Source organism: Lactuca serriola, chromosome 4 (genome assembly GCF_051521515.1).
Source record: "Lactuca serriola cultivar US96UC23 chromosome 4, Lser_US96UC23_V15, whole genome shotgun sequence".
Lineage (NCBI taxonomy): Eukaryota > Viridiplantae > Streptophyta > Magnoliopsida > Asterales > Asteraceae > Lactuca > Lactuca serriola.
The window spans coordinates 192,288,165-192,360,253 of NC_136411.1; the positions used below are offsets into that span (position 1 = coordinate 192,288,165).

The following is a 72,089-nucleotide window of genomic DNA, read 5'->3' on the forward strand; positions in this document are numbered from 1 at the left end:
GAATGGACTTCTAGAATGCCTTGGTTTAATTTGTTGGGACATATACCATTTAAAAGGGAGTTTATGGCTGTAAACTTAGAGTTTACAGCCGTAAACTCTCTTATGGTCATAAGAAATTGATTTAAGGCACTTAGGACAATCACATGTGATTCTAATTAATTTTCCAAGCCTTGTTATGATTTAATGGCATCATTTAACACATGTTTGGGAGTTTACGGCCTAAAGGCATGTTCTATGGCCGTAAACTCTCATATGTTACATTTTGATGTGTTTAAGACTTCCAAACTATTTTTAGATAGTTCTAGGATTTACCACAAGACTATTGGTTAAGTTTGAAAGCATTTGGACATGTAAAAATGAGTTTACTCTCCATTTTTGAGGGTTTACGGCCCAAACATGAACCTTGGCCGTAAACTCCTATTTACTCCCCAAAAATTATGTTTATGATGTTCTAAGACAAATACCATTATTCTATAATCCATATCTGTGACATCCCCAATCTCACGGCCAGAAAAGACCGATTTGTTTATGCTTTGTTTTATAAATCGGAGTGATCGTTTAAAGAAAACGGTTGTGGAATTTGTTCCCAAAATAAAATATGATCAAAACATTTCTCGAAAAGAATGTATTTTCATTAAATAATAAAAACTCGGGATGTCATGTTCGTTACAGACCAAAAGCATAAACAATATAAAATAAACCTTACAATAGTTATTCAACTACTGATCTATAATCCAAAATCTCTCGTCAAGTCCATCAACTTATACCCTTGTGCCATTACCTGTAATGAAAAGAAAACTGAGTGGGTCAGGCTTGGGAGCCTGGTGAGCATATAGGGTTTTCAACACACAATAATATAATTATTATATGTAATCAGCAAACAATCAACCCAATTACCCATCCCCGTTATCTTCTTAAGGTTTTACCCTAAGAACCAACTATCCTTCATTCATTTATTCATAAGGAATTTGGCACGAATTCCATTGCTGCCAAAGCTTATTTATCAAGTACTAAATCCATAGTTATCTGGCGCTAACTCCATAGTCACCCAAGTTCACTTAACAAGCGCTAACTCCATAGTCGCCAAGGTCTACTCAACAAGCGCTAACTCCATAGTTGCCAAGGTTTACTCAACAAGCGCTAACTCCATAGTCGCCAAAGTTTACTCAACGTGTGCTAACTCCATAGTCGCCAAAGTTCATCAAATAGGCACGAAGTCACATCGTCACCAAGGTTTATACAATAGGCGCTAACTCCATAGTCACCAACTATTCCATCTACCTATGTTCTACCCAACATTTTGTATATATAAATACTTACACAGTTTAGATCATTTAACACCTATATAAAACTCCAAATTTCCATGCCCATCTCAAATAGACAAATAACATATAAACACATAGCACGTATTTCATAGCAAATACTTCACTTTTATGTGTTAGAAGAAAGTAACTACACACCCACACATATAAACAACAATATACTTAATACACTCAAACCATACTTGTATTATTATCGTGTTTATGAAAGGTAGTATACACTCACTTGATCAGAAGATGATCGGACAACACTACGACTTGCAGAAGTAGTAACCTCAGCAGATCTGGAAGATCTCCACAAAAATCGAACTTCTCGCGGGCAGAGCTTCGACTCGAGAACCGCACTTCTCGGGATCTTCGGGATCTCGGGACTTGCCTCGGGGCTCGAGAATAATACCGGGGCTTCGGGGTATTTCTGGCACGCAAAACGATGCAAAACGGGAGAGAGAAGAGAGAAAATTGGCAAAAGAGCCGGCTGCCCTCGCATCCTATTTATAGGAGGCTGGAGCCTTGGAGTACGTAGGGCGTACAGGCGTACACGGGGCGTACGCGTCCGAATTCGTCACTACATGCGTCATCCGAAGAACTCGAGTGCGAAGGTCGTCATGCTTCGCTGTATGCGGGGCGTACGCTCGTACGTGGGGCGTACTTCGGATGAGTCCTATGACTCGTCTTCGGATAAGGCCGGGATTTAATAATTAAATTTAATTATTAATTCATTAATAAACTTCGAAAATTCATATCTTCTTCATACGAACTCCATTTTCGACGTTCTTTATATCCACGCGTAGGTGAGACTACGCTCTACGACTTTCGTTTAGACTCCATCGGCTAACATTGACTTTTATTTTTTTATTATTTATTTTTAATAGGTCGGGACAGAAAATTTCGTTATAAATTCATAACTTCTTCGTCCGACGTCCGTTCTTGCCTAACTTTTCGTCGTTTCCCTACTAACAACGAGATCTTCGATTCTCGTTTAGATCGCTAAGGCTAAATATCACTCTAACGTGAATTCACTTTTTACGTCATTCAGCGTTGTGCCGGTTCTGTCGCGAAACTTCAACAGGTCATAACTCCTTCGTTATAACTCGGATTTTGGCGTTCTTTATATGCACGGAAACCTTGTAACATATACTACAACTTAGTTAGGATTTATTCATCCTAAATAATCTTCTATCAAAAAGTCATTTTTGACGCTTATTGTCTCTAAATTGACTAGCCCTGATCTACGGGCGTTACAATTATCACCCCCTTAGGATGATTACGTCCCGGAATCATCAATGAAATAGGATTCGTATACTGATTCCATAAGTTATCTCTCCATTCTAAGTAATAACCTTGACGCTCAACCCTGCATCTGCTCTTCATACTACGTTGGACTTTAGATCGACATCTTTAAGTTACAAAATAAATCCTGATTGTGGACTCCTTCTTCTTCTAAGGATAAATACATTCATTTACCTATTGTAACTAACCGATGGGTCATGCCCCGATGACCTCTCATCGCGGTCAGACTCAAGTAATATGACCACTAGGGTCGAAATAACCATCATCCTAATAGCCATTACCGAAACAAGGGAAACAACAAATTTGAATAAAACGAAACCAATTACTAGCTTCTTGATAACCTTGTGACTTCCCATGATCCAAGCGTGAGTCCTGTGCTTCCGCTAGTATAGATCTCTACTACCATTCACACCTACTCATACTCATCCCAAGTATTGTCTCGTAGTTAACCAAGTCACCATACATAAATCATATAATCATTCAACACATCAGATAACAAAACCAGGGTTTATATTAATTCTTGAAACTATTACAAAAGTTCAAGTTCACCCTATACAATGCCTCTAACAGGCTATGCTTCCTGATACAGACTTTACAGACTTTATATATTAATATGAAGTCTTCATCTTTTAATCCTCCCATCCTTTTCTGCTTCGTTGAGGAATATGTTGAATGCCCTTGGCTGTGGAGGTGTGTTTTTCTGGGGGCAGTCTTTAGAAATATGACCTTCTTCATTACACCTATAGCACATCTTCTTGATAGGTGCGCACTTGTTGGCGTAGTGCCCTGTCTTCCCACATTTGTAGCAAGTCATCTCCTCGCTACATTTCCCAAAGTGTTTCTTCTTACACTTCTCACACCACTTAGCTTCATCTCTTCCCCCAGATTTCGAGAATTTGCTTTCTTTGTCGATTATTGAAGATCCTTCACACTTCCTTTTCTCCCCAACTTCAGCTCTTTCCAGACCCTTTTCTTTTATTTGGGTCTCAACATTCTTGGCTGCCCAGATGGAGGCTTTCAGAGTGGTTGCTTGTTTGACTATCGGACCAAAGTCCGCTGGTAATCCATTGGCAAACTTGTTGACCTTGGAAAGCTCAGTTGGAATTAGGTGTGGAATAAGCTTCATCTTCTCCGTAAAGCTCGTAGCGTATTCAGTAACGCTCAATTTTCCTTTCTTCAGATTCTGGAACTCATTGTTGATTTCCAGAAGATCTTGCTCAGAGCAGTATTGCAATTTCAGTTGCACCACGAATTCTTCCCAAGACATCTTGCTAGCTTCCCCCTTGGGCATCGACCCAGCCAGTAACTTCCACCAGCTCAATACTCCAGATTTTAACAGAGGGATTGCAAGAGCGGTCCTCTGTCTGTTGCTACACTCGCAACTTTCAAACATTGTCTCCATTTCGGAGATCCAGTCCATGACTTGCACCGGTGTCGGGCTCCCAGAAATACATGGTGGTTTGGATGCCATGAAATCCTTGTACTTGCATCCACGTCCATCATTTACCCTATCCTGGTTGTTTTGGCGAACTATTGGTGGGTTGGCTTGACCAACGGTCCCACTGTAGTTTCCTCCTTCAGATTGCCCTCCATTTACTTCGGGATCTTCAACTTGAATCGACAATTCCTCGCGATTCTGCCTGATCAGACGTCTGGTTTCTTCCATTTGATTATTTAACATTGCCTGGATCATCACTTGAACTCCGGCCATTGTCATTGGTTCAGGCGCTGCTGCCACAACTGGTATTTGTTCAATTATTGGTATTTGATTCCTGTTTTTATCAGCATTTCCAACTCCACTCCTCGTTCTCACCATTTTTGATCTATACACCGAATAAGGTGAAATTAGATCCTTAGTCACGATATGTATTCAAATCATCCTTATCACTCCGAAACGTTTACATGTTAGTTCTAATATCGTAGACGAACGCTTAGAATCCTAAACACATAAGTTTCCAGATCCGGTTGGCAACAGACCATAGATCCGAACAATTAACATCATATATGGCAAACATATAACAATTAGCACATAATAGCATTTTAGGCAATTTTCCTAAAATAAAATAGTGTCTGTGTCAATTTAGGTGTACTACCTAAAATATAATGGACACACTCAACTCACAATCATTGCTTAGCATTCTAAGTTTAAGTCTAGAAATAAATCCATATTCCTAGTTCGCTTAAACTAATGCTCTGATACTAACTGTGACATCCCCAATCTCACGGCCAGAAAAGACCGATTTGTTTATGCTTTGTTTTATAAATCAGAGTGATCGTTTAAAGAAAACGGTTGCGGAATTTGTTCCCAAAATAAAATATGATAACCATTTATCAAAACATTTCTCGAAAAGAATGTATTTTCATTAAATAATAAAAACTCGGGATGTCATGTTCGTTACAGACCAAAAGCATAAACAATATAAAATAGACCTTACAATAGTTATTCAACTACTGATCTATAATCCAAAATCTCTCGTCAAGTCCACCAACTTATACCCTTGTCACCCAAGTTCACTTAACAAGCGCTAACTCCATAGTCGCCAAGGTCTACTCAACAAGCGCTAACTCCATAGTCGCCAAGGTTTACTCAACAAGCGCTAACTCATAGTCGCCAAAGTTTACTCAACGTGCGCTAACTCCATAGTCGCCAAAGTTCATCAAATAGGCACGAAGTCACATCGTCGCCAAGGTTTATACAATAGGCACTAACTCCATAGTCACCAACTATTCCATCTACCTATGTTCTACCCAACATTTTGTAGATATAAATGCTTACACAGTTTAGATCATTTAACACCTGTATAAAACTCCAAATTTCCATGCCCATCTCAAATAGACAAATAACATATAAACACATAGCACGTATTTCATAGCAAATACTTCACTTTTATGTGTTAGAAGAAAGTAACTACACACCCACACATAGAAACAACAATATACTTAATACACTCAAACCATACTTGTATTATTATCGTGTTTATGAAAGGTAGTATACACTCACTTGATCAGAAGCTGATCGGACAGCACTACGACTTGTAGAAGTAGTAATCCTCAGCAGATCTGGAAGATCTCCACAAAAATCGAACTTCTCGCGGGCAGAGCTTCGACTCGGGAACCGCACTTCTCAGGATCTTCGGGATCTCGGGACTTGCCTCGGGGCTCGAGAATAATACCGGGGCTTCGGGGTATTTCTAGCATGCAAAACGATGCAAAACGGGAGAGAGAAGAGAGAAAATTGGCAAAAGAGCCGGCTGCCCTCACATCCTATTTATAGGAGGCTGGAGCCTTGGAGTACGCAGGGCGTACAGGCGTACGCGGGGCGTACGCGTCCGAATTCGTCACTGCATGCGTCATCCGAAGAACTCGAGTGCGAAGGTCGTCATGCTTCGCTGTATGCGGGGCGTACGCTCGTACGTGGGGCGTACTTCGGATGAGTCCGATGACTCGTCTTCAGATAAGGTCGGGATTTAATAATTAAATTTAATTATTAATTCATTAATAAACTTTGAAAATTCATATCTTCTTCATATGAACTCCGTTTTCGACGTTCTTTGTATCTACTTGTAGGTGAGACTACGCTCTACGACTTTCGTTTAGACTCCGTCGGCTAATTTTGACTTTTATTTTTTATTATTTATTTTTAATAGGTCGGGACAGAAAATTTCGTTATAAATTCATAACTTCTTCGTCCGACGTCCGTTCTTGCCTAACTTTTCGTCGTTTCGCTACTAACAACGAGATCTTCGATTCTCGTTTAGATCGCTAAGGCTAAATATCACTCTAACGTGAGTTCATTTTTTACGTCATTCAGCGTTGTGCCGGTTCTGTCGCGAAACTTCAACAGGTCATAACTTCTTCGTTATAACTCGGATTTTGGCGTTCTTTATATGCACGGAAACCTTGTAACATATACTACAACTTAGTTAGGATTTATTCATACTAAATAATCTTCTATCAAAAAGTCATTTTTGACGCTTATTGTCTCTAAATTGACTAGCCCTGATCTACGGGCGTTACAATATCTAAGCCTTGTTTGAGTCTAGGGAGGGTTTAAGGGCTTAAAACCCATTTAATTTAGTGTTTACGGCCTAGGCACCTTCCAGGGCCGTAAACTCTTAAACAAGGCTCTAATCCATGGTTCAAGGCATTCTAAGCTCATTCCATAAAGTCATCTAGTCATATCTAAGGTCTAATTGTGGTTTGGAAGGATTTTGTTGCTCCAAAAACCTCATTTATATGAGTTTACGGCCTAGGATAGTTCTAGGGCCGTAAACACATAATTATGGTCCTAATCCATAGATTATACTCTAATTTGAAGGCTAAAGAGGTTGTATTGCATGCTAGGGAAGTTACCTCAAAGATTTGAAGCCTTAAACTTGAGATTTGGACCTTTAATTATAGTTTGAGGAGAGAGGTTGGAAATGTTTATGGAAGAAATGGCCAAAAGCTTCAAATGAAAGCTTTGAATCACTTATATAGTGCTCGGGAATTGGACACGACGGAATTCTACCCGATACCGGCGTTAAGTGGGGCTTTTGGTCATACCCGACCAAATTGTCGTGACCCGATATGGTCGATTCTAGAATTATTCCGATAGCTATAATGGGGTGTTAAAATGATTCCTAATGGCATTAAGACACCCATTAAGTCATTTTAGATCAATACAAGTTAATGACTTAATAAGATGGCGAAATCGGAAACGAATTTGGAAACGACGTTTGGTTGATCAAATTGGATTACAAGTTGAGTTACAAGAAGTGATATGAAATTTCGGGTTGTTATAGGTCTAGACCACATCCTCCAAGATCAGCGTCAGAAAAAGCTTGAATGAAGAATCCTGATCTAGCAGGGTACCAGAGACCGAGAGATGAGGTTCGCTTAAGGTAACGAAAGATATTTTTCACTGCTGCCATGTGAGGTTCTCTTGGATTAGCTTGAAACCTAGCATAATAACAAACAGAAAACATTAGTTCTGGTCAACTAGCTGTTAGATACATAAGGGACCCTATCATTTGTCGATATAGTGTTGTGTCAACAGCGGGTTTTTCCAGAGAAGGTGTTAACTTAGTTCCAAATGGCATATGAACCTTCACTTTCGAATCTCCCGTCATACCGAATTTCGCCAGCAAAGTCTTTGTATAGGCCTCCTGGTTAATAAAGATACCTTCTAGTCCCTGTCTAATATTCAAACCAAGGAAAAAGTTAATTGGACCCATTGCGCTCATTTCAAATTTAGTCGCCATCAAGTTCCTGAATTCAGCCGTTAAGCTAGGATTCGTGGAGTTGAAGATGATGTCATCGGCATTAATCTGAACTATCATTAGATGTTTGCCTTCTTTCTTTCGAAAGAAGTTGGGGGTGAACCGAACCTTGCTTAAATTTCAACATTTTCAAAAAGTGAGTTAAAGTTTCATACCAGGCTCTCGGTGCTTGCTTTAAACCATATACAGCTTTATCCAGCACATAGCAATGATCAGGAAATTTCTCGTTCACGAACCCGGGAGGTTGCTCAAAGTACACCGTTTCTTCTAGTTCTCCATTCAGGAAAGCGCATTTCACATCCATTTGAAACACTTCGAAGTTTTTATGAGCAACATATGCTAGAAAGATTCTAACAGATTCCAACCTTGCTATAGTTGCGAAGGTTTCCTCATAGTCTATTCCTTCCTCTTGGCAATATCCTTTTACTACCAACCGAGCCTTGTTTCTAATAACATTTCCCTCTTTGTCTAATTTGTTCCTGAAGACCCATTTCAATCCAACCACTGACGCATCCTTTGGCGTGGGAATCAGCCTCCAAACTCGATTGCGTTCGAACTCATGGAGCTCATATTGCATTGCTTGAACCCAATCAGAATGATCAAGTGCAACATTAACCATTTTCGGCTCAAACGTGGAGACAAACGAGTTAAACATACATAATTCAACTTTAGAGAATAATGCAATTTGTTTCGCTTTCAACTGAGAATGAGTAAGGACTTTCTCAAATGATTCTCCAGTAATTTGAGCTTTGGGATGATCCTTGGTCCATTTCACTAAAGGAGGATAATTCGGGTCATAGGCTGGATCCAACTCTACGTTTACTTCCTCTTCAAGTTCTGATTGATTACCTTCGCCCGTTGCATTCTCTTTCTCCCCCTCGACTGGCGAAGTTTAACCTTTGTCAGAATCAGAGTTTTCATCCTCAGTGGGGGTCGGATTCTCCCCCTCGACTGGACTACTATTGGGTGGGTTTGGAACTGTATGTTCCCCCTTGCCTGGACCTTTATGAGTTGGGGACGGAATTGGATTCTCCCACTCGAAAGATATTTCGGTTGTCTTTGGTGCTGATGAACTCTCCCACTTGAACAATAAGCCGTTGTTTGGAGAGTCAGTGGAGGATTGACCACCTGTTGGCTTAGGAGGATCAGTTTTTAATTCTTTAGCAGCTTCATCTATAATCTTTTTGACATTATCGATTTTGTTGTCTTCCTCGGTCGCTTCTGAGTGTACTGCTTTCCCTGGTTCATCAAATAATCGAATGTACTCTTCAAACAAGTTGGATATGGGAACCGAGACTTGACCTGATTCAGGAAAAATTTCCCCTAAGTCATATTCGCTCCTTTGAACTTTCTTCATGTAATTGTCGTCATAGGTCACACAGTAGGTTTCTTCAATTTTTTTGGAACGTTTGTTCAATACTCTGTATGCTTTTGATGTTAGCGAGTAACCCAGAAAAATTCCCTCATCAGCTTTGACGTCAAACTTTTTTCGGTTCTCTTTAGAATTGAAAATAAAGCACCTTGAACCAAATATGTGGAATTATTTGACATTAAGCTTTCGATTGTTTAAGATCTCATATGGATTGATTGAGAATCTTTTGTTGAGCAAGGATCGATTCTGAGTGTAGCACGCGGTTGCAACAGCGTCAGCCCAGAAGTATAATGGAAGGGAAGCGAAGCTCAGCATGGTTCTGGCTGCTTCACACAAAGAACGGTTTTGTCTTTCAACAATCCCATTCTGTTGTGGTGTATAAGGGGCTGAAAAGTTGCGAGTCGTCCCCTTGTCTGCCAGAAAGTCCTCAAATTCTTTATTTTTGAATTCCAACCCATTGTCACTTCTAATATTCCCCACCGTCTTTCTCAATTGTACTTCAACTTGCTTGATAAACACCTTCAACTTGGGAGTAGCAACTGATTTCTGTTTAAGAAAGAAAACCGAGGTGAAGCAAGAAAAATCATCTATAATGACAAGAATAAACTTACTCCCGCCGAAGTTTTCGATAGCTGAAGGTCTACATAAGTCAATGTGCAGAAGTTCGAGAGCTTCAACAATCTTTGTATTGATTCGTGTAGGATGGCTCTTTCTGCTCTGTTTACCCATCTCACACGCTGCACATAGATGTTCCTTATCGAACTTTAGAAGAGGAAGGCCTCGAACATGATCACCAAACACCAACTTATTAATATCTTTGAAGTTCAGGTGCGATAGGCGTCGATGCCACAACCAGCTTTCATCATTATTCGCCTTTGATAGCAGACATATCACTGGTTTACCTATAATTGGATTGAGATTTAAAGGATACATCTCTCCCTTACTTTCAGACTTCAACATAATCCTTTTAGATTGTTTGTCGATCATCTCAGAGCTCTCATCATCAAATGATACCTTCAAACATGTTCCCACAACTAATTGTGACACACTGATAAGATTATGCTGCAATCCTTCCACATATGCAACTTTTCGAATTGAGAAGTCTCCGTTGGTTATCATTCCCTATCCTTTGATTTTTCCATACGAGTTATTGCCATACTTTACAGAACCACCATCCTTTAGGGACCGAAATTCCCTCAGCTCTTCCTTCCTTCCTGTCATGTGACGTGAGCATCCACTGTCTATATACCATTCTTCATCGAACTGCTCGTCACGTATAACCTGCAAATTCAAGCAGATTTAGCAACCCAAAGTTTCTTGGGTCCTGGTGAGTCTTTCACAGAAAAGGGAAATGTAGATGTAATATCAACTAAATATGTTCGTTTTACTAGAGTGAATTAATCTTTTCTTTTGATGGTATACACCTTGATTTTAGTTTTATCTTGTTTAAACTTTGGTGTATTAGTTGGTATGTTGTTAAATGATTTCGGTGTTTTCTTTTGAATTCTAGGGTTAGCTAACTTTTTCTTATTATGAATTTCAGAATTTAGCTTTCCCTTTCCTTTGATATCCTTTACTAAGTTTGATTTGATGGAAGGATCAAAAATAGACTTGGGACTGAAGCTGGTTTGGGGACCGAAACTAGACTTTCGGTTCGGAGAGCTGGTTTGGGGACCGGAACTAGACTTTCGGTTCAGAGAGCTGGTTTGGGGACCGAAACTAGACTTTCGGTTCGGAGAGCTGGAGTAATATGAATCTGGGCTGAACTTTGCTTTTCCTTTCAATTTTTCCTTTCCTTTATCACTTGATTCTCTCTTTAGAGGAACATAGTTGGGATTTTGAGATTGCCAATTTTGTTTTCGCTAATTCAGATTCTTCATGTATCTTTGATTTCTTAAGCGTTTCTGTTCAGCTAACTCCTTCTCCGATTTGTGGATATTGAAGCTTGCCTTTGGCTTCTCCTTTTGAGTTTGGGTTGTCTTAGTTGGAACTCTCAGTTCTTTCATTGGTTCTTCAGGGATTTCTTTGGTTCCACTTGTGCATGGTTTGTCGAAACTTGAGGGTATGTTGATGGGTTCAGCAACGTATCTTCCTTTAACCCTCCATGAAGTTTTCTCAGATAAGCCTACGGTTTCTTCTGTGTTGTCTATAGGAGCTGACCAGAAGTAATTGTCATATCCTTCAGCGTTGTCTTTGTCAACCAGGATTTTTACCTCTGCCGTTTGTTTTGTAGTGACACCGGTAACTGCATAGACCCGATTCGACACTGTTTGAACCTTTTGATAGATCATGGCTTTTTATTTGAGTTTTTGTGGCTTTTCTTTTGACAATCGAGCGAATTCAACCGAATTTTCGGATATGAGAGGTTTCCCATTTTCGGTTTCACTCTTCATAAACTCAGAGAAATCGACTTCGTCTTCCACTGAAATTTCGCTCATCTCACTTTCTTCATCAAATTTATACGTATTATCTAAATTTATTTTATTTTCTGAAATTAATTTGGCGTTTGACAAGTCAAAGGATTGAATGGTTTCAGACTTAATTTTTAACCTATCGTTTTCATCCAAAAGATTTTTGAGCATACATTTATGTTCCTTAGAATCGATGAAGGTTTCTATCTTGTCTAGTCTAATTTTGTAAGACATGGATGTCTCTTCTGATGACACTATTGATTCACACTCAGCAATGACCTCATCCTCCTTAAATTCAAGGAAGGGTAAGATGATTTTATGAATCTTCTTCCCAATCTCACAACTTAAATGCAATTGAGCAATATTAGTATATAAATGCTTAGTAATTAAACAAAAAACATTCCTTTGTTTTAAAAACTTTAAATTGTCTCTTTGTAAATAAATACTTTCATCCCTAGCTTTATTTAATTCCGCCTTCTTCAGCTCAATCCACATCCTTCTCTCCTCAATTTTTGAAGACACCCTATTGAGTTGGTCAGTTAGGTTAGGATTCGCTAAGTGAGTTTGGAAGAGACTACCACTTAAGTTAGTAAATTTGAATTTTAATTCTTTTAATTCATCTTCATAATCTGTTAATGGAACATTAAGTGATTCAAGGATGGATTGTACCTTTTTGATCAGTCGATCGCAGTCGTTTATCTTCTCACTCACAGGCTTGGCTGCAAAACACTTGTCTTCTGTCAGGTTCGGTTCCTCATTCGCACTTTCGGTTGATGATCCATCTGTGACCATTAGACATCTTCCAGCCGAACCCACTTCTTTTGCCACATAAGCCCTTCCTTGAATGGGCTTTCTTACTTCTTCATCTTCAGAGTCGGTAGACCAAACTTCAACGCCACCGAACTCATCTTCATCTGCATTCTCCTGTACGATCAAGGCATTCATAGAACTGTTAGTTGCTTTCTTTTTCTTGATTTCTTCCAACTTGTGCATATAATGCGCCTCGTCAAATTCACCATCTCTTTTCTCAGCCATTTTTCTTAGCATGCAATCTTTCGCAAAGTGATTCTTGCCGTGATATTAATTGCAATCGAACCTAGAGTCTCCCGCAAGTTTGATTTCCTTCTTGTCTTCATCCTTTTGAGAAGAATTTTTCCCTTCATCCATCACCTTCTCAGAGCTGTAACTTCCCTGCTACTTTCGGTTCTTGCTGACAGGAAATTTTCTCTGTGCAAACTTCTTTGGATTAGCAACCATCAAAGCATATGCCTCGCTTGTAAGGTCACATTCAGACATATCAGACTCTTCTTCCTCTTCTGCTACGCTTTTTCCTTTTGAGACAAGGGCTAGCGACCCCACACTTGAAACTACCTTTGCTTCTTTGGTCGCTACACTTTCATGGGACTTAAGTATTCCCACAAGTTTAGCTAGTGAGTAAGATTTAAACTGTTCATGAGCTTTGACGGTTGAGACCACAACCATCCATTCTAGTCTGAGACCGTTCATGAAGGTCACCTTTTGCTCGATCAACTTTCTTTCTATACTGTGCTTGATCATCTTACTTAGGAGATGATTGAATCGATCGAAAGTTTGTATGAGTTTTTCTTTTGGTTTCTGTTTGAAAACTCCAAATTCTAATAAAAACAAGGTTTAAATGGAGTGTTCTAGATCTTCATCGGTTGAATAGAGTTCTCTCAACCTATCCCAGATTTCTTTGGCCGTCGTGCATGAACCAACCAATCGAAAAGTGTCAGATTGCAAGGCAAATCTGATCATTCTCATTACTTTCACATTACATAGCAACTTGTCTTTCTCAGCCCGTGGCATCTTCTCTACATCCGCCACCAACTTGTTATATTTCTTTTGGGACTTAATTGTTATGTTCGTTCCTGAGTGGACAAACGGCCCAAGCGTGATAGCTTCCCAGATGAATAGCCATTGTCTTCAGATCCAACCACGTAATCTTCAAAGTGATGCCCTCATACTTTGTAGTCTTGAGTGTAAAGAATGGGAATTCTGGTAGTGGATCCAATGCTGTTTGAGATGTTGATGGGATTTGTTTGCGAATCTTCGCGAGACATTGTGAGCTCCTAGAATCAAACTATAAACTTAAGATTAGGGTTTTATTAGAAACAGAGTTACCGTCAATATGGAGAAGACGACTTCTATTTATACGATAAAAGCAGAAACCCTAAAGAATTTTGAGTACAGAAGGAATGTGTATTGATCACACAGTCTCCCGCTCTGATACCAATTGCTGAAACAAATTTCAATCAGGATCATTAGATTCTATGCAGTCAAACAATAAAGAACGTAACTATGAACACGAGAATGGCTTTGAATGAGTCGTATGAATAATGCTTCAACAACTCAGAAGAGCTCGATTAAGAACTTCGACTGTAGAGGTGTTTCGGGTTACAAAATAATAAACGTAACCAACAACTCTATTCTAATGCATACATGCATGCATATTTATAGTTTAACCCTACCAGATAATCACGGATGGACAGACCCAATCCGGATACAAAATACAAGCCGATGACGCAACACAAATAAACTCAACAGGAAGATTGTGCATGAAAGATGGCATGGACTAATCGGGTCTTGCAGGAAGATAGGTGCCAACTAGAGATCTGGTCGGTCACACTAATTACTAATTTTTGTTTTATAAAGCATTTTTTGTCCCCTCTAATTTCACCATTTTCCTTATCTAATATTTTTGATTGTTTGATGAGGGTTCTGATGTAAAAAAGAGCCCTTCTCATCAATAAGAATGTAAGGTTTGTTGTATTTCTTACTAATTATAAGAAATTTGAAATGTCTTAGAGATACTAAAGCAGACACGAGTCTTTACTGAAGGAAACACTTGAGGTATATGAAATTCTTAATCATTTTCTATTGGATGTTTATTGACTTTCATTGATTTAAAATTCATTTTTTTTACTGTTAAAATGCTTTCAAGTAAGCGTCTTTGGCAGATGACAACATCAACAAGATCCAATCTCATATTCACCTGTTTTCATGTAAGCAAATTAAACCTGACTCCTTTAATTTAATTATTTGAATTTGGATTATGAATGAAAATTTTAAGTGGAAGAGTTGTACTTCCAACCTGGGGCATTATTTATTTCTTATATGTGTTAGAAATATTAAGTTGGGAAGAGCCTGTCTATAATCATTTTTACCTTAAACTGGTGGAGGATATTTAACTCCATAACCACAAGGAAGTTAAGGTCTATACCACTATTGAAATATGTATTTTTTTGACATTAGTTACAATTTTATCATTCTAATTTTTAGTGACAGATTCAATGGGCTTTGAAAGTTCATTTTCAGGTTGGGTTACCCCTAGAATAGAAGAGAAACTGGCCGACTGCTCAGCTTTTGAAAGCACATTGAAGTAAGATGCTTCAAGTAAAAAGCACATTGTTATTTCTTGCATTTAATCCAATATAAACCTGATTACTATTGGATGAGTGTCTAAGCTCGTAACCATATTTGGTGGGTACTTGACCCGGTTGTACATGGTCCTTTTGGGTTGTCTTCATCAAAGCAACGTGATTGGAGAAATGATAGAGAAAGAGGTTATTATGGTTTATTAATATATTATAAGAATAATATATTAAAAGAGAAATCATATTTATTTAGTTGACATTAGTCAACAATTAATTAAGAATTAATTTTGTCATTAAAATAAGTTAACTAAACTAGGGGTTAAATTGTAATTATGTGATAGTTGCAAAGTAGGGAAATGGATACCCTATGGATAGGGTGGACGAATTCAAGGAGATAAGGCCCTAGAATTCGTCAATGATAAGGTTTCTAGGGTTATCCTTTGGACTGCTTGGTGGGCAAGTAATTATATAAGGATAAGGATTGAAACCCTAATCCCTACACCTATATAAGGACCCCTTGGCTTAGGAAAATAGGCCACTTGATCCTAGAATCTCCTAGAGCCGATTTTTTACCTCTCCTCTCTCTCTCTCTCTCTCTCTTGCCTCTCCATTTGCTATTGGTGTTGGTGAGCCATTAGAGGTACTACACTTGTGGTACTTGCTTTCAAAGACAAGAAGATTAAAGATTTGATTTGTTATTACAATATAACAATAAGAGGTATTTAATCCCTTCTACTATCTAAATTTCGAAATACATAGGAGCATTCTAGGGTTCTTCTTGTGTTCATAATGTTGTGTATCTAATAGTGAAAACATAGATCCAAATCTAGGGTTGCATGCACACATATGATTGTTTGTATAAAACCCATCAATTACTAATCTGCCCTTGAAGTTTTATCGTTTCTTTTCATTGTTTTTAGGATCAAGAGTTCTCAGATAATGATGCATTCTTTGCATGGACATTTGTAAACAAGCGACCACTATGGCAAACACTTTCATCGTTATCATGGCTTGTTTCGACTCTTGCAATCTGCTTATACTCTACTTATGTGTGGGGCAACTACCGCTTATATTTTGCCTTATTTTGGGTAAGCATATCATTCCTGATAGCTAATGTGGCTTATTTTCGTCATTCTATGTGACAAGATTTAAATGCTACCTACTATTTGATTTTTTTTATCAAATAAAAAGTTCCAAAGTATTATGAAAAAAAAGAAATTCAATGGTATAAGTTAGTAAAATGTTCCAATTGCTACATAGCGCACATATTTTAGAATATCGTATTCAAATGCATGAGCTATTGCATTTGAATGTTATCTATTTCGTCCTTATTCACAGTCAATGCAATAATTAAAGACACAATGAATGATATTTTTTTGTAATCCAATACCCGCATTGCATAACAGTTGGACCATTTTCCCCCTCTTCACAGTGAACACAAGATCTGGACAGACTGTAATTTTTTTTATAACTTCATTTACCCCTAACATTAGAACATATAATGGAAGCGGTTCACTCTATTGGGATTCCTAAAATGGTGTCTACTTTTAGTTGTAGTTGTTAATATTTTCATGTTGTCTTTTGGGTTTACTATCCTACCTTCCATGTATCACCAAAGGAATAAAAGCCTAAAAGGTGAAGGATGTGGTGTTATATAAGTTAAGTAATTAGGTGGGTCTCGATTATTGAAATTAGTTGTGCTTATTAATTTATTATTATTGTTTCAACTTTTAGGTGTATATAGTGATTTACAAGACTGAGGATATGTTATGTTGACGGCTCAATTGATATAAGGTGAGTTCAACTGAGATATGTTATTGAAAGTAGTTTATGTTTCTTTCTCTGAATCATTTCGCTTAAAAAAATCTATAAAAAAATTCACATTTTTTTTATAAATTACACCATTTTATTCGAGAGATAGATGGCGTTTTGTAGAGGTTCTGAATTTGCAAAAACTGTTACCTTAAAGGCTAAACCATTTATTGTGGAAAATAACCTTTTAGATTCTGATGGAATTGGAATTTGAGATTCCATTCCATTGTGGGTGGAGGGAATTAAAATTTATTAGTTCTTTTTCGTTAGAACGCTAAAATACCTCCATTATATTGGATTTTGACTTGAGCTTATGAACCGGTGTTGAGCTTCTCATAAAAATCCTAACCTCCATGGTCAATTGCATTGTAGTTATGGTTATATGTGATGACAAGAGTTGGAAAAGAAAAGGATATCAATTTGTGCATTTTTTTTTGAGGAGTCTGCCACCAAAGCTTTACTAGAAATGGATGCTGAGGTAAAAAACATTAAAATCATGCCCTACTAAAATCGGATTGAGCATTGCAAAGACAATATGAGAAATCATCATGAAAAATCACATGTATTTTTTTGTTTTTTTTTTCATTAATATATTTTAATTTAAAAAATGTGCATCATGAAGTTGTTGAATGAATCTTAGAGTATTTAGATTTTACATAGTGTTGTTGAAAATAGAAAGTGCTAATTATGATGGTAGTAGTAAACCTTTTATGCAAAAGGCCAGTTTTGGTAATTTTTTGGATTGTTATGCAAAAAAACTTGCTATTATGAATTTTGTAGTTTTTAAAATCATTAATTATTAGAAATTGCATCATGTTATCAATGTCTTTGGCTCATGTATATTGTATTAGCTTTTAATATGATATAAGCAACAACCAACTTCTATATGTGACTTCCTTCGTAATTTTGAACGTTATAAAACAAAGAAACTTTTGACCCATGCCAAGCATGGGCTTCTCATCTAGTTGTAATAATATTTGACACTTCTAATGTTTTGGACAATGTTTATTGTAATGTTTATTAATTTTATTTTTCAATATAATATTATGATATGTTTTGTGTATTACGTTTTTTTCCTGCATTTTAGGTAGAGGAAGAAATAATCAATATTTTTTTAGAATTTTAAATTTAAAAAATGTTATTTTAATGACGAAAATATCTTTCACTAAAAACAAAAAAATATTTCATAAATCCGTTAGGAAAAAGTCACATATGATCAACTAATGTTCCATTGAAATTCCATAGAAAATAGCCATATTTGTAACTAAGATTGCATCATAAATCCTTAGGAAAAAAGTTAAAACTAGCCAAACTAAGTCATATATAGCATGTCATAAATGGGTAAATTGGGTTAATTCACATCAATTGAAATTCAAATCGGGTTACCCATAAGGGTTTTTACAACAAAAAACTCTATTGGTAAAATTTATTTAATGATGGACTTCCCATGAAAACTATAATTAGAAATAGGCTTTTTAGTGAACTAAGTATTATTTAACTTTGTATTTGGAAAAGAACACAAAAGAGTGTGCAAATCACTAAGATATGTTTTAAATTATCCATCGGTTTTTTTAAAACAACATATCTAATCTATTACTAAGTTACTCTTAATTTCACTTATACCTCGGACGAGACTTGAACCATCGATCTCAAAGAGAAACAAAAACACCAAAAACATAAAATTCATATCTTTGAAACATGAAATACAAAGGACTTAGGAGATATTATTTTTCAATGTAATGTATTTGAAAAAGAAGACAAAAGTGTTAGTATTGCCATTGTGGTTTGGCACGAATCATTAAAATATGCTTTAAATCATCCACTCACCTAAGAAACATATCTTGAAACATGAAATACCAGAGGATCTAGGATACACTAATGATACACTAATTACATTTATTTGTTATCATTTATGCAACTGGAAGATTTATATTACAATTCTTACCCAATGTTCATCATATTATAGTTTTCACCTTGTTCCTCAAACCAAAGATTTATCAAGTTTTTTCTCTATCTCCACCATGGCACCACCATCTCGGGAACAATTCGTTTCTTTGTATCTATACCAACTTGAAAACAACAGAAAGTAGCCTAGATTCATGATCCCAATACAAGTCATTAGAAAATGGAAATAGTCCAATCTACCCTTGTTAAGATCTTCAGGCAACCAATTTCCGGTGGCAGCCCCTTTGGTTGTCCGATGAATAATTGTCACCAACAAACCATTTAAGTAACTCGATACTGCAAGTCCACTAAAGAAGAAAGCACCCGCAACACTTCTCATGTTCTCCGGAAATTGTCTATAGTAAAACTCTTGTAAACCTATTGCAGTAAAGGACTCAGCCAACCCAGCAAAACAGAGTTGTGGAATTAGCCATAATGCTGACATCGATGAAATTTCCCCTCTATGGGGTTGGTACCCTAAAGTTGGTTCCGTAAAGGCAAGATTCCTCCTTTTCTCTTCCACCAAAGCCGAAACTAGAGAAACTATGACTGTTAATGATATCCCCAATCCGGTTCTTTGGAGGAGGGATATTCCGCCTTCTTTACCTGTGATACGACGCAACTGGGGGACAATGAGACGATCGTATATCGGTACAAATATGACAATAGTGAGCATTGTGAAGATGTTGTATGAAGCTGCAGGAATTTCAATGTTGGTGTTGAACAAACGTCTGTTGGATTGAAGGGCTTGGAAGACAGCATATTGCATTTGTTGGATCATTACCATGAAGTATGTTATGACTCCAATCCATATGGGTCCAGCTTTTATAACACATTTGAATTCTTCTACTTGTTGGATGCTACATAGGTTCCATGGGTCAGATGTTGACCCATCTGGGTTGAATGTATCTTTGGGTGTCACGATTGCTGCCTTGTTAAGAAATCTAATATGAAAAGAGCAAAGATTTTATGATTAATAACTAATATTTTGGTACATAATACTTGTGACATTATCGATTAATTATTTAATTGGAGTTATGCTTTATGTTTAACCAGCCAAATCAGTAAACTAATCTTGTGTTTTTTCACTTAACAAATTGGTACATACTAACTTTTGGGAAAATCTAATGTTTTGGAGTTTGGATCACAAACTTGACTTATGTTATGTTTGGCGTTTCTAGCTGAAAAGTTAGTTGATTTATGAACCTAGTTAATAAATGATGTTTCTTAAACTAGCAAATAAGATAGCTAAAATATATAAAATGACATGCAAGAGATTCAGTTTATATATATATATATATATATATATATATATATATATATATATATATATATATATATATATATATATATATATATTTAACTTACTTTTAATTAATAAATGTACGAAATAAATAATTATTTTTTAATAAAAAATCTAATTGTATTTTTGTAAAAAATATTATATAATAAAAAACAAAAATTAAAAGTAAAATCTATTTTATAAAGTCCATTTAATCATATATTAGCCTATAACATTTCCGTATTATATATTAAAACTATATATCAATTCAAATACAAATATATATATATATATATATATATATATATATATATATATATATATATATATATATATATATATATATATAAAGCTTTTCCTATTCTTTATGTAACATATAGAGTAACAATAGTTATATTTTTATTATATAATATAAATCTATTATCCTTATTAAAAAAATATGCCTATACAAATCATTAAAAACAATACAAACCAAGATTTAATAAGTTAAAAATAATAAGTCTAAATATTATATTTCATTTTAGATATTAATAATCAAAAATATAATTGTATTTATCGTTTGTTAATAAATGTTACTTCTTCCGTTCCAAAATTATTGTCTACATTTGACTTTTTAAGTCTTTTTTGTTCAAGTTTGACCTCTAATAATTTACTTTTTGTTATATAATTTTTTATGCAAGATATATGAATGGATTTTTTTTAAATATATTTTCATTGTTATGTTTCATTAAAATTTATATAACACAAATAACGTTATTTATGGTCAAAGTTGAAATGGAAATACTTTAAAAGTCAAACATGGATAATAATTTTGAGAAGAAAAAAATATTAAATATATGGGTTTAACTATCTTTTAAATAAAGATATTTAAAAAAAAGTTGATATACAAGGTTGAAACGTTAAATTAAAAAAAAGGCTAGATAATAGAACTTGGTTTAATCCTATGTGTGGATTGGCAGCCAAAAAAAAGGTGTGTGGCTCATTGTCGAAAAAGGTAAGAGTAAATTACTCGAATGGTTCCTATGATCTGGGGAAATATGTATGTTTGGTCTTTAAATTATTTTTTTTTTAAATTGAAAGGTCCGTACTGTTTGTTTTTGTTACGCGCTTGAGGGTCTATTTATTTAAATAAATTAAAAAATCAACGGAAAATTAGTATTTTTACGTAAGACATGAACCAAATGCGTAACAAAAAAAAAAAAAAGGTAACAACCTTCCGAGTTAAAAAAAATAAGTTAGAGTAAACGTACATATTACCCTAAGGACCATTTGTATAATTTACTCAAAAGGTAAGCGACTCTTTTTTCTTTAATAAAATGGTTTATTGGAGTTTGAGGATTAGTGTTTTTTGTGCCAAAATATTGGAAAATTAAAAACACCAGCTAGGCTGGTGTGGGTAAAAATAGATTGGTGTGTATAAAAAAATGTCCTTATAGAATAATTATAAAAAAAAAATTGAATTGCATGCACATCTAGGACATATGTAATTTGTCAGTTGAAATATAATATTGAATTTTATAAAAGTTCCATGAAAACTATCTTTATAAACAAAAATCATTTGTTTCTTAATTGAATTATATTAAAAAAAACCATGTGTGAGATCTATGTATTTCATGGGTTCATTTAAAAGAAAATTTAAATATAAAATTCAAAATATTTGAGAAGTTTGAATTTATAAGAAAAGTAAGAAAAATATTGAATTATAAAAATTAAATTGTTTTTTTCTCTTTTCAATTTAAACAAATAATTTATGTAAATAAATAAATAAATAAAATTAATGAAACTTTAATTTAATAATTCTGAAATTAAAAGGAAAATCCATTATTGAAGTTGATATTCATTTATTATTAGAATTTAAATAATATATGAAATTTAATAAAATAGAAAAACAAAAAAATGACATGTGGAATAAAAATTAATTTAAAATAAAAATAAAATTATATGTTGTAAAATGAATAAAAATATGACATGTGACAAAAAAAATATTTATTAGGATATATATATATATATATATATATATATATATATATATATATATATATATAAGCAGTTTAATGAATTCCGTATTTATTGAAAGTATTTCATTAAACATGAATTTATTTCATTTAATTAAATTAAAATGGCTTATGACCATGCGGTAAACAGTGACTCTCTCAAATAAAAGGTTATAGGTTCAATTCTCTCTAAAAGACACTGGTGTTTGGATTATATTAGAATAGTTTGCGGTTTAAAAAAACGCATATCACCCATTGATCTATTGGTTTAAATTATGGATTGGATTAACTTTTGCCTAGTTAATGATTGGGAAAATGACTTAAAAGCCCAACGAAGTTTCCAAATCATTCATAAAACCTCAATCAAGTTTTGTTTGTTCAAAAAATCCAACGAACTTAACATTTTATCTAAAAAGTCCAATAAAGTTCCAAACCGTTCAGAAAATCTCAATTTTGTTTTGCTTAAGTTCGTTGAGTTTTTTTTGAACAGTCAAAACATGATTGGAGTTTTTTAAACGTTTTGGAAACTTCGTTGGTCTAACAAGTCATTTTTCCGATACGGTAATAAGCCACGTCATATGTTTCTCTTATTTGACTTTCAGGAAAGTATAACTTAGTTGGGCTTTTTAGACAAAATGTTAAGTTTGTTGGGTTTTTTTAAACAGACAAAACATAATTGAGATTTTTTGAACGGTTTGGAAACTTAACGGGGCTTTTAAGTCATTTTCCCTTAATGATTTAATGCTCTCTTCGTGATCATTGTAAGTTACTGATTATTGATGTGCGCCCTTCAATGATTTGGATGCTTTTTAAAGTGATATTTTAGATGAAGTCGTATAAGAAATATTTAATAATAATAATAATAATAATAATAATAGTTTATATAAAGTGAAAATAACATTTACAGGAAAGGTAAAAGAACGAAATAGATATTATTCAATAATTGTTTTTAAGCGAAAATCGCCAAAATAAACTAAACGACAAATCATGGAATTTAAGTTGTACCTGTTTATGTTATTTTTACCTATCGGGCAATAGGAATATAATCTAACACACACCTATCTAATGTCATCCTTAATTTAGATTACGTTATTAGTCGGCTAGAATTATCAGAAGAACATGCAAAAAGAAGGGTGTAATCATATATATAACGTTGTACCTATATTTGTTGGAATAAGGCAGAGCTAAATTAATCGACTTCGGTGGTGTATAACTGTAAAGAGACAACTGCGGTTGTTCCGGTAGTTTCAACCGTCGCTTTTTCACGGCTACCACCAGAACCCTCGCCATGCTTGTGAAGGGACTACCATCAGGCTTTACTTTCACATACATTTTATTAGCACTGAAGAACAAAACACACGAGATGAACATGAAGATCACCGGAATCGCTAGACCAATGGGCCAACTCAGGTCTGATTGAATGTAAACCACCACAGTAAGCGACACCATCTGTGCAAATACCACAGCGAATAAATACCAATTGAAGAAGCTCGTTATCCCTCTCTTTCCGGCTTCTGTATTCGGATTAAACTGATCAGCTCCAAAAGCCAGATTACATGGTCGGATCCCACCGGATCCGATCACCATAAATAGAAATCCAGTGAGTAGAAATAGCCATTGAAATGGGGTGGGACCCACACAGTGACTACCCCGTTTTGATCCACATTCAGGAGGATGAAGTTGTTTGAACACCGCAGTTAGATCAACTAAAAACAAACCCTGAATTAAATCATAATTCGAGCATCAAAACATGTTTAAATAAAACTTTAGAGAAGTGGGGAGGATTAAAATGAAGTAAAAGGAATACACACAGCGAAGGATGCAATGCAAGCAAAACCCAACGTAAGGTGGCGACCGAAGTAGGAATCACAAAGGAAGGCGCCCAACAAGGTGGCGAAATTGATGCTGCCATCGAATACGTTGAGGAGAGTGGTGGCGGTGATACTAGGCATATTAAACACAGTTGTCAGGTACACCAATAAATTTGACATCATTCCAAGTGTTCCAAGCTTCTCAAATGCCTCATTTCCTACAAAATGATCAATTGAACTTTACTGGAATGAACTACAAACATGTTTTGATATTCATTTATACGAAAATAGTAAAAAAAATCAGTTCATTACACATACCAATGATGAAAGGCATAACTTTGATTCCCTTGTAACTGATTTGAGGCTCATCGTCTTCGCGTACTCTTTGCTCATCTTCCTCCTTCGCCGCCATTGTTGGTATGGAAAGTGAAGGTGAAGATAAAGCTATATATCCTGTGAACCACTGAGGGAAGTTTGAGGTTTAATGATGGTTGATTGGTTGCTTGTGTAACTAGCTTATATATAGATATAGATGTAAAAAAGTACACATATCATTTATATATATTGGTTTTTCTATTTTTATTATTTTGATTATAAATTTGAAGATTGAGATTATATTTATAAACAAATATAACTAAAATTGGTTTTTATAAATCTTACATCGTATTTGCACAATAAGAATCTTGATTTTTTTTTATTAAACACGAGAATATTAACATTAGATTAAAAAAGTTTTAAATAGACGTAACGGATAAATGAACACCATGTTATACCGGAACATCCTTTTTGAATAAAAAAATAATTATTTTAATAACAATATTCATAAATCTTGAGGGCATAACATTAAACTCTATAAACAAAAGCAAAATTATAAAGTTTCATCTTATTCCCTTTTGACATGAGCTTCCACAATAATGAACTCAATAGAAAATTAAATAAGATGACAAGTCTAGCATTCATTAAATATATAAAACTCTATTATTATGAGATGTTATATTGATTTTCAATGAAATTGAAATTCAAGGACCATTGAACTTTCCCATAAAAAAAAAGATAGTTTTATAATTCTTAAATATATACCATAAATTAGTTTCTATAATATTTAATAAACGTTATAGAGTTGAATGCATTATAAAAGAAATTATAGAGTTTTATGAAATGTAAAAAAATAATGTAACAATTCATTGAATAGAGTTCAATATATTTTGGATGTCTTTAGTTGGGTATAAATTCATATATAACTTACCATATGTTACAGATCTTTAACTAAATTCTTTGAAGTAAATTATTTCTTAAATTTATCTAATAAAATTCAAAAATCCATACTCAGATATTTTGGATGCTCATCATTGATGCCAAAAGCAACTATCAGAAAAATTGATGTCGTAAATATTATATTAGAATTGTTAATGAAAATGGTGATGTAGGAATGGAATTTATTATGAAAAATTATTGTTGATATTTTATAACAGAATGCATAATAAATGTTTTGTGATATTTACTTTCGAATTTAGTTTTGAGGTTAATATTGATATTTATATAAAAAATATCACATGAATATGTTAAGTTACATGCATTGAAGGTTAAATAATCTTAGAGTGGTTGACTGGGCCTTATTATGTAGCTCTCATTTGAGTCTAGGTGTTGTAGGGTTGGGTCTTTTAGTTGAAATTAAGATTTTCTAATCTTTCTTGCATGTAATTGTATTCGTTAAGTTGTTAACTGACATTACTAGAGGTCCTTCAACAACTGATGGCAGGGTGAGGTGGTAATCATAAGAGAGTCTGGGAAGCGCTTTAGTGCGAGTGGTGTGCTGTTTAGCAGATTTTGGAAGTATCATTATGGGGAAGTGACTTACAAGATTGAAGATGATTCTGAGGAATGTATGGAAGATGGTATTGGGCCCGTATTACTGGAATCACATGATTCATATTCAAAAGGAAAGTCCCAGAAATTCTAAGGAGCTGGTTGAGCGTAGGAACATGGTTGCACCATGAATCCATTGCAACATTTTAGGTATTATCAGCTTTTCGGTTATGGCTGTTTGGGAAGAAGACATATCGGGTGATTGCTTGGGCCTTAGTGGCCATGTCAGTTGGGGTTGAATGGTGTAGAACTGGATGTGTAGTTAATTTCAAGGTCTTGGGGGCCTTACATGAGGAAGTGACAATCGAAGTCGTGGGACTCAAGAAAGGAATGATTGGGATGAGCGCCTTGAGGATTGTAGCCTTGAGGTTGAGTGATCTGACGATGGCTTATGATGTTATTTTCTATGAAGACGATTATTTTCTTCCAGTTTTCTATTATGGAAAAGAGAGAGCGAGCATATGATTTCAAAGACTAGAGAATGACCCAGTCGGGGAAACCGGATGGTTGTGGTATCCGTGACAAAGGTGGAAATGCAAGAAAGGATTAGTGTGGTTTGATCACCTTGAGAAAATTGCATGTGTGGAAAGAGAATCATTTTCGTGGAGACTTTAAAAGATGAGGACCAAGGGTATGCTTTCCTTGAGTTCCATTAGAGCGTGTCCTGGCAAGTTGTTCCAAGTGATCGAGAGAAGTAATCGGGAACGAAAAATTTCATTGTCTATGTTATATCTCGACTATGAGGATGATGCCTCACGTTTTTATAATTGTGTCTCGCGATGGACTGAAGGTTAGAGATTCATAGGCGAAGTGTGTTGTAGTCCAATTGTTCTTAGATGGAGAATCGGTGCTATGAATGGGCTATCAAAGTTATTGCTTGTGCATTTGCATGGGATTCTTGATGATAGAGGTGATTATGTCTGGGAAGTTTTCGAGGTCTCTATCTAAGATTCAAAATGTCTTTGAGTTGTTGGGTCTTCATCTGGGAGATTATCTTGCGTTGTGTTATGCATTCCTAGAGTCAGAGACGGTATGTATCTGGCTGAGTTGGTTTGAAGTGTGGTTTGTCTGCAACGTCAGTTGGTGATAGTTGGAACCTAAGTGGGGGAGAAATAGGCATGATACTTGAAAGATCATTGATCTATTGAGTTCACGTTTCATAAGTATGGGTTATAGGGATTTGTGGTTCAGATATGCGAGGCTTTGGTTTAAGATGTGGTCAAGACGAGGTGCAAAGAAAGCTAACATTTGTTGTATGTGCTCATGAATTCATGCGTTGTCATTGTGGCAGGAAGCTATTGGTCAGGGAGCTTGTTGTAGCTAGTGGTCCCTTTTGGCGATGCCGGTGAACTGGTCTAGAGGTGGTTAAGTTGCTCGGGTCGAGTGTCAGTTGCTAAAGAATTCGTCAGTTCAGGGTATAGATTGTTGCTATCGTTGGTTTGTCAATCAACTTTAGAATTTGGTTGTGTAGTTTCGCATGGGTTAGTTTAGTAGAATACTGGATTGTTGGGTAATTAAAAGTGCATCCTCGATCATTGAATGTTCCCGTTTATCATCAATGGGTGTGGATGCTTCAAAGGTTTTGAGTTGTATAATTGGAGTTCAATGATCGTGACAACCTATCGTCATGTTCTGTTTATGGTATATCATTGCTTCTGGGTATGTTTCCTTGAATTGTTGGATTCTGAAATTATGATCTATAGCAGAATCAGGTTTATTTCGGTAGTAGGTAGAACATTGAAGTGGTTATCTGTCTATTCCAATTGTGGGTCCTTTGGGTTCCTTGTCGTCAGCTAGGATTGTAGAAGGATGTGCAATTGTATCAAGGGAATGTACTTTGGATACGACAATCTTTGTCGATAGTAGTAACGTGCTTCATGTTGGATTAGATGTCTAAGCCGATAACTATTATTGGTATGTATTCGACTCGAGAGTAGCATGGTCCATTTGGGTTGCATGGCATCAGAACAATTGGATAGACAAAATGAGAAAAAGGAGACTTACGATTTATATTAATATATTATAAGTTCTAATATATAAATATGAAATCATATTATTTAAATAGTATTGATCAATAGTTAATTTAGAATTAATTTAATGATCAAAAGGAACTAATTAAATATGAACTCTTATATATATAGGATGGGCCAAGCTCATTTAGGTTGGGCTAAGCTTTCATGGATAGTCCATGGAGTTTTTAACCCATGGATCCCATGGAAATGAAAGGTCATGGGTATTAGGGTTTACATGAATGTAAGCCTAATCCTCCACACTATATAAAGAGGTCTCTAGTTCATGAAATTGGCACTAGTGCATACACAAAAAGAGGGCAAAGCCGATTTCATAAGAGTGCACCTAAGTATTCTTCTTCTCAAGTTATTCCAATGGTTTTTGGTGTTGTGTGAACCATTTGAGGTGCAACACTTGGGGCACTAAGCTCTTAAAGATTCAAGACTTCAAGCTCCATCAAAAGTTATGTCATTCTACTAGATTCTTGTATTGTATATACTTCATATTATGCTAGTTAGGATGAAACCTTGGAATATTGAATATTTGCATGTATAATAGAGAAAACATAGATCCAAGGTTTATAGGGTTAAATGTACACCATAGGAGTGTTAGAATGCTAAAATCCCATTAGTGGTATCAGAGCCTAGGCTTTTTTTCTTTATACATGATGCAAATTGCTGAAAAATGTTGAATTTCTATAGTCTGCCCAGTTGACTTGCCAAGTCCTTCATGGAACTCGACAAATCCATGCATATATTCAACCAATTCGCCAAGTCAGTTCATGCACTCGACAAGTTGGCAGGCCTGAGTGCAGATTTTCGAGTTTTGGTGTTGGAATTGGTCTAGAATCATTACCTTAAATTGTTTTGGAGTTATAAAACCTATTTTTGATGTGGTAATGATTATAGTAAACCAATTTCAAGGTTATTATCAAAATTTCAAGTTTTATATGTGTTTATGTGATTCTTGAAATTGTTGATATGTTTGTTCATACTCTTATGAGTTTTTGTAGATCATAGGAATTATTTGCAAATTGTTTGTTAGTTAATTCTTGATCTAAATGTTTTTAATGGAGTCCATAATTTCTCCTCAAATTATGGATTACCAAAAGTCATTTCTTTTAAAAATCCATTAAAGAGTCATAGATTACATAATTGAAGAGTCTTTCTAATAAATAGTTTTATGGACTCCATAACTTGTCCTCAAGTTATTGGATGTTCAAGAGTCTCTTCATTAAAGTTTTTAAAACATTTATTAAACTCATAAGTTATGAAAATCCAAAAGTTTTTTGAATTGTTCAAAAGTTGACCTCAAGTTTTGGAATTTGTAAAGTCTCATACACACTTTAATTCCAAACCCTAGAGTTTTAAAAGTTAAAATTCAACCCTTATACTTTATAGTATTATAAGTTAATAATATATATGTATAAGAGCAAGTCAGTCTTACCGTTAGTAGGTCTCATTCACGAAGCCGGTCTATAAGGGGGTAAAAGGTTGTTGCCTATAAAATGGCAGTTTAATGGGTGTCCACTCTCACCCACCACTTCCTTGACTGGTGGAGGGTCGTTAGCCGAACGGGTAGGACAAGGACTATAGTTCTCATTATAAGTATAATGATAAATATAACGTAACAAAACCTTTTATAAATTCTTAATCTTAGTTACTTTAGGAAAATGTGAATTTGGTACTAACCCATGAAATTACACTTTGTACCTTACCAAGTCGTTGGTGGAGTGTGTGTTGGTAACCGACACACTAACATGGACTAGCAAGGTTAGAAAAGGGTGGCTTAAGGTTTATCATAGATCGGTGGAGCGCATGTGGTGAACCGGCACATTGATTAGGTGACAAAAATTAAGAGTACCAAGTATATTTGCATGGTTATTCACACCTTGTTTTGTGATCCTCGGCATCGCAGTCACAAAACTTGAAGGGAACAATCGAGATTGAAACATGCGATTGAAAATTTCAATGAATCTCAAAAGATCTAGGAGTTTCAAATCCGATTAAAACCTAATAATTTATTTCGTTTTTCATGGTGGAAATTGGTGAATCATCATTCGCCTACCTTCAAATATTTTGTAGCTTGGATTACGGCATCCCTCTTCCAAGTTATAGAATATTGTGTTGGGTCCTAGCCTTAATATTTCATATTGGGTGTTCTATTAAGGACTTAAATCAACTAGCTTTAATTTCTCCCATTGTAGATGTCTATTTCAGCCAATTATGATCTTCCCAATTCTCTTGGAATAAGCTTTCCTAATGAAGATGATGTCCCGTGATTAGATCATGGAAATCATACTTCTCTTCCCCCACCTCTTCCAATTATTCTCCCTAACCCACAAGCTCAAAGACTTGAAAAGTTCAAGATCACTCAAACCCTACTTGCAATGAAACATAAAGATGGAAGACCTGTGCACACTCATGTCTTAGAGATGAAGTCACACATTGACAGGTTGAGAATGTTGGGTGTCGTTGTCCCAAGGAAGTTGGCTATTGACTGGGTTCTTCAGTCACTTCTTGAGTCGTTTAGTGAGTTTATTAAGGACTACTATGTGACAGATCACGACATGCCCCTCATTGATCTTTCTTATTGGCTTGTTACTGCTGAATCAGAAATGCTTTGGCGCACTGGAAAAGTAAATTTGGGTGGAATGTATATTTGTCAAACTTCCATGGACATTGACAATAGTAACATTGTAAATCCAGAAAAGCTTTCTCTTCCCAATGGAAAGGGATCGACCTTGATCCACCTGGTTGACCAAAAGGTATAGGGAAAGGCTAAGTCTATGATAGTCATGTGTATCATTCCCAAAGAGTCTATATGTTTTTATTGTTAAGAGAAGGGGCATTGGTTGCGAAGCTGTCCTAACTACCTGAAAGATCTGAGAGAAGGAAGAATCAAAAAGTTTGACTCTACTTCAGGTAAGTCCACTATTCAACTCTGTTAAGTTCCTAATTGTTGATTCTTCATACATGATGTGACTAGGTTGCATTTTGATGTTTTGCAGGATCAAGCAAAGGGAAGGAAGCTTAAAAGAAGAGTATGTTGAATCTGATCGCGAAGATAGATTTCAATCGCATGGTTCGAAGATCAGATTCCTGAGCTACTACTTAGGAGTTATGATAGATTGCTAGGAAATATGTAATAGCATAGTTTTCATTTACAATTGCTTTGTAAGGAAAAAGTTTTTTCCGCATTTTAATAAATAAATAAAATTTTATTTTGTTTTATTTTATTTCTCCTTGCAATGGCATTTATGGAAAATTGATGTTTTTATGTTTCTAGCAATGATGGAAATATGAATTTGATTCTTTCATTTGTGGTAGTGTCTAAATTTACCAAATAAGGAAAGATTCTCATCACCCAAGTTTCAATTGGACCGAAACTTGGAATCATGCAAGTTTTATTGTATGATGAATGAGAATTTTCATATTTGAAAAATTAAGGCTAATTCCTTGTTCACATGTATATATAAGTCAAGTGAAGGACTAAGGGATCGAATACACATTCTTGTGCACTGGTCAAGTCCACCATAAAGATCAATAATACTATTCGTCATGATTCTAAAATAGTTACACTTACAAGTTTAAGTATAATTCTGAAACATTGGAAAAGTTTCAATGTATGGCAGAACGAATGAGAATAATCAAATTAGGCAGAAAGATAAAAGTTACTCGAATCTAAAAAGATGGGAGAGTATTTTAGTATCATGTTTTATGATCATCTTAATGATTATCAAACCATATCACAATTCATCCTCTAAGGACATCTTAGTGCATTCTTATGGCTAAGAAGAGGAGTCATGAATTGTTGAAGTGGTTAAATCAAGAAGATGAGCCATAGTTCGTTCCAAAACAATTCTTAGAGTCATACTCCAAGATTGAAAGTATAGTGACACATCTTAAAGAAGGTTTATAACACTTGTCAAATGTAAGAGTAAAATGTTTTCTACTCTTGTACATTTGAAATTGGTAAGCTGTGATGTTTTGGATAAAACAAAGACCAACTAAGACCAATTGTGTGAAGTGTTTGTGTTGATAAGAATCCACACTATTTCTTGAATATTTGTTTGTCAAGGAATGGTTCTTGACAAAAGAGTCTTATATGTCAAGAGGACAGTGGGAGTCTAAAAGATCCTGAAAGAGTTTCAAGAACTAACCAAGAATAAAACCTGTAGTTTATCACTAGCACACGACTTGAGGTTTGTAACCTATCGTGTTGACATATTCTTATTTTTGTGCCTATTCCAGTTAAAGTTGACTATGCATCTGAGTTCTACAAGTTCTCAATTGTTTGCATTACAACCTGGAAGCAATGGTAGGTCTTGTGCTACCAAGTGGCAATAAGTTAAGATTGCACAAGTTCAGTCCATATGAGTTTGGGTTTGTCACTAACCTTATCTTGTGATTATGGTTTTGACAAATTCACATGGATAGTAACACATACACCATAGAAATCAAAGTGCCATAAGGTTTCTCTTCGATTCATGAAAATGATGGTGAGGAAACGCTTTCACTGAGCAGATTTTAAGTAGATAGCAATTATGATATTTGCATTCTCAAAGTCGTTAGTGGAGCGTGTGTGGTTAACCGGCACACTAACATGGACCTGTAAGAAATGGAAAAAGGTCTAAACAATTGAGACTATGATTACGGCATCCCTTTTTATAGTTCTAAAAATTGTTTAGACACACATGTAAGTTATCTAAAGAAAGGTGTATGATTTTGATAAAGTTTTATCAAAGTATCTCGTATCAAAAATCTAAACTTTGGTAAGAAAGTCAATAAAGTATCGATTTATTGAAGTCCAACTGATTTATGAGTACATGTCAAAGCTAGTGGAAGCATAATTGTTATGCTAGTAATTATTATGCTAGTGGGAGCATAATTAATTATGATGAGTGTTGCAAGTTAGCAATGTTAATTATAGAAAAAAAAACTTTCAATTAGGAAAAAGTTGTTTTGCTATAATTAAGGGAGAGGAAATTATATATCATTTAAATTCTAAAAGCTTAGATTGAGATTTTAATCATCTTTAGTCAAGGATATATATGTGAATTTTATGTTGGAATGGTTCAACATAAGGAAATTCTATATATATATATATATATATATATATATATATATATATATATATATATATATATATATATATTGTGTTCTCAAATTTGATTATGATTACGACATCCCTCTTCATAGTTGAATTATGAAAACATGGAAAATAAAAAATATTGTAGCATAAGACTGATCTAGGATCATGTCTTTATGTGAGATGATGAATTGTGTCCCATATGCTTCGGATATATGATCGATTACATGTGCTATAATATTTATCCTTTATAAATTTTCCAAATGCCTAGGTCATTAAGAGGGGAAAAGGTCTGCAATTGGAAATGACTAAAATTGATTAAGCAATTGTCGAGGACAATCTAAGGTTTACCAAAGATTGGTTGCTCAGAGACAGTTGGAAGTATGGTGTAAAATTTTGGAAAGGACCATAATTGAAACATTTTGAAAAAGAGGCAACTCTTGTTCAGAAGTGATATTCAAAATGGGAATATGGAAATGTCTCCATAGGTGGAAGTTATTAAATTTTTGTAAGATTAGAAAAACTTAACGCAAGAAGGATGTTAAAAGGAATTGTTGGGTTTTGAGCATTCTAACACTCCTAAGTGTACATGCAACCCTAAATACCTTAGATCTATGTTTCTCTATTATACATACAAATATCAATTTCCAAGGTATTTATCCTAACTAGCATATTATGATGTATAAATAATATAGAATCTAGTAGAATGACATACCTCTTTATTAGTGCTTGATTCCATGTAGCTTGAGAGCCTAGTGCCTCAGGTGTGACACCTCAAATGGTTCACACAACATCAAATGCATTTGGAATAACTTAGAGAGGAATTAGAACACTTCATGAGTCGGTTTGCCCTCCCTTGTTTCATTAGTGGTCGATTTCTTCAATCATAAGATCTTTATACAGTTAGTCACAATTAGGGTAAACCCTAATTGTCATGGCTTTCCATTTCCTTGGATCCATGGGCTCACATACACCATGGAGCATCCATGGAGCATCATATGGGTTTTAGCCCAACCTTATAATCCATGGAGCATTAGCCTACTATATAAGTATGGATTATTTACACAATCAACCCATATATTTAACTAGTCTTCTTTTGATCACTTAATTAATTCTAGATTAATTCTTGATCAATACTAATTAAATAATCTTATTAATATATTATAACTTGTAATATATTAATAAACCATAAGTGTTATTTCTCTCATTTTAGTCTATCCAAATGCATGATGCCATGCAACCTAAATGGACCATGTCGGGTCGAGTCAAGTCTTACCAATTATAGTTATGGACTTAGACATTAATCCAATAGTCTCCCACTTGGATAATTCTAAAATTATTATTGCAAGTACGACTTCATAACCCGACAAGCAATCGTAGCTCTCAAAAGCCGCTGTCGAACTCTGAACAAACCAATGACGCGTCCATTAGATAAGTGATCATATATTCCTCCATTCTAGATATCATATGGACTGAGAAATGGATTATAATCATTCTCTCTGTCCATTTGTTGTTTCCCGACTTCCGATTTATGACGACTGACTAATTGAACAAATCAAATCAGTCCAGGCCCGGCCGAGCACTTACGTTTTGTTATCTCTAAATCATCGAGGGGCCCACAAATATTGCTTTTATCCCTTTGAGGGTAAAAGGAATGGATAAACTTTGACTCATATGCTTGTACTGACTACTTGTTGAAACATACACAAAGGCACGTTTTATAACATCGAGTTACCGCTACGTTTTCATGCAATCAATGTATAACCAAATCATAGTTAACAACTCATATCTCTAGGTTTGAAGAATATAAGATATTATCGTCTCATGATTCACTCGTGATAAAATCCATGAAGTGAATCCAAATGAGTGTGGGTTGAATCCAATACTCAGAACTTATAAGCACTCATGAATGTTGTAGCAACCATTGCTATGTCTAATGCACATTAGATAAATCATACAAACCAAATTCATGACAGTCGTGAGTCATATCTACTTCTAACATATGACCGACAGTGGATGGTTTGAATAACTCAATCATTCAGGAAGAATGATCTAATTATTCTGGAAGTCAAAACATGCAAAGTGAAACACAAAAATAATACTAATCTTGTATGGCCTCAACACTTTGAGTGTAAATAAAAACCCTTTTATCTAAGCACCATATTGATTACTCATTATTCATGTTTTGATTAATCAACTTAATACTTGAATTGAAACAATAGTCATGCCATGCTCCAAGCATGCACACTATGTTCGTCCAAAAATATAGCTATGCCATACTCCAAGTATGCACACTATGTTTACATGTGGTCCTCTCTTTGTGAAACCGATCGATTTCAATGATGCTCATTTCACAATCCCAAATCCTTTACAATAAATGTAAGAACACCAAATTCTTGTCATTTACCGCAATCTTGTTAGATTCTAAACTTATATGCAATGATCCTCTTGTAATGAATATGCACACAAGTCACAAAGACTTGGCAACAAACATTACAAAGTATTCCAATGGAAATCAATTTCATGGAAATGAAGTCTCAAATTCAAAGTACATTCCTTTGAACATCCTCCTTTGCATTAAGTTCTTTTAATCTTCCACCTATGGAAACAATTCCATATTCCCATTTTGACCATCACCTTTTGAACAAGAGTTGCCTCTTTTCAAAATATGTCAATACGGTCCTTTCCAAAGTTTAACACTATACTTCCAATTGTCCACATGCAACCAATCTTTGGCAAACCTCAGATTGTCCTCGACAACCTATACCCAAAGCATATGGGACACGATTCATGCTATAAAATTTTTATTTTCCATATTCTTACAATTCGAACTATGAAGAGGTATGACGTAATCATAATCGAATTTTGAGAATGCAACATATATAGAATTTCCTTATGTTCAACCATTCCAACATAACATTCTTTATATATCCTTGACTGAAGTAGATTAAAATCTCAATCTAAGCTTGTAGAATTGGAATGAAGTATAAAATCCTCTCCCTTAATTATAGCAAAACAACTTTTTCAAGGCAAATTGAAACTTTTGTTTTCTATAATAAATATTGCTAACTTGCAACATTTAACATAATAATCATGCTCCCACTAGCATAATGATTATTATCTTACTAGCATAACACTTATGCTCCCACTAGCTTTGACATGTATCCAGAGATCAACTAGACTTTTAGAAATCAATACTTTATTGACTTTCTTACCAAAGTTCAGATTTCTGATATGCAATTGCTTTGATAAGACTTTATCAAAATCATATACTTTTCCTTAGATAGCTCACTTGTGTGTCTAAACAATTATGAAGAGGGATGTCGTAATCATAATGTTTAGACCTTTTGTCATTCTCACAATTGCTATCTACTTAAAATCTACTTAGTGAAAGAGTTTCCTCACCATCATTTTCATGAATCGAAGAGAAACCTTATGACACTTAGATTTTATGGTGTAAGTGTTCCTATCCATGTGAATTTGTCATAACCATAATCACAAGACAAGGTTAGTGGCAAATCCAAACACATATGGACTGGACTTGTTCAATCTTAATTTCTTGCCACTCGGCAGCACAAGGGCCTACCATTGCTTCCAGGTTGTTATGCAAACAATTAAGAACTCATAGAACTCATAAGCATAGTCAACTTTTAACTGAAATAGACACAGAAATAAGAATATGTCAACACGATAGGTTACAGACCTCAAGCCGTAGGCTAGTGATTAACAAAACTCTTGATTAGTTCTTGAAACTATCTCAATAATCCCACTGTTCTCTTGACATATAAGATTCTCTTTGTCAAGAACCATTCCTTGACAAAACAAATAATCAAGAGTTAGTGCAGATTCTTATCAAGCTAAACACTTCTCATAATTGGTCTTAGTTGGTCTTTATCTTATCCAAAACATCACAACTTACCAATCTCAAATGTATAAGAATAGGAAACATCTTACTCTACATTTGACAAGTGTTAAAAACTTTCTAAAGACCATGTCATTCAAGTTAAAATCTTGGAGTATAACTCCAGGATTTGTTTTTGGAACGAAGTATGATTTATCTTTTGATTTAACCATTTCAAAAATTCACGATTCATCTCCTTAGCCAAACAAATGCACTAAGGTGTCCTTAGAGGATCAATTATGATATGGTTCCATAATCACTAAGATAATCATCAAACAAGATACACAAGTACTCTCCCATCTCTTCAGATTCGAGAAACTTTTATCTTTCTGCCTTGTTTGATTCTTCTTATTCATTCTGCCATACATTGAAACTTTTCCAATGTTTCAGAATTACACTTAAACTTGTAAGCATAACCATATTTACTAAACTTTAGTAAATCATGACGAATAGTCTTATTGATCCTGTGTGGTGGACTTTGACTAGTGCACAAGAATGTGTAGTTGATCCCTTAGTCCTTCACTTGAGTCACATATACATGTGAACAAGGACTTAGTCTTAATTTCCTAAAGATGAAAAGTTCTCATTCATCACACAATACAACTTGCATAATTCCAAGTTTCTATCCAACTGAAACTTGGGTGATAAGAATCTTTCCTTATTTGGTAAATTATGACATTACCACAAATGAAAGAATCAAATCCATTTACCAATATTGCTTATCAATGAAAACATATAAACAACAATTTTTTTCACAAATGCCATTGTAAGGATAGTTAAAAATAAATAAATAAAACAAAAATTTTCTTTTATTTTAAAACTTGCGGAAAAAACTTATCCTTACAATGCAAATACATATGAAAACTTGTTGTTATCTATTCCTAAGCAAAATCTCATAACTCTTAAGCAGTTGCTCAACATTCTGATCACCGAACCATTTTTGCGATCAGAATCAACATACTCTTTCTTTAAGCTTCCTTTGATTTTCTAAAACATTAACATGTAATTAGATTACATTATGTATTAAGAATCTCCAAACATGATTTTAATTGAGTTAGATAATGGGCTTTACCTAATGTAGAGTCAAGCTTTTGACTTTACCAGATCTTTCAGGCAAATCTGGCAGCTTCGCAACCAATGCCCTTTCTTTTGGCAAAAGAAACATAAGGACTCTTTGGAAATGGTACATGAGACTATCTCAGGCTTATCCTTTCTCTTTACCATTAGGTCAAATGAATTGACCATGGCCGATCCCTTTCCATTGGGAAGAGAAAGCTTTTCTGAACTTCTAATGTTACCATTGTCAATGTCCATGGAAGTTTGGGAAGTTGATCTTCCAATCAAATTTTGCTTTACCAATGCTCCAAATCATTGATGATTCAGCATCATCAAGCAAACACGTAAGATCATTAAGGGTCATGTCATAGTCTGTTATCAGGAAGTGACTGAAGAACCAAGTCAACAACCAGCTACCTCGAGACTTCGACACCCGACTCTGCCGGCTTGTCAATATGCGACTTAATCTCCAAGACCTAAGCACATATAGAGTTGCTTGCTAATAGGGATTGAGTGACTTAGAACTTACGAAGTCTTAAAACTTGTGCGATAGGGAGAATTATTGGAGGAGGTGGAGGAAGTGAAGTATGATTTCCAGTCCCACTAATGCGCAACAAAGGGATTGATCTTTCACCTTGGTTGCCATTTGGGATATCATCTTCATTACGAAGCTTGTTCCTAAAGATTTGGGAATACCATATTTCTCTGAAGGAGACATCTATAAGGGAGAAATTCAAGTTAGTTGATTTAAAGTCCATAATATAACACACAATATGAAATATTAAGGCTAGGACCCAATAACCTGTTTATAACTGGACAAGGGATGCCGTAATCCAAATTATAAAATAGTTAAAGGTAGGTAAATGACGATTTACCAATTTCCACCATGAAAAATGAAATATAATTAAGTTTTAATTGGATTTGAAACTCCTAGATCTTTTGAGATACATTGAACTTTTAATGGCATGTTTGAATCTCAATTGTGCCCTCTCAAGTTTGTGATTCGGATACCGAGGATCACAAACAAGGTGTGAATAACCATGCAAATTGACTTGGTACCCTTAACTTTATCACCTAATCGATGTTCCGGTTAACAACACACGCTCCACCGATCTATAATAAAGTCAAGTTACCCTTTGCCACTCTTACTAGTCCTTATTAGTGTGTCGGTTAATCACACACACTCTAGTAACGACTTGGTAAGGTACAAAGTGTAATTTCATGGGTTAGCACCTATTTCACATTTTCCTAAGTAACTAAGATTGGGAATTAATAAGTGTTTAGTTACTTAGTATTTATCATTATACTTTTAATGAAAGGTGAATTATAGTCATTTTCTACCCGTTCGGTTAACGACCCTCTACCAGTTAAGGAAGCGGTGGGTGAGAGTGGACACCCATTAAACTGCCATTTTATAGGCAGTGACCTTATACCCCCTTATAGACCGGCTTCGTGAATGAGGCCTACTAACGGTAAGATTGACTTTTCTTATACATATCTATATAATTAAAAATTATAATAATAGTATAAGGTTGTATTTTAAACATTTAAAATACTTGGTGGTTTAATCTATTAATTAAACTATACTCTTAATTTAATTAAATGTAAACCATGTCTTTATGGAATTATTAACTCTTTTAATTAAACATTTTAATTAATTTAATGAAGTCGATAAACTTTTGAATTTTGACTTTTAAAATTGTAGAGTTTGGAATTAAAGCATTAATGTGTGTGAGACTTTACAAATTCCAAAACTTGAGGGCAACTTTTGAAACTATTCAAAACCTTTCATTTCATAACTTATGAGTTTAATGGTTCATTAAAATAAAGACTCTTCATTTTTATGTAACTCCTTATCTTTTAATAACAATTTGAAGGAAGTGACTTTTCAACATCTATAACTTGAGGACAAGTTATGGAGTCATCATAACAATTTAATGAAAAGACTCTTCATTTTTTTTGTAACCTATGACATTTTTATGAGTTTTAAGATTCATAAATATGACTTTTCATATAAATTGAAGACAAGTTACAAAAACATATTTTATGAACTAACTCTAGATTAATTTGGATTGAAAACAACTAAAACACAATTTTTTTTTCATTAATCTAAACTAACTCATAAATCAAGGAAACATAAAAATCTTGATAATCCATAATTTTAGGACAAGTTATGGACTCCATACAATTTCATTGATATCAAGAATTATACTAACAAACAATTTGTACATAATTCTTATGATCTACCAAAACTCATATGCATGAACATTCATAATCAACATTTTTCAAGAATTACATAAACACACATAAAACTTGAAACATTGATTATATCATTGAAATTGGTTTAACATAATCATTACCAAAATAAAAACAAGTTTTATAAGTCCAAAACAGTTAAAGGTAATGATTCTAGACCAATTCCAGCACCAAAACTCGAAGATATGATGTTTGAGGGTCCAACTTGTCGAGTGCATGAACAAACTCGGCGAGTTGGATGAGTTTTGCCTTGGACTCGTCGAGTCCCTTTATGGAATCATCGAGTCCCCTGTCTAGACAGCACAAAACTTCGATTTTCAGCCAATATACATCAAGTATAAGTGAAAACAAGCCTAGGCTCTGATACCATTGTTGGGTTTTGAGCATTCTAACACTCCTAATTGTACATGCAATCCTAAATAGCTTGAATCTATGTTTTCTCTATTATACATGCAAATATCAATTTCCAAGGTATTTATCCTAACTAGCATATTATGAAGTACAAATAATATAAAATCTAGTAGAATGACATACCTCTTTGTTGGTGCTTGATTCCATGTAGCTTGAGAGCCTAGTGCCCCAAGTGTGACACCTCAAATGGTTCACACAACATCAAATGCATTTGGAATAACTTAGAGAGGAATTAGAACACTTCATGAATCGATTTGCCCTCCCTTGTTTCATTAGTGGTCGATTTCTTCAATCATAAGATCTTTATACAGTTAGTCACAATTAGGGTAAACCCTAATTGTCATGGCTTTCCATTTCCTTGGATCCATGGGCTCACATACACCATGGAGCATCCATGGAGCATCATATGGGTTTTAGCCCAACCTTATAATCCATGGAGCATTAGCCTACTATATAAGTATGGATTATTTACACAATCAACCCATATATTTAACTAGTCTTCTTTTGATCACTTAATTAATTCTAGATTAATTCTTGATCAATACTAATTAAATAATCTTATTAATATATTATAACTTGTAATATATTAATAAACCTTAAGTGTTATTTCTCTCATTTTATTCTATGCAAATGCATGATGCTATGCAACCCAAATGGACCACACCGAGTCGGGTCAAGTCTTACCAATTATAGTTATGGACTTAGACATTAATCCAACAGTCTCCCACTTGGATAATGTTGGGCTGAAAAGAGTTTTGATGTTGCGTCTTTTGGGCTCGTTAGATTAGCCTTTTATTCTCCGGTTTGGGCCTGTCCAACCGAGAGCCTTTTATGTATAGTATTTAAGTTAATGCTTGCATGCATATTAGGTTAAGATTCATAAGATTCTAGAGATTATTGATATAGAGATTTGTCAAGAGTACAATATTTTCAAGTAATCGTTCTTGTAATCTTCCAATCCTTTACAGTTGATGTTCTTAATCGAGCTTTTCTAAGGATTTTATTTAATCATTCGACACGTTTGATTCAAGCTGTTTGTTCTTATTATTGCGTTTTTACTGTTTTAAATTCATATACTTGTTCAAGATCTAATCGATCTTCTTAGATTAAAAGTTGTTTTAATCCCATCAATTGGTATCAGAGCAGGAGGCTGTGTAATCGATACACATCTTTTCTGTGAAAAAGATTTCCATTAGGGTTTTCCGCAATCATCGATATTTATTGAGCCGTCATCTTAATTGACGTATCTTAGTATTTATTGTTTTGCCCTAATCTGCTTTATTACAAGTCTGATCTTTGAACAGGTTATTACGATCATAATGGACGCGATGCAATCAAACCCTATTAATATTTCCAACAACATCGGTTCGACGACAAAGATTCCAATCTTGTACACCCATGACTATGAAGTATGGGCGCATCATTTTGAAGATTATGTGATTGGATCGGAAGACAATGGTTTTCTCATATGGGAAGCTATCATCAACGGACCGTTTTCTTAGTCCGCGACATCCAGAGTTATTAAGACGCAAAAAGAGTACAACGATCTGCTTAAGGACGTGACGAATATTGCGCAAGATGAAGAAGATAAATTTCAGTGCAATATTAAGGCACTTAGGTTGATCAGATTCGCCCTTCAGTCCGACACATTCAGGCTGGTCAGCTCATGCACTACGGCGAAGGAAGTGTGGGATAGACTTCGCGAACTGTATTCCACAGACGAAGATCTTGAACATTCCATCCAAACCTTGCTTCTATCTGAATTTGGTGAATTCAGGCAAGGGGCCGAAGAAACTGTGACCCAGACGTTTGATCGCTTCAATCATCTTCTCAGCAAGATGATCAAACACGACATTGAAAGGAAGCTCATCGAACAAAAGGTTACTTTCTTGAACGGACTACGATCTGAATGGAGAGCAGTTGTTTCCATAGTCAAAGCCCACGAACAGTTTAAATCATATTCTTTGGCGAAACTGGTGGGTATTCTAAAGTCCCAAGAGAAGATTGTGGTTCAAGAAAAGAATGTTGTCTCAAGTCTTGGTTCGTTGGCCCTCCTATCCAAAAGTAAAGCCGTGATGGAGGATGAAGAGCTAAACTTGGAAGAATATGACCTCTCAACTGAGGATTATGCCATGATGGTATCCAATCCTAAGAGGTTCATAAAGAAGAGATTCCCCAACAACAAAAACCGAAACTGGCAGGGGAGTTACAGCTCAGAAAAAGCAAACAATGAACCGAAAGCTGAGGAGCCCAAAAAGGAACCGAAAGCAGATGGCGATTCCGGAGTAAGCTGTTTCTACTGTGGTGGCAAGAACCACTACGCTAAGGACTGTGTTCTTAAGAAGATGGCTGAAAAGGACAATGGAAATGATGAGGAAGCTGTGTTGCAGAAGAGATTGGATGAGTTGAGAAAGAAGAAGTCTACCGCTAACCCTTCTATTAATGCTCTTATTGTGCAGGGTTCGGTCAATGACGATGAGTTCGGTAGCACTGAAGTTTGGTCTACTGACTCAGAAGACGAAGAAGTGAGGAAGCCTACTCATGGAAAGGCATATGTGGCTAAGGAGGAAAGCAGTGGTGGAAAATGATTCATGGTGACTGAAGTGTCTCAAATGAGGGGATACAACACCGATGGAGGAAGAAATGGACCGAAGGTGCAGGAGGATATGTGCTTAACGGCCAAACCACTCAGCCAGCAGTTCAATGAACTCGATGAACTGATAAAGAAGGTACAATCTGCTTTTATTTCATCTAAAGTACCACCATCCTCTTATGAGAAAGAACTAAAAAACGTTAACACAAGAATTTCTCATTTAGATAGTAGCTTAACTCAAACTCGAGTCACCAATTCTAACCTGACTGATCAATTAAGCAGGGTGGCGTCGAAGAGTGAGGAGCGGCGAATGTGGATTGAGTTAAAAGAGTCGGAATTAATTGAAGTTAAAGACGAAAACATTTATTTGCAGAGAGACAATTTGAAATTGTTAAAACAACGAAATGTTTTTTGTTTAATAGCTAAACGTTTATATTCCAATATTACTCAACTTCACTTGGACTGTGAGATAGGCCAAAAGATCCATCGCATGATTTTGCCCTTTCTAGAATTTAAGGAGGATGAAATCGATGTCGAAGCTTACAACTGTGAGAGTGTGATATCGTCTGATGATGTCAACCCAACTTATAAAATTGGACTGGACAAAATTGAGTCCTTCATTAAATCCAAAGACCACAAGAACATGCTCAAAAATCTTTTGGATAAAAATGACAGACTTAAACTGAGAACCGAAACCATACAAAAGTTTGCCTCTCTAAACGCCAATGTAAGCTCAGAAAATAAAATCGATGTTGAAAATGCATCTGAGCTTAACGAGGACGATAACATGAGTGAAATTTCTGTAGAGGATACGGTTGACTGCTCAGAATTTGTTAAAAGCGAAACTGAAAACCACAAAAATCTTATTTCTGAAAATTCTATGGAATTCGCTAGATTGTCCCAACAAAAGTCCCCGAAATTAGTAGAAAAGGCTGTTGTGTATCAAAAGGTCAGGACCACTCCAAATCAGGTATACAAGGTAACTGGAGTAACCGAACATCAAACAGCTGAACTCACAGCTATTGTTAACGAAGACAATGCTGATGGCTGTGATGAGTATTTCTGGGAAGCTCCTATTGATAATGGAAACGAAACCGTCGGCCTGTCTGAAAGAACCTCCTGGATGAAGAAAGGGAGGTACATACCTGAACCCTTGAACAAGCCCGATAATTTCAGTGAACCAAGCATCAGTGGTACTAAAGAAATTCCTCAAGAGGATGATCGTTTAGCAAAAGAAGACATTCCTTCAACACCTACAGCTCGAAGCAAAACTTCATCAGATACTCCTTCCACTTCCTCAGGGCAAACTGAATCTTCTTCAGATATTCCATCTGTTCCCTCTGCTCAAAGAAAAACTCCTGAAGTTCAAAAGGAATCAGTCAAAGTGACAGCAAAAACAAGAGCGAACGTTCATCATCAACCTAAGCAGATGAGGGATAAGAAGATAGAGAGGAACCAAAGATACAGGAAAAATCTTTCTGAAAGGAAACAATTCTGGCACTCCCAGAACGCATACTATACACACAAGGACAAGAATCTGAAGTATGAAAACAATCCTGTACGAAAGCCTGAAAGTTCCTCCAACCGAAAGGCAAGGTTCGGTTCACAAGAAAATACCAACCGAAAGCCAAGGTTCGGTTCGCAAGAAGATACCAACCGAAAGCCAAGGTTCGGTTCGCAAGAAGATACCAACCGAAAGCCAAGGTTCAGTTCGCAAGAAGATACCAACCGAAAGCCAAGGTTCGGTTCGCAAGAAGGTACCAACCGAAAGTCAAGGTTCGGTTCTGAAAAGGATTTCAACCGAAACCAAAGGTTCGGTTCCAAGAACAGCTCCAACCGAACACAGAAGTTCGTTTCTGAAGTCAAAAGAGAACAAGACTCAAAGGTTGACCCCACCAACGATCAAAAGCAAAAGGGTCACCTAGAGTCATCAGCAAGGAAGACATCTCCATCCAAATCCAAATCCTCTCTTCCTAATTCTTCTCGTTCTTCTGCTTCCAACCATTCATCTCCATCCTGCTCTAACGCTAATTCCGTTGGTTCTCAAAAACCTCATTCATCTGCTGAACAGAAGGGAAAGCAGAAGGTCGATGAATCCAAACCTGAGTCCAAAACGAACATCCCTAATGTCAATAAAATAAAAGTTTTTACCATTAAAAAGAAAGATGAAACAACTCTAATTAAAAGAACATATCTAGTTGACATCTCTCTTACTATTCCAGTTCCCATGAAAAGCTCACATGGACCCAAGAAACTTTGGGTTCCTAAATCTGCTTAATTTTTGCAGGTTATAAGTGACGAGCAGTTTGACGAAGAATGGTACATCGACAGTGGCTGCTCGCGTCACATGACAGGGAGGAAAGAGGAACTCAGGGAATACAGATCTCTTGCAAATGGTGGCAACGTTAAGTTTGGAAATAACTCTTTCGGCACCATAAAGGGATATGGGATGATAATGAATGGTGATTTTACCATAAGGAAGGTGGCCTATGTGGAAGGACTTCAACACAACCTCATCAGTGTATCTCAGCTTGTTGGAGGTACAGGTCTCAAAATTTCATTCGATGATGAAGGTTCTGAAATCATAGAGAAAAAGACAAAGAAAGTGATTCTGAAGTCAGAGCGAAAGGGTGAAATGTTTCCTCTGAACATGAAACCCATCAAAGCAAACCCAGCCATATGTCTGCTATCAAAAGCTCAATCCGACGAAAGCTGGTTGTGGCACAGAAGACTCTCTCATCTCAATTTCAAAGATATCAACCGACTTGTCACCGGAGGTCATGTTAGGGGTCTTCCATTGCTCAAGTTTGACAGAGAGCATTTATGTGCCGCATGCGAAATGGGAAAGCAGAGTCGTCAAAGTCACTCATCCGTAATTAATACAAAAGTTGTTGAACCACTCGAATTGCTTCATATCAATTTGTGTGGTCCTTCATCTATTGAAAGCATCGGTGGTAGCAAGTACATTCTTGTTATCATTGATGACTTCTCTCGATTTACATGGGTGTTCTTTCTAAAGCTCAAATCTGAAGCGACTCAAAAGCTGAAAGTGTTTATCAAGCAAATTGAAGTCCAGCTCAAGAAGGTCGTTCGCAATATCAGGAGCGACAATGGTCTCGAATTCAAGAACAGGGAGCTTGAAGAGTTTCTTGCAGAAAAGGGAATTAGCCATAATTTCTCAGCTCCCTACACACCACAGCAGAACGGGATAGTCGAAAGACGAAACCGATCTCTGTGTGAAGCTGCCCGAACTATGTTAAGTTTCGCTTCCTTACCTCTTTATTTTTGGGCTGACGCTATTTCTGCTGCTTGTTATACACAAAACAGGTCCTATCTCAACAAGCGATTCACGCTCACACCATATGAGATATTAAACAACAGGAAGCCCAATGTGAAATTTTTCCACGTTTTTGGCTCAAGGTGTTTCATCTTTAACTCTAAAGAACACCGCAACAAGTTTGATGTCAAAGCCGACGAGGGAATTTTTCTGGGTTACTCTCTCACATCCAAGGCGTACAGGGTCCTAAACAAACGATCAAGAAGGATTGAAGAGACATACTACGTGACCTTCGACGATAACTACGTCAAGAAGCTACAGGCCATAGATGACACTGCCGGGGAAATATTTCCTCAAACTGGCCAAGTCACAGTCTCAATCGCCAATTTGTACGAGAAGTTTCTGGAACTCTTTGATGAACCGGAAAAAGCTTCTCTCTCCGAAGCAGGTGCAGCTGACAACAAAATAGATCATATGAAGTAGATTGTCGAAGATGCTGCAAGAAGAATGCATGAAGGAGAATCGCCCACTGATGACTCTCCAACCAACAATGCTTCAGTCGAGGGGGAGCCAAGTTCTCATGTCGAGGGGGAGCAAAGCTCTACAACTTCATCTGAAGGTCCTTCACCAACCGAAGGTACCTCTCCAACCGAAGGTGCCCCTCCAAACGAAGGTGCTTCAATGCCTGAAAGTCCAGCACCGCAAGAAACCCCTGAACCTCATGTTTCTCAAGACGCATCAATTGAGGGGGAGCATGATGATATGATGCTTGATTTTGATAGCCAATCTGAGCCCGAAGAGATGATCAATGCTGAACTAGATCCAACCTTCGACCCGAATTACCCTCCTCTTACAAAATGGACCAGAGATCATCCTATCTCTCAAGTAGTTGGTGATGTATCTGAAAAGGTTCTGACCCGATCTCAACTGAAGGCAAAACAGACATCCTTATTCTCAAAGGTTGAGTTTTGTATGTTTAACTCATTTGTATCAAAAGTTGAACCGAAGACATTGAACACTGCCCTCGATCACTCTGATTGGATTCAAGCAATGCAAGACGAACTGAACGAGTTCGAAAGGAACAAAGTCTGGCGCCTCATTCCAACTCCTCCGGATGCTTCAGTTGTTGGTCTCAAATGGGTTTTTAGAAACAAAATGGACAAGGAAGGTAATGTCATAAGGAACAAGGCGCGTCTGGTTGTCAAGGGATACTGTCAGGAGGAAGGGATAGATTACGAAGAGACGTTCGCTCCAGTAGCTAGGCTAGAATCGGTTAGAATATTTCTGGCCTATGCTGCTCACAAAAACTTTGAGGTCTTCCAAATGGACGTCAAGTGTGCATTTCTAAATGGAGAACTTGAAGAAATTGTGTATGTGGAGCAACCTCCTGGGTTCGTCAACGAAAAGTATCCAAATCATTGCTATATTCTGGATAAAGCTGTGTACGGCCTCAAACAAGCTCCGAGAGCCTGGTATGAAACGCTTACAAAATTTTTAAAGATGTCCAAATTCAAACAAGGTTCGGTTGACCCAACCTTCTTTCGCAAAAAGGAAGGTAACCACCTTATGATAGTTCAAATTTATGTCGATGACATCATCTTTGGCTCTACGAATCCCAGCTTAACAGCTGAATTCAGACAGTTTATGGAGACTAAGTTTGAAATGAGCTCAATGGGTCCTATTAATTTTTTCCTTGGTTTAAATATAAGACACGGACCCGAAGGCATCTTTATCAATCAGGAAGCTTACACAAAGACTCTCCTAGCAAAGTTTGGCATGATGGGAGACTCAAAAGTCAAAGTCCCAATGGCATTCGGCACCAAACTTACCCCTTCACTAGATAAACCGGCTGTCGACATCACGCTCTATCGTCAAATGATAGGCTCACTGATGTATCTAACTGCTAGCAGGCCTGATATCATGTTTTCTGTATGTTATTGTGCTCGATTTCAGGCTAACCCACGCGAACCTCACATGCTGGCAGTGAAGAACATCCTACGCTATCTCAAGCGAACGGCCTCCTTAGGTCTATGGTATCCATCCAATTCAGGCTTCTTTGTTCAAGCCTATTCTGATGCTGACCTTGGAGGATGTGGGCTCGAACGCAAAAGCACAACTGCTGGCTGTCAATTTCTTGATGGGAAGTTGGTCAGCTGGCAATCCAAGAAACAAACATGTGTGTCGCTGTCTACTGCTGAAGCGGAATACATTGCCGCTGCATCCTGTACATCACAAGTGATTTGGATCCAGAGTCAACTTCGAGACTATGGACTCAATATGAAGAAGATCCCTCTATATTGTGACTCCGAAAGTGCAATTAGGATCTGTCATAACCCGGTGCAACACTCTAAAACAAAACACATAGCACTGAGGTATCACTTCATCAAATATCATGTGGAAGATGGAAATGTCGAAGTTCACTTCGTAAGAACCACTGATCAACTGGCTGACATCTTTACCAAAGCTCTTCCAGAAGCATCGTTCAATAAAATATTGCAAGGGCTAGGAATGATGGAATCAGAGTCAGTCCCTCACACCACCTCTCAATCTCAAACGTAAGAAGCGAAACCAACCGAACGTTCGGGTTCGGTTCAACCATTTCACTCGCTCATTACTTCAAAGGTAGTTTTTCTGAGTTGTATATTTCTTGTGCAAAATCTGTTTTTCTTTGTGTAAAAAGTTTTTTTTTTCTTTCATATTGCATATCTAAACTCCTTGGTTTCTTAAAAATTTTCAAGAACCGAAACCAACCGAAGGTTCGGGTTCGGTTTTTCAAAATTTTCAAGAACCGAAACCAACTGAAGGTTCGGGTTCGGTTTTTCAAAATTTTCAAGAACCGAAACCAACCGAAGGTTCGGGTTCGGTTTTTCAAAATTTTCCTGAACCGAAACCAACCGAAGGTTCGGGTTCGGTTTTTCAACTTTTTCCAACCGAAACCAACCGAACGTTCGGGTTCGGTTTTTCATTTTTTTTCGAAAGTTTTTTTTTATCATATTATTTTTTTTTCTTTTCTTCAATATTTTATATTTTTAATAATATCAAAAATCCAAAAATGTTTTTGTGTGTGCTCATTTGTTTATGGGAATATATTCGATGCCTTACTTAAGTGTCCCTAGAAGCATGCTGCTGTATGTGTCCCAAGCCTCATAAGATTTTGAATAATAGCCTTCATGACCTGGTATACACAAACCTTGTCTTCCCAATAAGGCTAACTCATTTATTCTAATCGTGAGCTACCTCACTCTTTTCTCACATGAGTTCAGAGTCTCCTGCTTGGTCCATTTGTTCGCAGCAGAGGTACTATGTCTTCTTTCACCATCCCCATTACACTTCTCCATAACATTCGTTTCATCACTGTAACCCTTGAGACTCTCAGAAACTACCACTGAGGTTTATGGTTACACAACATCTATGTTTATGATCTTAGCTTCGTGCCACTACGAGCTGAGTGAAACCCAAAATTCAACACCAACGAATTGACGGTGACCAATTAACTTGATCAAGTATTCACCAATGAATTGACGAATGTACCTTCATGAAATCTCAATTTCTTTTCTTTTTGCGTGGTTCCAATGAAATTGTTATACACCATGACATTTCTTCCCAAGGGATCCAGTTTTAAATTTTTATCTGAGATTTCATATTAATCCAAGCCACTACAAAATCAACTCAAACCTACTTGTTCAACAGACTACACCGGTCTCACAAGTACTTTGTTCACATTCGTTCTTATATCAAGAATTGCACTGTTGAATCAAAGCGAAACCACCATTAATTAGCCTAATTAAAAGAAGCCTTTCAACATTTCTTAATAAATGTTTGATCGTAATTCAACGGGATTCCACACTAACACTTTGAGGTCTTTCTTGACCTTGAAGGAAGAGATTCGTGCCCGGGATCATCAGTTTCGTGTCATTATTGACATCACAGATTATCCTAAAAAGAGTTGCTTTACTTCTTTATTTTTTTTACACTCTTTGCACGAAAATCCAAGATTTTCCAAAATTCCGTTACTAATTATTTTACAGGCTGGATATTTACTGGATGGTTACAAATGAAGTTGTGGTCAAAAATTAGCCACGTGGATCATTAATTGGAAACAGCCGCTTAAAAGGGGATAAGACAAAAGGTTGCTGACGCGGCGGGAGTTCAAAGGATAGAAATTCAAACGACAGTAAAAAGGAGGGCGCGTGAATTTGAAACGGCCGCGCTTTTTCTGACACTTGAGGACGCGTGTGCAATGTCGAAGCGTCATATCTCTGAAGTTACAGGCGCGTGTGGAAATGGAAACGATTTCTTTCTCTGAACCGGTGCTTATTGGGCGGCGTGATCCTAGGAATCTGACACTCTCTCTCCTACGTGATCATCGCACGTCCCAACTGTCACCAATCAGTCACTCCAAAAACCCGTTTCGTATTTCCATAAGAGATTTGAATCGATCTTTCTCTCTCCTATCACCTACTATAAAAACCCATCAACACCACCTTTTACCTCTTTACTGCCCCCATAATTCCCAAAGCAAAATTACTCCCAAAACACTCTCCCGTTCTTCTTCTCCACACCTGCAACAATGGCGGAATCTTCATCTGTTCATGCCACTTCTCAGATTCTTCCCATCAGACCTCAACAATGCCTCGTCATTGATCTGAATCCACTGGCCTATGATCCCTACATGTCGCCGGTTATCGAATGCCTCAAGTACTCCCAGCTTGCTCCGACATTGTCCAGAATTGAAACAGTGCCACTGGTCGCTCTATCTCAGGTCTATGCGACGGCCTACTACGACAAGGGCGTCGACCGGGTATTCTTTGAAGTGGGAGATCACAAGACTTCCATTTCTCGCCCCTATTTCTACACGTTGTTAGGGTTTGCTGCTGACCCATCGCGTGTTAACCCGGAGACGATTCCGGTTGGAATGCTCTACAGCATGTTCTACAACATGGGCTACACGGAAGTTCTCACCTCCGTCGCCAGGTTCAAGAAGTCATGCCTACCGCCCCAGTGGAATGGGTTATTTACAGTTCTCTTCAAGGGACTGTCAGAGAGGAGCTCAGGATCTGACGGTGCAAGTCGTCTCTTTCTTTCTATCATGTACGGAGTGTACAATGGGATAAACCTGGATTATGGGTTTGTCCTCTGGCAACAGCTGCTTCAGAGCCTCTCTTCTACTTCTCGACACTCCGAGGTGTCGCTGGCCCGGTTCTGGATCTTGATCACAAGATGGGCTATGGACAGGTTTGATGTCCCAACTGCTGACGGTGCACCGATGTCTTCTATTGGTACCTTTCATACCAAGAAGATCATCGTCTCGGATGCATCAAAATTCTCCTTCATTGGCTCCATCCCGGAGACCATGTATGGAAGTGTGCCTTCAGACAACAGTATGATCAAGGCGATCAAGGAGTTAGGGCCATCTGGTCCGAGGGAACTGACACCGGACATGGCGCTCGATTCATGATGCCGACAAACCGGTGGCCAGGGGTAAGAAGGCAGACAAGGGGAAGAAACCATCCAAAGCCCCAAAACCTTCTCCAAAGAAGCGTAAACAACATAAACCTGCTTCATCCCCACAACCGAAAAGGAGGAAGACCCAACCAAAGCGCAAGCTCCTCATACCCTCCTCTTCAAGCAAATCCGAAGGTGGGAGTTCAGACTCTGAGGGCTCACAAGGAGACAAATCTCCTCAGCGAGGTAACACACCCCCTCGGTCCCCAACCCCGGAGATGGAACTTCACCAATCCCCAGTTCCTTCCCCTCCACCCACAATACCTATTTCCATTCCCATCATAACCCCTACTATACCACCAACCTCATTCCCTATACCTCCACCCATATTCACCACATCAACCGAAACACCACCTGTAACCGAAACCCCTCCCGTAACCGAACCTCCACAAACCGAAACCCATATACCACCACCACCCGAAACTAACCCCCCACCCACTCAACCTGAACCAACCAAACCCATAACACCCCCTGCTTCACCACCACCTCAATCTCCAGAAGACGCCTCCGATGGCGATGATCAATTCCTTGGTGGTGATCACATGAACTTTGATTCGGTCTATTATAGTCCGTTTCAAGTTCAAAGTGATGAGGAGGATGATGCTCCAGTGACAAAGAAGCATCTCCGCGAGCTTAATGAGAAGATTGATCAACTTCTCGCCTCCTCTTCAAACCAGCAGTCCACCTTATCTGAAGCTGCCCTTCAGAAGATAGTTGATGCCTTCTCCAGGGCTCAACAAGACTCAGTGGCCTCAGCAACTGCTGCGATAGACGCCTCCACCCGAGCCTGTGAGGCGGCGACCGAAAAAGTCGATAAACTATTCTCCGACGCTTCTGCCCTGCTACAGTCTCTGCAGGAAAGCGCCAATGCCACAAAGACGACTCTTGAACCGATTGTTCAGCAATTGGCCAAGTTCTTCTCGACGGAGTTGACTTCGTTCGCTACTCTACGAAAAAATCTCAGCGACGACAACTCGGCACTCCGTGCCTCCATCGATGCCCGTCTGGCAAAACTACAAGAGGATCTTGCGGCAGAGAACTCTCTGATGGACGTCCTGGCGAGTAAAACAACTGCCCTAAAGGTCAAGAGCACGCAGCTTTCCAACTCTCAAGATCAATTGGAAGCTCTTCGATCCGAGAGGGAAGTCATAAAAACGTGTGTTTCGGATGTCCACGCAGCTCTCTCCAACATCCTGGAAGCACACGACCCCAACCTTAATCATTCGGTAAGGCGCTCCCTCGCTGAAAAGCTCTCCCCGGCCATGGCCCTCTTAAGCAAAATTGAAGGCCTTCCGAGTTTCGTGTCCATTCCGAAACAAGGGGGAGATGAGAAGAAAGGATCGAAACCACCTCCATCCTCCAAAGCTACTCACACAACCGAACCACCCCCAACTGGTCATGCCTCGGGTTCGGGTGTGAAGAACAAGGGAAAACACATAGCAGAGGATGGAGATGAAGATGAAGATGAAGACAAGGAGACCATTGCGGACATGTTAAAACGAAAGAACAGTCGCAATGCTGAAGGTGATGCCAGTCGTGTGGCGCGTGAGGCTGAAGAAGCCGAACGAAAGCAAAAAGAAGCCCACGATCTCCTTGAGAGCCGAAAGTTGCTCTTCCCTGCTTGGACCAGGGATCGTTTGATAAAAGAGGCCATAAAGACTCCAAGCATACTATGGCTCGAGCCGGTGATATCGTTCGACTGCAACAACACCATCGATTCGCAGTTCGATATGCCACTGACTCGAAAGGCATTCATCTTCCACGCCTTCTCTAATATTTCTGAAGTCCCGCATCCGAACGATGAGCTTGACAGGGAGCTCATTGACTTCTACCTGGAGGCCGCTCGCCCTCAATTCCTTACATGGAGCGCCCAGAAGATTGTCAATTTTCGGGTGATGAAGCCTTTTGCCGTGGGGAGATTCACTAACGTCAAGTTCAAGCTTATCCGAGGATCTGCAAGAACTGCTCACATGATCTCTCTGGCGGATCTGCCCAATCTGAACCCTCATGATTGGATAGTCTTGTACAATATCCTGCTGACAAACGAAGCCGAATATGGTCCCATCTTAGACCATGTCAAAAGGATGCTGGCATGCTATATCATGGAGGTGGCCCTAATGGATCAGGAGGTTGCCATAATTTTTAAGAAGAAACCGAAAGTCAAACCTGTGGGATCGGCCAGTGATCTGAATCAGATGCAAATGGGCAAGATAGATTCGAGGCGAAACTCTGTGATGTTCACTAGAGCCGAAGGACAGAAATGTCTCTTCGCTTTAGCTGACAAACATCTTTACACTACAACTTGCTTGGAGCACATCTTATTCATCATCAAGCAGTGTAAAGATAATTCGGCTGATGATATCAAGTACTTCAATGATATGATCAATTGGTACATCCGGTTTAGACAGACCATCCTTTCCATAACCAAGTGTCTGTTTAGTACCGTGAAGAAGAAGGTACCAGCTTCAGCCGCCGGCCCAAGTAGGAAGTGAAGGTCTCGCTCCAAATTGACGCAAAGGGGGAGATTGTTGGGCTGAAAAGAGTTTTGATGTTGCGTCTTTTGGGCTCGTTAGATTAGCCTTTTATTCTCCGGTTTGGGCCTGTCCAACCGAGAGCCTTTTATGTATAGTATTTAAGTTAATGCTTGCATGCATATTAGGTTAAGATTCATAAGATTCTAGAGATTATTGATGTAGCGATTTGTCAAGAGTACAATATTTTCAAGTAATCGTTCTTGTAATCTTCCAATCCTTTACAGTTGATGTTCTTAATCGAGCTCTTCTAAGGATTTTATTTAATCATTCGACACGTTTGATTCAAGCTGTTTGTTCTTATTATTGCGTTTTTACTGTTTTAAATTCATATACTTGTTCAAGATCTAATCGATCTTCTTAGATTAAAAGTTGTTTTAATCCCATCAGATAAGTCTAAAACTATTATTGCAAGTACGACTTCCTAACCAGACTAGCAATCGTAGCTCTCAAAAGCTGCTATCGAAATCTGAACAAATCAATGACGCGTACATTAGATAAGTGATTGTATATTCCTCCATTCTAGATATCATATGGACTGAGACATGGATTATAATCATTCTCTCTGTCCATTTGTTGTTTCCCGACTTCTGATTTATGACGACTGACTAATTAAACAAATCAAATCAGTCCAGGCCCGGCTGAGCACTTACGTTTTGTCATCACTAAATCATCAAGGGGCCCATAGATATTGCTTTTATCCCTTTGAGGGTAAAAGGAATGGATAAACTTCGACTCATATGCTTGTACTGACTGCCATGGGAACCCCCGCATGGTCTTAGGTAACCAAATGCCACGGGGACCCCCACATGGTCTTAATCTACTTCCATGGGAACCCCCGGGGTCTTCCATGAAAATGTCATACCAATATAACATATTACCAACTAACAATCAACATATCACATAATGGGCCAACCTTGGTGCCTTCGACCCATTGGTATGGTGAGAAGACTCACCTTTCAAGAAATGTTGAACCGGTAAAAATCAAATCCCCACTCAAAGCTCCTAGCTTAACTGTCTGTAACCACCATGTGACTAACTTCATCAAAATCTCGAGATACCAATGATACCCTTAAATTCAAACTTGGTCAACCATGTTCAAAGTCACGGTAAACAGTCAAGGTCAACAGTCCATGTTAACCCAACTTGTCGAGTACACTTGCTGAATCGTCGAGTTCCTTCAGTTCTCAGAAAACCGGGAAAAGTCCCTAGTCAAGTCGCCGAGTTATCCGAGTAACTCGTCGAGCAAACAGTGTCCAGAATATCGGGGAAACCCCATGCCAACTCACCGACTTAGAAAGGCAACTCGTCAGGTTTGCCCAGTCTTAACTCATTCAACCACTTTCTAAGCGAGTCTAACACTCCAAACCATAAATTTGATCCCCTAGGGCTAAGGCTGACTAGAATAAAAAACTCAATCCTAGCTTATTAAGGGATTTAGGGCATGAAGGAGGGCCAAGACTAGATAAATATGGCAAATTTATGTCAAAATAGGCCACGAGATGTCCAATTCTGAAGTCATAGCTTCATGACATGCTCAAATCCCATAATGACCCAAGATAAGCTAAAAATGACCATATACTTTCATAGGAGAATATCTAAGCAATAAAAGGTCAAGGTATCGACTTTATACCTTAAAATTCTTGCCACAATAGAGTAAACACCAAATCTACAGCCTCTCCCTTCAACTATGCACCAACCACTTCAAGCTTTTTCACATAAACACCAAAAAGGCACTCCTTAAGCTCTCACACACTCAAACTGGTAGGAAAAAACATGAACTAGGATTTCACTGGACAAAGGGGGTGATAAGGGAGGCTAACAATGAGGTTTAAGGCCTTTAAATACGGTGCAGACTCTAAAAATTAGGGTTTTCCTTTCCAGTGTCTACTCATCGAGTCGGGGCTCCCCAACTCGTCGAGTTGAATCCTTAAACCCGCGTCCAAATGAATCTCTACACGACGAGGTGGAGCTCCCCAACTCATCGAGTTCTAGCCCAAAACCCTAAAACATTGAGAAATAAATAATACCTGGACCAAGCGTTACACTTTCAGCATGGTATGGTGGTGATACTAGTCAGGGAACTAGGGGTTGGTAAGATGACTAGATGATTATCAGTCCTAGGGTAACGTTTCTGAAGTATAGACAAATAGGTTCCGAATTTTAGGAAGTATATTGACAGAGTTGGTTTGTGGTTGTAGTTATGAGGGTTCCTGGTTCGATTGTTTTTCTCTAGATGTTGGGTCATACAATTAGGGAGAGAAAGATAGTTATTGTCGTTGAGTATTTTTAAGTTATTGGGTTGTTTGCTGGCATCTGTGGGTTTGCGATTGGTCTCTCAAGCTTTCTTTAAAAGATTCCTTGGTTTTGAAATGGTTAGAGGAAGCTAATAGTATATGTTGGCGTTGTTACAGAGATGCTAACCAAGACGAATTTTGAGGAAGAAATCTAGTTTATGTAGGGGAGAGTTGTGACCTCCTATTTCAAGAAGTTTCTTATTTCAGGACTATGGACAATAAATGGATCAATCAAAGGCCTTGGGCTTCAAGGGAAGGGGGTTTATAATTGGATGTTGATAATGTCGGTTATGAGATCCAAGCCCTTGGTTTGTGTTCTGGAGTCAAAGTGTAAAATAGGAAAAGTGATGTTTCAGACTTCTCTCATGAACTAAGGGTTTTATTTTAGTATGTTTTAATTCATATGTAATTACATAAAATTGTCTGGCTCTTCAATACCTTCCTGTACATATAAAGAACGCCAAAAACGGAGTTGAAACGAAGAAGTTATGCTTGTTTGAAGTTGAAGTGGAAATTGGGGGTTTTTTCATACACAGGGCGTAACTGCTACACGGGGCATACGAAAGTTAGACACAACATAACTTTTTGAATTATAGACGCGAGTTTAATAACCTATGCATGGTGTAGGTTATGCTACGCACAACGTAATCACAACATATCAAAACCCTAATTCTTCGGTTTTGAGCCCTATTTAAGGGACCTAACTTATGGGAAACCCTCTCATGAACAACCTCCATCACCTAAGCTCATTCCTTGAAACCCTAGCCTCCTTTTGCTTGCTTTGAGCATTGACATCAATTATGAGCGTATTTCTACACTAGAAGGTTGAATCTTGAAAAACAAGTTGGTGGCAAAGTGTATTGAAGAAGGATTCAAGTATAAATCCAACAAGGTTACTTTATTCATGGACCATTGTGAGTAAAAAGCTTTTAACTTGCTCATTGGTTTCATAGATATAGTTATTTTGTCATATTTTCCACTTTTTGGTCCTTTGAGCTTGCGTTTGGGAGTTGGAAGAACTCCAACACTGTCACACCCCCAAACCTGAACGGCGGAAACGTTCGGGGGCGGATGACTTCATGTGGTAACGTAACAAATGAATACATAGTAAAGAAAGCAATACAACCATCATATATATAATTGAAAGTTTACATTTGTCAAAAGTTACATGTTCAAAACCAATTACAATATGATGTCAAAATATGAGATTAAACTGGCGCCGCAGCATCTCTTCTTCAAAAGCATATTAGTACCTGAAATTACTGAATCCCTGGGACATACAAGTAATTTTGAAAGAGTAGATCAACATTTAAGCTGGTGAGTTTCATAAGTATTAAATGATAATGTTTGTATGAAATGAAATGTTTTGTCCTTGTTTGTTTGTTTCTAGAAAATCCTATATTTTCTACTGGTATAAAAGTAGCCTTCCCTCAAGACCAATGTTTGTTTCTAAAAATGTATGTAAGTGTAAATAACCAATATGTTTGAAAACCTCGTAAATAACCAATTTGTTTCTAGAAAATCCTATACACAACGTTCTTCAGGCGTTGGAATGTTATGACGTTTGTCACCCCAAATGATGGACTGTAGCTAACAGTCAAGGCGCGGGTTGTCAAGCCCGTATAGATCTATACAAAAACACCATGCTCCCCCTCCAAGGGATTCTGGTATATAATACAGGACTTAAAATGTGTACTCGAACATACGTGAAGTTAATGTCTCACAAACCGTGGTATAAAAACAGATTTACGTGTTAAAATGTTCGTTTGTTCTTGTATATGAAAGTGATTTCTTGAAAATCGCGTTTCTAGTATGTAAAAGTTAGCAATATCCTCGTAAAACTATACCTATTATAGTTTTCTAAAAGTGTGTCTTGTTTGTTTAGAAATACCTAGAAAAGGAATCACTTGTTATGAAAGTATAGATTTTTGTAGAGCCTAAGATAGACAAGTATACATAAAATCTAAGAAAATGTTTAGTTTATGCATGCATTACAACAATTTATATTTCAAAAGATAGAAAGCTATTGTAACATATTTTATATACGAAAGTTTCCTATAAAGTTTATAAATCACATATGATTTGGTTATATAAAAGCATATAAAAATTCTTTATATAACACACGATGATACTCGTGTGTTTTATTTGTATTCCCCCTTGAAAGCATATAAAAGCATTTATAGAACATTTAAAAGGTAAATTAAGGGGTATGAACTCACTTGAAAGTTTGAAGAAAGCAAGATGGAAACCAGGCAGAGTTTCGTCTCGGGAAACGGATTTTTCTCGGGATTCTCGAGAATCTCGGGAGTAGAAAAGATCTTCGGGACTTGAGCAAAATGACCACGGCTTCGGGTTAGAACGGGCACGGAAAACAAGGCAAGAACGCAAAGGAAATGAGAGAAATGGAGCCCTTTCTTTGGAACCCTCGCATCCCTTTTATAGGGGCTGGGAACCGCCTCGGTACACAGGGCGTACGAGGGTACGCGGGGCGTACGCGTACGGCATGCATGACCGAGTCCTCGACTGCCTCGGACTTCGGATGGGACAAGGGGTAGCTTCGCATAGGTCGGGACGTGGACGATCTGAGGCCTAGGCCTTGAGTACGCGGGGCGTACGAGGGTACGCAGGGTGTACTTCGGCCCTATCTGCTGACTCCCTTCGGATAATACCAAGAGTTTATAATTAAATTTATATTTAATTTAATTAATAAACTTCTAAAATTCATATCTTCTTCATACAAATTCCGTTTTCGATGGTCTTTATATCCACGCGTAGGTGAGACTACGCTCTACAACTTTCGTTTAGACTCCGTCGGCACATTTTGAAATTATTTTTATTATTTATTTTAAAAAGGGTCGTGTTTAAGGAATTTCTTTAAAAATTCATAACTTATTTATCTGACGTTGGTTTTTGCCAGACTTTTTACCGCTGAATTACCATTGTTGAGACCTTCGATTCTCGTTTAGGTCATTCCGGCCAAAAGTCGCTCGATCTCCGATTCAAGTTTTTAGCTGTCTGCTGCTATGCCGAACTTGGAAAAGTCATAACTTCAATATACGAAGTCGGATTTGGGCGTTCTTCTTACGTACGATCACGGTTTAATGACATTAAACATAGTAGGAATTTACATAGATACTTTTTGGACATTTTATTATCAATGTTAATTTCATTAACTCAAAGGTGGTTACAATACTTGACTCAAAGAGTTGAAATATCGGGTTGTCATCATCCCCCCGTTAGAGGGAATTTCATCCCGAAATTTAAAATAGTAAAGATACTAGTGGATCAGAGAAAAAGATGAGGGTACTTTTGTTTCATCTGATCTTCGCGTTCCCATGTGAATTCAGGTCCCCGCTTGGCATTCCAGCGAACCTTCATGATGGGTATGCGACTTTGTTTGACCTCTTGGTCCATGATTTCTACCGGTTCTTCCACAAAGTTGAGGATCTCGTTGATCTCGATCTCGTCGAGTGGAATCACAAGAGTCTCATCGGACAAACACTTTTTCAAGTTCGAGACATGGAAGGTTGGATGTATGTTACTAAGTGCACGCGGTAGGTTAAGTTTGTAAGCCACAGGGCCAATTCTAGCAAGAATCTCGAAAGGCCCTATGTATCTTGGATTTAGTTTCCCACGCTTCCCAAAGCGTATTAAACCCTTCCACGGTGAGACCTTCAATAAAACGTGGTCTCCTACCTGGAATTCCAAAGGTTTCCTGTTTTGGTCAGCGTAGCTTTTCTGTCTGTCTCTAGAGGCTTTCAAACGTCCACGAATTTGAACGACCTTCTCTGTCGTTTCTCGTATGATTTCTGGACCGATGAGAGTGCTTTCTGGAACTCGTCCTCTAGCTAACTGGGTATCGCCAACTTCAGTCCAACACAGAGGGGATCTGCACTTTCGACCATAGAGGGCTTCAAATGGAGCAGCCTTTATGCTTGTATGATAACTATTGTTGTATTGAAATTCGACAAGGGGTAAATGGATATCCCATGCCTTTACAAAGTCAATCACACAGGCTCTGAGCATATCTTCCAAGGTTTGTATCGTTCTCTCACTTTGCCCGTCTGTTTGTGGGTGGTAGGCTGTACTCATGTCTAGCCTAGTCCCCAGGGAACTTTGTAGTGACTGCCAGAATCTTGAAGTGAATCTACTATCTCTATCGGAGATAATGGATATCGGAACACCATGCAGTCCCACTACTTCCCTTATGTAAGTTATTGTAAGCTTTTCCATTTTGTCTGTCTCGTTGATTGGTAGGAAATGCGCGGATTTGGTCAATCTGTCGACGATGACCCAAATGGTATCAAGTCGACCCGTCGTCTTGGGCAACTTGGTTATGAAATCCATGGTAATCCGTTCCCATTTCCATTCTGGTATCTCCGGTTGTTGTAGTAATCCTGACGGTTTTTGATACTCGACCTTAACCTTTGCGCAATTAAGGCATTTACTTACAAAGGTAGCAATTTCTGCTTTCATGTTAGGCCACAAGTACAGTTTCTTAAGATCCAGATACATTTTATCTGAACCTGGGTGAACGGAATATCTTGTGTTGTGTGCTTCGGTCATGACTACGTCTCTGAAACCACCATGTTTTGGTGTCCATATTCGGTCCATGAGATAATAAGTTCCGCCACCCTTGACTTCTAGATTCTTTTCCATTCCTCGTAGGGATTCACCCGCCACATTTTCAGGTTGCAAAGCTTCTAGTTGTGCCTCCTTAATTTGTGTGGATAAGTGGGAATGGATAGTCACAGTCAGAGATTTGACCCTCCGACCAGTGTATTCCTTTCGACTGAGGGCGTCAGCCACCACGTTGGCCTTGCCAGGATGATAACGAATTTCACATTCGTAGTCATTGAGTAACTCAACCCATCGTCGTTGTCGCATGTTGAGTTCCTTCTGATTAAAAATGTGTTGAAGGCTCTTGTGATCGGTGAAAATAGTACTCTTCGTTCCGTATAAGTAGTGTCTCCAGATCTTCAGAGCAAATACTACTGCTCCTAACTCAAGGTCGTGGGTCGTATAGTTCACTTCGTGTGTCTTAAGTTGTTAGGAGGCATAAGCAATAACCTTCCCTCTCTGCATAAGAACACAACCAAGTCCTTGGTTTGATGCATCGCAATACACTACGAAATCTTCTATCCCTTCGGGGAGGGATAGTATCGGTGCGGTGCACAAGGCCTGTTTCAGCGTTTGGAACGCCTTCTCTTGTTTCGCTTCCCAGTCAAAGGACACGCCTTTCTGGGTTAATGTAGTAAGAGGTTTCGCAATGCTAGAGAAGTTCTTTATGAATCTACGATAGTAGCCGGCGAGACCTAGAAATTGACGAATCTCTGTAGGTGTCTTTGGTGCTGACCAGTTCTCAATGGCCTTAATTTTGGAGGGGTCCATGTGTATCCCTTTCTCGCTAACAACGTGGCCCAAAAATTCGACTCTTCGAATCCAAAATTCGCATTTAGAGAACTTCGCATAGAGTTTCTCTGATCGCAGTGTTTCTAGGACTTGTCGTAGGTGCTGACTATGCTCTTCCTTACTTCGGGAGTAGATAAGTATATCATCGATAAAGACGATGACGAACTGATCCAAGTAAGGATGGAATACCCTATTCATTAGGTCCATAAATACTGATGGTGTGTTGGTTAATCCGAACGGCATCACTACAAATTCGTAGTGTCCATAACGAGTTCGGAAAGCTGTCTTGGGAATATCCCCTTCTAGTACTCGTAATTGGTGATATCCGGATCGTAGATGTATCTTTGAGAAGTAGTTTGCTCCCTGAAGTTGATCAAATAGGTCGTCAATACGGGGTAAAGGATAGCGATTTTTGAAAGTAAGTTTGTTCAGTTCTCTGTAGTCGATGCACATGCGGAACGATCCGTCTTTCTTCTTTACAAACAGGACCGGTGCTCCCCAAGGTGAGAAACTTGGTCTTATGAATCCTTTTTGAAGGAGTTCATTAAGTTGACTGGAAAGTTCCTGCATCTCTGCTGGTGCGAGACGATAAGGCGACTTCGCTACTGGGGTAGCCCCTAGAACTAAGTCGATTCTAAACTCGACTTGGCGTTGTGGTGATAATCCCGGTAGTTCTTTTGGAAAGATATCGGGAAAGTCGCGTACTTCTGGAATGTTCTTGATGTCCTTCAGTTCCTGACTTGTATCGATGATGTGCTCTAGGAATGCTCGACAATCCTTCCGTAAACACTTTCGAGCTTGGATGCACGAAATGATACGAAGGTTTGTACTTGATTTGTCGCCGTAGATAACTAATGTTTCGTTGTTAGGGAGATTAAGACGAACTGCTTTCTCAAAGCACATGATGTCGGCGCGAAGAAGACTCAACCAATCCATGCCGATTATGACGTCGAAACTTTTAATTTGGACCGGCATGAGATTGATTGAAAGAATGACCGTCTAAAGTTAACGTACAGTCCATGTATATGCAGTTAGTGCTTTCGGTTTTTCCATTGGCCATCTCTACCGTAAATGATTTTTCTAACTTGCTAGGTTTAGGTTTAAGTAAGGGAATAAAGTTTTGACTCACGAAGCTTCTCTCCGCTCCACTATCGAATAATATGCATGCATATGAATTATCTAGAAGGAACGTACCAGCAACTACAGTCGGATCAGCTACGACTTCATCGTGGCCTATAGCTAAAACTCATCCCACCTCGCCGGTATTTGCTGCCTTTGGGCAGTTCCTCTTGTAGTGGCCCACCTCGCCACAACCGTAGCAAGTCTGGCCTACACCCGCGTTGGGAACTTGAGTGAACGGCTTTGCGGGATCCTTGCAGAAACGGGCAGTGTGCCCCTTTTTGTTGCAGTTGGCGCACTGCATTTCCCGACAAGGTCCATGATGGTGGTAAGTGCATTTGGCGCACTTTGGAAGGTTACCTACATATGGCTTGGTTGGGTAGGTATTTATAGGAACTGTAGTAGGTATTGTGGCAGCATTCACTAAGACCAGTTGTTTCTTCGCGGATTCTTGGGAAGACCCACCCTTCCCTTTAGTCCATACCCTCTTCTTGTTATTGTTGTTGTTGTTGTTGTTGTTGTTGTTGTTGTTGTTGTTGCTGTTGTTGTTGTTGTTTCCCTTTTGTGGTTTCGGTGTAGCAACCGTTGAGTTCTGATGACCTCCATAATCAACAAGAGATTGTGCCAGTTCCTTGGCACTTTCAAAAGTGTCAGGTTTTGAAGCTAACACGCTTGACCTAATTTGGGGAGACAGCCCTCAAATGTATCTCTCTATTTTCTTGCTTTCAGGAGCAGTCATATCTGGGCAAAGGATAGCCAGATCGTAGAACCTGTTGGTATAAGTTGCGATGTCGTTACCAACCATTCCAAGAGTCCAGAGTTCGTGCTCGAGTTTTTGAATCTCTCCTCGTGGACAGTATTCTCTCATCAGCATGACCTTTAAGCTCTCCCAGCTTATGGAGTTTGCCACTATCAGGGTAAGTACCTTAACGTGGCCATTCCACCAAGTTAAAGCTCTATCAATAAGAGTGAAAGTTGCAAATTTGACTTTGCTGTGCTCGGGACAGGAGCAGATTTCAAAGACTAATTCTGTCCTTTCAATCCACTGCCTCAGAGCTATCACACCACCAGTTCCATAAAACATCTGGGGTTTGGCATTAGAAAAGTCCTTATAGGTGCATTCTCGGGGTTGCCCATGACTCTCACCATGGTTGGATAGGTGTGTGCCAGTTCCCGAGCCAGTAGTAGTCGAGTTATTGATTTGTGACATGGCAGCTGCTACCGCTGCGGTGACTGTTGCTTGGAACATGACAGCATCAAATTGAGGTGGTGGTGGTATACGTGCTTCCCCACCGTTGTTTCGCCTTGGATTCCTACGCGGAGGCATCCTTCAACTATAGGTTGAAAAGATAACGATAAGAATTACTTAGTATAGAAACTGAATGTGTCTTATGAACCAAATTGCTATAGTTCGACAATAGATGATAGTATGAGTCTTAAAATAGAAGCATGAAAGTTATTTGTAAGACTGACAATATGAATCAAGCACTTGGTTTCTCGATGACTTTTCAAGGATTTAATGAAATACTCAACGTAGTAATAATAGTGCCACTTATATTAATATAATAGTTGATACAACGATCATGAAAAATTGACCCCTATAAGGGTCTCCGGTTACAAAGTTTGAGAAATTTAAAGACTTTTAGCCGAGGTCCTAACTTATTACAAAATTTGAGATTCTTGCAAGCACTACTTGCGACGTAAGTTGCGCTTGGAGCTTGACTCCGCATCCGATTGCTTTAACTCCATTAGACGCCGATCAAAAGCGGCTTGTTGTTCCCTTAATTCGGCGAGGGCTGCAATCATTTGCGCTTGGAATGCCTCGGTTTGGAGTTGAGCATTGTCTTGCATTCTGTCCAGCCTACGGATGTCGGAAGTGTGAACCTGTACTTCCACGTTGACATCCTGAAGCCGGCTAGCTTGAACTCCGGATTGATAGGATTGATTGTCTAGCTTGCCCACCATTACTAGGAGTGCCCGATCAATCGAACCTCCGCCTCGGACATCGTAGAAGTCCCGGCACATGCCGTAGGGAGGGCGTAGGTTTTGTTGTCGGCTCCAATGGTGGAGGTGACTTCCCCAGACGGGAGTCGGTCCTTGAAAGTTCCATACGAAGACAGGAGGTTGTACGGGTGGTGGGTTGATCACTTCCGGCTCTGAGTCGGTACCAGAGTCATCATCCACTTCTATGGGTTCTTCGTCCTCTTTGGGATCATCTTCGACCCCATCCTCCATTGCCTTGGTTGGGAAAGTAGGGATCGTTAGGGTGGTGAAATCCAGCCATTTGACTGTACGAGAAGTAGGGTTATAAGAATTGAATAAAGTTGAAACATACAAAACATGTAAGTTAAACTAGTTTATGTAGCAAATACTCCTATAGTATTTAAATTCTTGTGTTTGATTCTTGTGACGGTTTGGTAAGTTTTGACTTGTTGCTTACTATGAGCAATCCTCGATATATATTGGTCCGATCTCGGACATATATAGTTGATCACGCTATATTTGTCCCAAATCTGATTATATATATCGAGTTTTAATCGTAGTGTCAACTTGTCTAAATACTTGTTGTATAGTTAAAATCATGAAAATAATTTGTTGTATGCATGTATTTGTACTTAAATGAACTAACTATTTAAGTTAAACATAACGCTGCTCAAGCGTAAAACAAAAGAAAAATGTTTTGTCAGAGAGTATTAGTCCCTTAAGCATTTATAGTTTGTATATCTTATGTGGTTCGATATACTTAGTTCACTATAAACATTGCTCTGATACCAATCTGTCACACCCCCAAACCTGAACGGCGGAAACGTTCGGGGGCGGATGACTTCATGTGGTAACGTAACAAATGAATACATAGTAAAGAAAGCAATACAACCATCATATATATAATTGAAAGTTTACATTTGTCAAAAGTTACATGTTCAAAACCAATTACAATATGATGTCAAAATATGAGATTAAACTGGCGTCGCAGCATCTCTTCTTCAAAAGCATATTAGTACCTGAAATTACTGAATCCCTGGGACATACAAGTAATTTTGAAAGAGTAGATCAACATTTAAGCTGGTGAGTTTCATAAGTATTAAATGACAATGTTTGTATGAAATGAAATGTTTTGTCCTTGTTTGTTTGTTTCTAGAAAATCCTATATTTTCTACTGGTATAAAAGTAGCCTTCCCTCAAGACCAATGTTTGTTTCTAAAAATGTATGTAAGTGTAAATAACCAATATGTTTGAAAACCTCGTAAATCAATGCATTTTTAATACCCCATGTGAGTTTTATAACCATACTATTGACTCGGAATGCCTATACACAACGTTCTTCAGGCGTTGGAATGTTATGACGTTTGTCACCCCAAATGATGGACTGTAGCTAACAGTCAAGGCGCGGGTTGTCAAGCCCGTATAGATCTATACACAAACACCATGCTCCCCCTCCAAGGGATTCTGGTATATAATACAGGACTTGAAATGTGTACTTGAACGTACGTGAAGTTAATGTCTCACAAACCGTGGTATAAAAACAGATTTACGTGTTAAAATGTTCGTTTGTTCTTATATATGAAAGTGATTTCTTGAAAATTACGTTTCTAGTATGTAAAAGTTAGCAATATCCTCGTAAAACTATACCTATTATAGTTTTCTAAAAGTGTGTCTCGTTTGTTAGAAATACCTAGAAAAGGAATCACTTGTTATGAAAGTATAGATTTTTGTAGAGCCTATGATAGACAAGTATACATAAAATCTAAGAAAATGTTTAGTTTATACATGCATTACAACAATTTATATTCGAAAAGATAGAATGCTATTGTAACATATTTTATATACAAAAGTTTCCTATAAAGTTTATAAATCACATATGATTTGGTTATATAAAAGCATATAAAAATTCTTTATATAACACATGATGATACTCGTGTGTTTTAATTGTATTCCCCCCCTTGAAAGCATATAAAAGCATTTATAGAACATTTAAAAGGTAAATTAAGGGGTATGAACTCACTTGAAAGTTTGAAGAAAGCAAGATGGAAACCGAGCAGAGTTTCGTCTCGGGAAACGGATTTTTCTCGGGATTCTCGGGAATCTCGGGAGTAGAAACGATCTTCGGGACTTGAGAAAAATGACCAGGGCTTCGGGTTAGAACGGGCACGGAAAACGAGGCAAGAACGCAAAGGAAATGAGAGAAATGGAGCCCTTTCTTTGGAACCCTCGCATCCCTTTTATAGGGGCTGGGAACCGCCTCAGTACGAAGGGCGTACGCGTACGTCATGCATGACCGAGTTCTCGACTGCCTCGGACTTCGGATTGGACAAGGGGTAGCTTCGCATAGGTCGGGACGTGGATGATCCGAGGCCTAGGCCTTGAGTACGCGGGGCGTACGAGGGTACGCACGGCGTACTTCGACCCTATCTGCTGATTCCCTTCGGATAATACCAAGAGTTTATAATTAAATTTATATTTAATTTAATTAATAAACTTCTAAAATTCATATCTTCTTCATACGAATTCCGTTTTCGATGGTCTTTATATCCACGCGTAGGTGAGACTACGCTCTACAACTTTCGTTTAGACTCCGTCGGCAAATTTTGAAATTATTTTTATTATTTATTTTAAAAAGGGTCGTGTTTAAGGAATTTCTTTAAAAATTCATAACTTCTTTATTTGACGTTGGTTTTTGCCAGACTTTTTACCGCTAAATTACCATTGTTGAGACCTTCGATTCTCGTTTAGGTCATTCCGGCCAAAAGTTGCTCGATCTCCGATTCGAGTTTTTAGCTATCTGCTGCTATGCCGAACTTGGAAAAGTCATAACTTCAATATACGAAGTCGGATTTGGGCGTTCTTGTTACGTACGATCACAGTTTAATGACATTAAACATAGTAGGAATTTAAATAGATACTTTTTGGACATTTTATTATCAAAGTTAATTTCATTAACTCAAAGGTGGTTACAATACTTGACTTTTTACGTCATTACAAAGAGTTGAAATGTCGGGTTGTCACAAACACCTTTTGCGCTATATGGGACACTCTTGGGAGTTATTAGACTTGGAAAGTTGAGCTTTGGTGCTTGTTTATTAAGCCATGCAAGTTGTGTTAGCATTTTTGGTCATTTAATGCATAAAGTTTAGATCTTGAATGTTTGTGACCTTGTGATGAATAAAGTTATAAAATTTATCCGTCTAAACATCATATTGATACCACGGCATCCCTTGGATATTTATTCTACATTAATTATTTATGATTTTACTTTGATGTTTTGAAAATACTTTTACTCCGATCGTCTTTTGTAACAATGAATGCATGGTTTGACTTACTAAAAATGAAAATTTTACTCAGTATTTTTGGGAGGTTACAATAACATTAACTTATGTTGGAAGTAGCCCTTCCAATAGAATAATAGCCATTGTTAAAAGGAACCCTTCTAAGAAAGCCTGTGACATACAACACTATCTCTTATTAGGAAGTGATTTTACCCAAAAACGCCCTTTGTTGAGAAGTAACCCTTTCTGCACTCACATGCATCATTTCTTTTTTAATTCTTCTTATTTCAACACTTAATAAAAAAGAACTAACAAAATATCGGGTTATTTCAAATTTCTCTGATATTAATTTACTCCCACACACACATTTTTAATACCAATTCTCACTTTTTGACCCACTTTAAAGAACCATGAGCTTATACTTTGTCATTTCCATTTTTTTGTAGGAGTGGGGTTTCAAACACTAAATTCTCATTAATAAAAATAATATAATATGTTCAAAAATTAATGACACTCAAAAGTTGGTCATTAATGGATACTTGGCAAAATCATGAAATTTTCCCCATTTCACAAATTCAAAAGTAATTTTCTTTCCATTAGCATAGATAAGTATCATTCCTACATTAAATTTACTAACCTCCAAAACTGATATTTTAGGATGTTACATATACCATATCTGGTGACCTCAACATCCATCATTCACCACCATATATGTCCTCTCCCCTTTATCTTGTCTCTCTTTCTTTGTGTCTCACCTACTTCGTCTCCGGTGATACTGTGACATCGCCAATTTTCAGAAGCAATTAAAACTTTTTTTTCTTTACGCTTTGAGGCATTATGTTCGGAAAATCCCAGTTAAATAAAACATTTTGAGATAAAAACTTTATTTCATTATACTAAAAACTTCGAGGATGTCATCGTTCAAATCCAAACATATATTCCAGCATAAATATTAAAAGGTCCTGAAATACTATAACAAGCACATCTCTTTATTTTACTCGCGTAACAACGTAAATTTTCAAAACAATTTTTCATTTTTAAATCATATTTTCAATCATCAAAACAATCTCAAACAAACTGTATCCAATGTCATCATAACAAACAAATCCCAAAATCTCAAAATATCTCAAATACATAAATCCTCTGAGTATGTATGGATCATGTTGGCGCCTTCCCACGGCCCTCACTAGTACCTGAAACACACAACACAACAACTGTAACCATAAATGCTTAGTGAGTTCCCTAAAATACTGTTGGAATAGTGTCTAAGGCTGTAACCATATTAGGCAAGTATTTGATCCGATTGTGCATGGTCCTTTTGGGTTGCCTTCACCATAGCAACTTGATAGGATGATTTATTAAGAGAGAGTAAATATTATTAATATATTATGGGAATAATGTAATGAATAATATATTGTTATTTGATTAATATAAGTCATAGAATTAATTAGAATTAATTTGGTGACTTAAAGAGATTAATTAAATAAAGGGGTATAATCTGTCAATTGTTTGATAGTTAAGCTTTAGACTGTAAATCCATTGGGATATGCTTTGGACGAATTCTAAGAGTGTTAGGATAGCTCAAATCGTCCAAAGGGTTATCTAGGAATGGATTTGGATAGCCTTAAGAGAAGATTATCCAATTAGGGTTTAGGTTGTAACCCTTAAGGAGTCTACAAGTATAAATAGACCCTATGGCTGATGGAATTCGACACATCTCATAAAGTAAGAGAACTTTGGTCGAATTCCTCCCCTCTCCTCTCTCCTAAATCATTCTTATTGCTATTGGTGTTTGTAAGCCATTAGAGGAGTGACATTTGTGACTCTAGAAGCTCCAAGACCTCAAGATCAACAAGGAACTCAAAGGTATGATTCTAGATCTGTTTCAATGTTGTTATTTAACCTAATTAGTCATTAGAAGACTTGGATTCAAAGCATGTTTATTAGAAAGCCTAGATCCGAGCATTAGGGTTTTGCATGCGCACATAAGAAAGTTCTTATGGCTAAAACCCATCAGTGGTATCAGAGCCTAGCTTGGTTTTCTTTAAATTGTTGCTTGATTAACTGAAACAAACCTGCAAAATTCGATTTTTTGGTTTCTGAGTCACTGACTCGGCGAGTTCCAAGGTGGACTCGGCAAGTAGGCCTGACTCGGCGAGTCCCCTTGTGCACTCGGCGAGTCCAGGCGTCAGGAATGACCAAATTCAGGATTTCTTTGTAATTATCTTATCTAAACTTTCCATAAACTAATTAGATCAATGTTAATTCGTTTTTCTGATAAATATTACTGCAATCTTGATCTAATTAAAGATATTTATCATATAATAAAATATTTAATTTCCTTATATGATAATTAATTAATTATTTTGATTATTTTGGTAATTATCTTAAAAGAAATCTTGAATAAATCAAATATAGATAATTAGGATATTAATTGTTAATTGGAATTATTTGTTATTTGATCCTCCATGTTTTAAATGTTTAAAACTTGCCCTCAAGTTTTGAAATTTATATTTGTGATTAAAAGTTTTAATTTAGACAACTTAAATTTCAAACCCTAGATTTTAAAAAGGTTTAAAATACAACCCTATACTAATATGATATTACTAGTATAATATATATATATATATATATATATATATATATATATATATATGTATAACTAAATGCTAGTCTTACCGTTAGTAAGCCTCATTCACGAAGCCGATCTATAAGGTGGGTATAAGGTTGCGGCCTATAAAATGGCGCTTAATGAGTGTACACTCACACCCACCGCTTGCTTGATTGGTGGAGGGTCGTTAGCCGAACGGGTAGGATAGGGCAACCTCATCCTCTTATTAAAAGTATAATAAGAAATATAAAGTAACTACACATATTTTAAAATTTCCCAATCTTAGTTACTTTAGGAAAAGTGAATTGATGCAATCCCATGAAATTACACTTTGCATCTTGCTAAGATGTTAGTGGAGCGTGTGTGGTTTACCGGCACACTAATTGGTTCTAAGCGAAGGTGGCAAAGGGTGATTCATTGTTTATCATAGTTCGATGGAGCGTGTGTGGTTTACCGGCACATCGAATAGGTGATCGTTACAATGAAGGCACCATGTGAATTTGCATGGTAATTCACACCCGCTTTGTGATCCTCGGCATCCCAATCACAAACAAGAGGGGCATATCGAGATTTAAACATGCCATTGAATAGTTTCAATGAATCTCATCCGAACCTAGGAATTCTCAAAAACAATTAGGACTAATAGTTTAGGTTTTGTGATGGAGAATTAGTGAATCGTCATTCACTTACCTTCAATTTATTTGCATGTTAGATTACGGCATCCCTTTTCTAATATGTAAATGTTATTGTTGGATCCTAGCCCTAATTTTTCTTATTGGGTGATAATTAGGGATTCTTATTCTAATCTATCTTTGTCCTTTTCTAATTATAGATGTCGAACGCAAACAACGTTGCTGCTAGTTCTTTCACGTTGACGAGCCTTTGCCAAAAGGTCACCTTCGATGGAACGAACTTTAGCGAATGGATAAGATACATTCGCACGATTGCTCGCTATGAGGACAAGGAGTATGTCCTTGATGAAAAGCTCGAGAAAATCA

The 72,089-nt window shown here is 37.3% G+C and overlaps 1 protein-coding gene across 1 annotated transcript; it reads right to left on the reverse strand.

The window, feature by feature from the left end:
• Positions 1 to 18,518: 18,518 nt before the first annotated feature.
• Positions 18,519 to 24,397, reverse strand: LOC145103095 (protein NRT1/ PTR FAMILY 2.10-like). The gene is made up of 4 exons (XM_079040636.1): positions 24,210 to 24,397; positions 23,892 to 24,109; positions 23,240 to 23,799; positions 18,519 to 19,748 (listed from the first exon to the last, which is right to left on the reverse strand). The coding sequence occupies exons 1-4, from the start codon at positions 24,301 to 24,303 to the stop codon at positions 18,842 to 18,844; spliced, it is 1,779 nt and encodes a 592-aa protein (XP_078896762.1). The 5' UTR covers positions 24,304 to 24,397; the 3' UTR covers positions 18,519 to 18,841.
• Positions 24,398 to 72,089: the final 47,692 nt, after the last annotated feature.

Excerpts from the sequence above, each read along its gene's own strand:
- LOC145103095 (XM_079040636.1), bottom strand. The coding sequence starts at position 24,303 with ATGGCGGCGAAGGAGGAAGATGAGCAAAGAGTACGCGAAGACGATGAG. Across the intron at positions 24,110-24,209 it reads AGTTATGCCTTTCATCATTG|GAAATGAGGCATTTGAGAAG; the intron begins GTATGTGTAATG and ends ATCATTTTGTAG. Across the intron at positions 19,749-23,239 it reads CCTTATTCCAACAAATATAG|ATTTCTTAACAAGGCAGCAA; the intron begins GTACAACGTTAT and ends TTTTCATATTAG.